Source organism: Canis aureus, chromosome X (genome assembly GCF_053574225.1).
Source record: "Canis aureus isolate CA01 chromosome X, VMU_Caureus_v.1.0, whole genome shotgun sequence".
Classification (NCBI taxonomy): Eukaryota; Metazoa; Chordata; class Mammalia; order Carnivora; family Canidae; genus Canis; species Canis aureus.
Genome location: NC_135649.1, coordinates 89,997,700 through 90,069,207, shown reverse-complemented (window position 1 = coordinate 90,069,207; position 71,508 = coordinate 89,997,700). Strand labels below are relative to the sequence as shown.

General features: G+C 51.0%; 1 long non-coding RNA gene across 1 annotated transcript; it reads right to left on the bottom strand.

Annotated features, from left to right (window-relative positions):
- Positions 1-23,726: 23,726 nt before the first annotated feature.
- On the bottom strand, positions 23,727-39,271 carry LOC144308307 (uncharacterized). The gene is made up of 2 exons (XR_013374811.1): positions 38,852-39,271; positions 23,727-24,092 (listed from the first exon to the last, which is right to left on the bottom strand). It is a non-coding gene; the product is annotated as an uncharacterized LOC144308307 (long non-coding RNA).
- Positions 39,272-71,508: the final 32,237 nt, after the last annotated feature.

Here is a 71,508-nt window from a genome sequence, read left to right as displayed (position 1 = left end):
TCCTTCTCACTATCATGGAAAAGAAATGAAATCAGTGCCTCTAAGAGAATTCGCTTTTCTAACAGGCTCCCAGGTGACACTGAGGCCATGGGGCTGGTGTCCACACTTGGAGAATCGCTGCCTAAAACTTGGCAGCATCATACCTCCTCTGCATCATACCTCCTCATTGTGTTAAAGAAGATGTGCTTCCAGCAGTTGCAGAGGGACAAGTTTGGGTGTCCCCCAAAGAATCCGTTCCTGGCAGCACATCTGAAACGTAAGGCAGGGGAGCAGACCTGCAGCTGTGGGGTGGTACCCCCCATCAGGGAAGGATCCCGGGTGGAAAGGCTGGGGTAGTCCGGGCGGGGGGCCTGAGCACAGGGGGTTAAATCTCAGTCCCTGCCTGGGAGTCCGAGTGAGTGGGAAGGAAGCAGGCGGAATGATTGCTTATATACAGAACCATCAAGGTCTTGGCTGTGTAAAACCCAATCATTACTTCCAGGTAGTAATGCGTTTTAGGCAATGTCTTCTGCTTATGCTCAGCAATGCATGAGTCTAAGAGCGGTGGCCAGAGAAATGGCGAGTTGTCGGATATTGAGCGGGTGATAATGGAATCCAGGAGGTGGAAATTACAAGTCGAAAAGTAAAATCGATGCCCTGCCTGTGAAATGACGGAATGCCTGGTGAGGAACCGTGTAGAGATGTCCCCCCCTTCCTGCCCCCTCGCTCGCCACCGACCTCTAAGATGCTTGCCGGTTCAGAAGTTCCTTGAGGGCAGGGACCACATTTTAATCATGGGTAATCATATCACGCCAGGGCAGAAACGGACCTCAGACGGCTTCCAGCCCTGAAACGGCACATTGGTTTCATTTTGGTGCCAAGACGGATCTTTTAGTGACAGCTGCCTGAGGTCTCTTGGCTCTGTGGGGAGCCATTCTTATCACGGGGCTCAGGGGTGGGGGGGTGACACTGCATGATACACGACAGCACTTTGCTCAGATTCGTCAATCCAATCTAGCCCTACCTGCCCTGCTGACAGGCGAGGAGAGAAGAACTGTCCCACCACCTGTCTGTGTCCCCAGCCATACCTTCAGTGCACCCCTGTCCCCTAGCAGCCACTGCCTACCAGGCCAATAGGTTTGTGCAGATGATTCGAGGATCCAGCAGCTGGGATAGGAGAAAAAAAAATGACATCTTCGTTTTTACTAAGCTCTAACTGAAATCGAGCATTTCCTTCCATCCTGAACGTAGGCAGCAAACCAGAGGAGCATCAGCAGCGTCTACAACTACCACTCGTAGAAACCACAGCTATCTCTACAGCACATCAGAGTCCCCACAGATATCTCTCCAGATCGCTTACGCGCCTCGCCAGGATGAAATGATAGCAGTTATTAGATCTGCCGCTAAACCTTGTTGTTGAATGCATCTATAAAGAAGCACATATATTACCGCATCACGAAGTTGTTTTCAAATATTTGAGTAACTGCATCTCCATAGGACTGGTTCCTCCGGAATCCTATCTGATACAGTTGAACTCATTATTCTGAGAAGGGGTCTGCGGGCTTCACCAGATGCCAAAGGTGGTGCATGGACAAAAAAAAAAAAAAAAAGCTTAAAAGCCCCTGCCAGCATTTGCTGACGGTAGGTCCTGTGCGCCGGGGCTCCTCCTGGCCTCAACATCAGCCGGAGGAGTGAATGTGGGCAACACGGACTGTCTTTGGTACCTTGTATTCTTCGCTGTGACTTGGCAGCAACTGGCAGCTGAGACAGTGTGAATTGGCTGCTCTCCACTCTGGGGAGACAGCTGACCTCGGGGGTTCACTGGGCCCAGATGCCCAGACGGTGACAGCTCTGGCCCCGTGCCAGGGCCTCCCCGGCTTGGCCTTCCACAGCGATGGTCAGTCTGGGTCACAGACGCGGCAGCTTGATGGTTGGCTCTGGCCTCCTTCTTTCTCCTGTGGCAACCCTTCCCTTCTGTGACGCTGTCCCCCAGGAGTTTGAAGGGCAGGCTTCGTGGATCGCTTACTGCTGGGTATAGATGCCTGTTTCTCAGCCTCGGTTGGGGTGCAGGGGAGACAACCTAGAGATTTTGATCAGGGATCACAGGCCCCATCACTATTTGCATTTCATCTTCAAAATATCCTCCTTCCTTCAGACATGCAGATGCTCAACTCTAGGCTATTAGCCCTGGAAGGGACCTCACAAAACTGTTCTTCACATCCTCCCTCCCTTCACTTTACAAACCAGGACACAGGCTAAGAAAGGCAGGGTGACCTGTCCGAGTGGCACAGTCCTGGAACCGCCAGGCCAGTCCTTTCTCCACCACTGCACAGCCTCGTAAATAATGTAAGAGTTTGGCACCATCACCATCTGTCTTAGGCCAGTGAAAAATAAAACTGCAAATCCACTTCTACTCAAAATCGCTGTTTGGTTAAGCCTGGGGTATGGGGGAAACCCGGGCCGCTGCCGCTGCCCACTTACAAGGGGGTCCGCGGTTTGCAGTGGCTTCTCTATAATTGGCACAGTTCGGGGCGGAGCGGTCTGTGCAGAATTCTTGTTTGTTTTTATCTTCAGAGACACTCCTAGGGAATTCTAGAAGTGTGAGGTGAAGAATAAAGGCCTCCCATTTTCCAGCAATAGCAGAGATAATGCCTCCAAGATGTTTCAGGTTTGGAGGCTGCTCCTTCATCCAAGGATACGGTCCTTCCATTAGTGAAGAACAGGTGAGCCGCTGTGAGGAATATCCCGCCAATCTCCGTGGCCTACCAAAATGTATAAAAGGCTTATTTCTTCCTCAGGTCACATTCCAATCAGGTGTTCCAAGGTCAGTGTCGTACATGGTGACTCAGGACTCCAGCTTCATCCACCTGGTGGAAAGCAGGGGAATCAACTTTGATATATGTGGCTTCCGAGGTCAAAGTCGGCTAGGATCCTGAATGGGAGATTTTTATGGCTTATGCCCATCACTTCTAGCCACCTTCCATAGGCTATGACTCAGTCCCATGGCCCCCACCTCACTTCCGGGAAAGCCAGGCCATGTAGTCCAGCTGTGGACTCAAGAAGATGAGCAAATGGATGTGGTGGAAACAGGGTCATTGCGAGGGTCATTAATGTCATGCTGCTATCTTAGTAAAAGTCCTTTTGGTTGCATGTGACAAATCAGCTTAATTGAAGTGGGAAAAATGTTGGATTAAAGTGATCAAAAGTGCTGGATACTTCAGAGACTCCAAGGGAACATTTGGATGGAACCAAAGAGATTTGGGGTGGAATGAGGCAGATGTGTCCCCACTCTCATGGAGCTGACATTGTGTTCAATTCTCTCTGCAAATATTTTCTCTCTTCTTCATGCCCGTGTTCCCAAGGACCACTGTGGTCCTTGCATGGGATGTAATGGTTCTGGCACTGCCAGCTCTCCTCTAGCAGGACTATGGAGGGGCCATGTTGGCTGATGACTCTCCCTCACTGCTCTTTCTGGCCCTGTCCCCAGCTAGTGTCCCCCACCTTCTCCCTACAAGATTTTTGGAACACTGGTTTGGGCAGTCACTTGTGAGAGAGGAACACTCTGATGGGGACTTCTGCTTATCATGCAGACCAGCTATCCTAATTCGGGTTTCCCTGAAAGGAAAGCCTAAGATAAGGATTTGAGTGGCAGTGGTTTATTTAGGAGGTGAGCCCAGGAAGCATCAGCAGGGACATGAGGAAATGGGATGGAGAGAGAAGGAAAGGTAATCAAAAGGGATTCATGAGTGATTTCCACCAGACACAACTGGGGCTCAGTCCTGGTGGTTACCTGGGACAGATCATGAGGAACACACCTCTGAATTGGCCCACAGGGGGCCAAGGGGCAGCTCAGTCTTCATCCATCAACTCTTTGATGGCCATTGGTTGGAGGGATTAACTTCTCCCACTTCAGGTGGCCAGTCAGAATGCCCTCAATCAGGAAGACCCAGGAAGCTATGGGCAGGACACTAGCTGCCTGGGTCCACCAGGAATCAGAGCTCAAAGCTATGCTTTTCAAAGTGGGGTCTGGGACCCTCCACTTTGGAATCATCCATATGGCTTGTTCTGCCTCCCCCACTCCCACGCTCCAGATCTTTGACTTCTGAGTAACAGGAAGGGCTGCAATGGGCACTTTCTACACACCCTCTAGGTAAGTAATGCCCAACAAAAATTGTGACCTACTACTCAAGAAAACCATTCAAACTCCTCACCATGGCCCATAAGACCCTCCCGGTCTGGCCCTGCCTCCCCTTCAGGCTCCACTTCTTCCTCCGTCCACACCCGGTGCTCTCTGTTTTAGCCATGCTGGCCCTTTTGCTGAACCTTCTAATCCTGCCACTGGGCTCTTGCACTTGCTTTTCCCACCACCTGACTGCTCTGCCCTGTCCCCATCTGCCTCACCTTGTCTGGGTCTCTACTCCAAAGCCCTTCCCCGGCTACTTTGTCTGAAATAGCCCCCCACACCCTCTCCTTACTTGACTTGACTCCTCTCCACATAAGCTATGTGAGACATTCATTTACTCGTTTGTTGCTTAGCTTCCCACTCAGATGGAAGCCTCCTGAGAACAGGGACCTTCACTGCTTTGTTTGTCTCTCAACCCCCATGCCCAGAACTGAGCCTGGAACATAATAGGTGCCAGGAAATACTGGTTAAGTGAATAGACCTGGGCACTTCCACCTGCCTCATGGTGGAATTTTAGGAGTAGTCTTCATTCAAAGCGGAGGAAATTGGAAGTGGGTCTGGTGGAGGTAGGGGGTGGTAGGTCTTCCAAGGCAAGAGGTTCAGACTCCAAAAAAGGAAAGCTTTTAAAACTGCTTCCTTCCCTCTCCCACATTCCCTGTCAACGCCCCCTCCCCCCCATGAGCCCCTCACCTATCCAGCCACTAACCTCTGGGACTCTCAGGCCAGGCCCCCTAAGAAAATCAGGAATTCAGAATAATGAGTTGGGGAAGAAAGAGATAATCTCTGTGCTCCCCAGTCCAAAGAACACACAATCAGAAATCCATAAATTAGAAGGAATTCACTCTAACCCCACCTGGGCCTCTGTTTCCTGCACTGTATAATGGGAATGCTTACCTGAAAGCATGCTTGTGAGCATTAAGGAAGCTAATCAAATTTACCTATAAACACTTAGCATGGTACACAGTGCCTGGTAGCGTCCAATAAATGCTAGCTTAGTATATTATTTTTCCATCTATCAGGAAGCATGTGGCACAATGCTTGGCACACAGGATGCCCTGGGGATGGATAGGTGGTCTTGACCTGGTCCCTGGGCCCTCCCAGATTTTGAAGAACCCAACAGGAATGAAGTAATTGCCACCCACAGCAATGGAACAGGGGATGCCCGGCCCCAGAACCCCAGAGAAAGAATCTGGAGAGATGATCAGGAGTCAGCTGAGCTGCTGCTCCGTCTTGTTCGTCTTGTTCGCTCTGCAGTTCCCAGCGGTGGGGCTTGGAGAGGCTCGATCACAATCACTGTCACCCAGCGGGGCTGCTCCTTCCATGTCCTTCACCGAGTCCCCCAGTGAGGAACCCAAAGAAAAGGAAAGAAAATTCTCACAACCTCCACCATTTCCATCTCCAGCCTCTCTATCTTGTCCTTAGTTATTTTTGTGAAAGGGTACTTTCTGACCCAGATGCCGTGACTGAAGATGTGGGGCCCAGAGGTGGGCCAACTTTACCGTGTTTCTATCTGCCCTCCTTCTGGAACCCGCCACCTCCATCGTAGCGGTCAAGCTAAGAGTGGGGTGTGGCAAGATCTCGCCGGCGGAAAGATGATGAGATTTCAGTTGCTTCTTGTGTTTCAAGCTCCTTTCTGATCTAGGAGGGGGAAAGGAGGCAGCCCACGTGGGCGACTCGGGAAGCGAGCCGAGATAAGAGCTTCTTGACAGGCCCGGCTAGCAGGGCCCTCATTCACACCGCTTCAAAGACAAACACTTTGCGTTTGTCGATTTGTTTTAGGCCTTGCCGAATCTGCAACTCTGTGGCCTTGACTCTAAAAATAAATCTCTTGCAATAATGACGGGGCTGTTGCAAGGAGGAAGGCGCGCGAAGGAGAGCCGGAGAGAGAGGCGAGCGAGCGAGCGAGAGCAGGAGGGAGAGAAACCGAATACCCAAACAGGAAGGAGGGATGTGGGGGAAATTGCCCTGGCTCCTTCCTCCCCACCGGGGAAGCGGGGGCTGGGCCGAGGCTCGTTAGAACCTGACCTTGGAAGGGGAAACCGGCCTACCTAGCCACCGTGACCCAGCTACCCGGTCCTCCTGCACCAACGGTGTCAGCATCACCTGCGCACCATTCAGATATGCAAACTCTCGGGCCCCAGCCCGACCCTGCTGAATCCGAATGTGAATCTGCATTTTAACCAGCTCCCAGTGTGATCCATGTGCACCATAGTGTGTAGTGTTGGGGTATCTGGCAGAGGCCCTGGTGTTTCATCGCATGTGACACAGGGGAGTCAGACCCTGGAGTCTTCTCCTTCCCAACAAACCAGAAGTGAGACCCTGGGGGGTTCCTCCGAGGGGCTTCCTCCGGGAACCTTCCCCTGGAGAAAGGAATCTAGGGGCATCCAACTAGGCTCCTCATTGACTAAGCTCATTTTAGTAGAATGTCACACTTCTTCACGAGTCCCCAAGATGATTAGGAATGTTGGTGACCCATCCTGTGATCATTCAGTGTTCCCTCGGATGTAGGACGCAGACTCGCGACAGGCTTAGTTACTCCCAGGGGTCTCTGTGGGATTTGTCATTTGAATCCCTTCCCTCCTAGGCTTTTGCTTTGTTTCTCCTTCCCCAGCTCCTGGCCTGAAATGTTTCCCTGTCTCCTCATCTTTATGAAACTCTATTTCATGGCCTCCGTGCAAGATTTTGATACACGCTGACACCCCGCCCCCCTTCATTCTTCCCTCCCTTTAGGGCTCACGGACATATTTCAACGCTCCTTACTGTTCTCATCAGTTCTCCAAAGAGACCGTCCTCTCCTCCTTTCTGCCTTGGCGGTCATAAACTCGGTTATTTAGTGTGGACTCTGGTTCCCCTTGCTCCTGTCCAGGCTGGGCAGGTGAGCAGCCAGGCCATTGTTTAGATGCTGAGCAGGTGACAAACAGTTATGGTTGCTCTTTGCTGGAATTCTAAATAGTGGCTGTCACTCTTCATTGACTATAAAATGTACAAATGTGAATGATAAGAAAGAACATAACTGTGCCCCATCTTATCAAATTTATTTTAGCTCTGCTTTAAAATCAATTTAATTTGTAAATTATTCATGGCATGTAGCAACTATTACAGACTTGCACTACCAAAACCTATGCTTTAAAGATTGTACTAACTTTTTCGAGACATTTTGTGGATGCTTTTTATCATTTTTTACTACAAAGGTAATGTGTATCTATTTTGCAAAATGTGGATACTACAGATAAGCCAAAATAATTATTTTATTATTATCACCGCTAATCCCATGACCAAGAAGTAATCACTGTTCACATTTCAGTATATATCCTTTCAGGTTTTTTTTATTCTACACACACACACACACACACACACACACACTATATGTGTAACTCTCTCTCTTTCTTTTTAGGGTTATTGTATATGTACTAGCTTTTCTCCAAAGATGGTCACCAACAACTCCTTCCCCTCTGTTCTGGAGCACCTGTTTTCTGGAGCCAGGTCATACCAATATTTCAGAGCCAGTCTTGCACACCTCTTTCCAACTCTACATTCAGTGACATCATGTTGATAGCTTGAAATCAGCCATGATGGTAAATGCTACCAGTCAGGGACTTTTTTAAAATTTTTTAGACATCCAACTGTTAAACATTTACCAGCATACCTCATGCATATATATGCCTGGGGCCAACATCATGGACATGCAATTTGAGCAGGTGTGCAGGGCCCTGTGATCAGAATGGCCCCGTGTTTGGCTTAAGGTTCTACTGTCACCACCTTGAAATTCTTAGTAATTTTATGTGTGAACTTGAACTTTGTTACTAAAGTCTGATGAGACAATGGAGCATGTGCATGAGTAGAAGAGATACATATAATATGTGTGTCCACCATTTCTTGTTGTCCCATTAGCATTGGTATTCATGATGCCCACAGAATTCTGGCCAGCCTGTGATGCATGGAACTCAGCAAGACCCAAAGCAGATACAGGGTAAGTGTGTGTTGTCTACAGTTGAGTAAGGGATCTGGGGCCCTAAGAGGCTTTCCTTTCCATTTGAAACAGTACTTGCTCCAGATGCAGGAAGAAAGCAATGATGTTGGAGGAAACACGGACAACCAAGGAACCTTATCATAGTCTTTCTTGCGTTATGTCCCCATACTAGCCAACGACTTGTACTGAAAGTAGGGACAGAGGAAAAATGGGAAAGGTAGGGCACTCGTAAATCCTTTTCTTCTTGGGTCTTTCTTACTCATCAGTAAACAGAAGGTTGACAGAATGTGCTCACATCAAGAAGTCAAATAAAACAGTGGAGTTAATTTTGTGCAGCATTTCTACTGTGCTGGTAAGAACAAAATATACACGTATGTGTGAGTGAGCTACAAAACATGACTTGTGTAAGTTTAGTGATTCTGCATAGGAATTAAGTGCCCCTGGGACACCTGGATGGCTCAGTCAGTTAAGCATCTGACTCTTGATTTTGGCTCAGGTTATGATCTCAGGGTCCTGGGATCAAGCCTAAAGTTGGGCTCTGTGCTCAGCAAGGAGTCTGCTTGTCCCTGTGTCCTTCCCCATGCTCATGCTCATGCTCTCCCCTTCCTCTCCCTCTCTCAAGTAAATAAAGAAAATAATTTTTAAAAGAGAGATAATTGACCCTATGTTTGCATTTAAAACTGACGTCGCACAATATATAGATGAATGGTAAATTCATGTTAGTAATTTAAAATTTTAATTTTCTTTACTTAGAACCACATTGAATAGCAAACCAGAAAACACTATGACAAGTCAAGAGACAGACCATGAAAGGAAGGGGAAAAGCTTTATGTTTCAGCAAACTTCAATGACAGTTTTTTCCTGGCTTTTTGAACAAGGGTTCCTGCATTTTCATTTTCTGCTGGATCCCACAAATTGTGAAGCCAGACCTGTGCATGCCACCTCCTTAATCTAGTCTGGCCTGTGGCTGCTTTGACTAGTACTACTCTGTAGAAGTGAGCTTTCTGGCTGCATGCTTCACCTGTAGGAGGACTGGAGGTTTCTGCCTCCTGCCTCTTGCAGCCCTGAGCTACAGTGAAAAAAAGTCCAGGATATCCTGTTGGAGGGACAGAGGCCATGTGCAGGAGCAAGGGCTGCCAGACACAGGAGTGAAGAAGCCACCTTGAAGGTCTGGCCCAGTCAAGCCTTCGGATGACTCCCAACACCAGTTGCCCTTCTAACTGCAATCACATGAGAGACCCCAGGCAAACCACCCAGTTGAGCTCTGTCAACCCACTGAACCATGAGTGATAGTAAGGATAGTAAGCTATTGTCTAATGCCACTAAGTTTTGGGATGGTTTGTTCAGTAGCAAGAAATAACTACAACAGTATCCTTCCCCTTTTATAACCCCTTTTATAGATTTTAAGAAGAAAATTCTAGATTTGTTTCTTCCAGGAATTGGAATGCCAAGTAGCAAATATTAAGGTGAGATCCAAGCTGCCATGAGGCACAAGAGTAGATTTCAAAGTGCCTGTGGTTCACTAGGTGGGGTGGGGGGTAGGGGTATATTGAGAACATATTTAAAATGCAGCTTTTCAGACCTCAGCCTCCCAGATTATAATTCAATAAATCTGGGGTGAGGCCAAGGCATCTATACATTTCCAAGCCCCACATGATTTAGAGCAGGCTTTAACCAGTGTAACCGAAGTATGCAGAACCCAATGTCATTGGAATATTACTCTGTAGTGGCAACAGGCTATTATTTTCAGAGTCAGAAGAGTCCCACAACCATCCCAGCCCTGGATTACAGAATTCAATGATGGCCCAGGAGGGTTAACTGGAATAAGGATAGCCTTGTCCATCACAGAACTTCCCTCATTATACATTTGAAAAACAACAGAACACATAAACTATTCTTCTTACATGTTAAGCAGAACTTTCAGGAAAGGCATCCAACCCTTATTGATTACTCATAGTAACCATGCATGAGAGTTGAGGGAGACCAAATGCCCATCTTTTGTCTGCCTGAGACTCTTCCCTTTGTCATCATTCCCAAAAGAGACATGGGTGCCCCAAAATGCCACTTGATTTTAGTTCTTCAGAGGGAATATTTTAGGTAGCCATACCAAAAGAACAATGATAATACTAAAATTCAAATTTCAGTCAGATTGTAACTTATGCATCTGTGTTCCCAGCTCCTAACATGGTGCCTGCCTCAAAGTGGGTTTTCATTTAAGTCCTCAACAAATTTGAAGCATCCAACAAAGCTACAAGCTTGATGTCATACAGACATCACTGGATGTGATTAGCCCTCCGTAGACCTGATCTGATCCTTGTAGGAAATGTCCTAAAATAGATGAGCATACCCTGGTGAAATAAATTCACTCAGAGGTTCCCAGAAATGTCCGAATCCCTGGGAAGCAGTTTCAATCTGGCAGCTTTCTGGGAGACTTTAATGGAGCCGGGTTTGGTGAGTATCCCCCAGCCACAGAGGGTGAGGGATGTAAGGTGCTCCCTGGTTCTTAGGGCATGGTCCCAGACAGTGAGCATGACCACAGACCTGGACCAAGGGACAAATGGGCATCTGACTGGCGAGCAGAGAGGAGAGTTTATGATCTTCGAGGTGATGAGTTTAATGCTGCTCAACCTCATCTTCATCACCTGTAAAAAATCAAAAACAGTATAGAGCTCACAAGGTTTTCATGACCATTCAGAAGGTAGAACACACACAAGGCCTCTTGCTCCGTGCCTGGCACATAATAGCTCCTCAAGAAAATGTCATCTCCTCTTTCTTTTCCTGAACTCTCACCACCCTGGATGATTCTCTCACGTTTCAGCTTTCCCGAGGATATACTACTGTTGGTTAGAAAGGAAGCTGGGAATGGATGGTGTATCCGTCAGCTTTTGCCATGTAACAAGCCACCTCAAACTTCGTAGCTTAAAACATTACTCATTTCAGTTGAGCTCCACCGGGCAGCACCACTTCTGGCTGCTATCTACTTGGCCATGGCTTCCTCACTGCAAATCGGGGTCAAGTCTGACTCTGGGTTCTATGTGGAGGGCCAAGCTACCAGAGGAACGTGCTTCTCCTGGCAACGATAGAGGTACAAAAGGGCAAGCCCAACCATGCAACCACATTCCCAGTTAGTAGAACAAAAGGAGAAGATGGTAGAAGCACAGCCCAGAAGCTAAGGCCATCTGGCAAAAGCCCCAAGCACAATCTGCCGGAGGTGACTGAAGCTGTGTAAGAGATCCAGCCACTGCAGAGATGCTGTTCAACACAGAGAATGGGGAAGAAATGTCCTGACTTCTTCCCTCATCCTGCCTTGGGACTTCCATCAGTTTGTCCCATTGGCCAAACCTACCAGGAAGCCAGAGCACAAGGGAGCAGGAAAGTGCAGTTCTCTGTGAGACAGAACCATGGAGAACAGGCAAGGATGGATCTGAGAGCAAACAGGTGAATGAGACAGCATTTACTTCACCAGATGTGTACACACACCCGGGCGACACACAGCCCAAGCACAGTAGCAGTCACCTCCAGTGCCCCACCCATACCCCTTGGCACTGACCAATCCCACACCACCAGTGGTTTTACTGGAGATGTCTCGAGTTCTGCCTGAGCAGAGCATGCTTGGGCTTCATGCTCTGCTGGATGAGCTTGAAGGGCTGCAGGGTTGGTGTTCCTGGGAGTGGCCCTCAACCAATGACAGGAGTTGGTGGCTAATATCCCAGCTTCTTCACCCCATAGGCATGCTCTACCTTGTTTCTTAGAGGTCCTGTGTGAGACTGAGCCCTGATGACACACAGTGCTAATCTGCCTGTTAGCCATTAGGTGTTGACTTCCTGTCCTTCCTTCTCATACCTCCTCCTGTCCCAAATCAACTCCCTCTGCCAGCCTAAGACAGACACCCCAACATAACTCACAGCCAGCATTTGTGCTTTCTCCCCACCATGCCTTAGTGGCAGAGCAAGAAGGAGCCCTGGAGCCAGGGGACAGGCCCAGGACTGGGCACTGCTGTATTCGTGCCTAAGACTTATAAACCACCACCACCACCACCACCACCACCACCACCACCACCACCCCAGAGCCATATTTGGCTCCTCACCCCCGCTGCAGGACAGCTTCCTTCCCATTCCTTTCATGGGAAGAAGAGCAGAAAAAGAGAAGCTCAGAGACCATCTCCAGGAAGTCAGGGGCAGACTGGGGTGTGGAACCTTCTCCCAGAATCTCTACCCTATTGCCACTCCCATGCTCCCTCATCTGCCCCCAGCACCCCCCGAAAAGGCCACCCCTCCTCAGAAGAAGCGAGTTAAGTGCTGCGTTACCAAGGAACTGCCACACTAGCCACCAAAGTGACTGCTCGTTATTTGAACACTTTCTTCTATTTGACTGAATACAGGAAAAATGTCACAAATAGAATATTCATCATCCCCCTCGTGCGCCTTTTCTTTCCTGCTTATCTCCCTGCTGTCATGTACGAATCCCGGCTTCAGGTTCATTTGGTATGTTGAGTGCGTGCCCGGGGAGAGGATGCCGCTGAAAGCCTTGCCCACACGCTCTGTGCCATGACAGCCCTCCCTCCCCACTGGTGACACCCCACCAGACAAACGCCACTCACACTGACCCCTCGAGGGTAGGACAACGTCTGCTTGAGCGGAGGGGCCTTCTGCTCCACGCAGAGGGAACATAAAGGACCCGAGGAGCCTTCACAGCCAGTTAGTGATTCTCGGCATGTCACTTTTACAGACACCTCAGCTTCCAGAGCTTTTATCCTCAGGTGCTTCTTAGAAGACGCAGGATGGCATCCCCACCCCACTTCAAACACCGTCTGTTTCGAGATTCTCAGAGGGGCTAACGCCGCCTGCCAATTTCTCAGCTACAGAGTCATCAGCGCGGAGCGTCTCTCTCTGCCTCTTTTCCATCAGTGCCAGAGACAGTTTCCCCAGCCTGGTCCTCCTCCAGCCAGGCCCCACCCTACAGATTGCCCTGTCAGGCTACAGGCAACACGTTTCTAGGACCGGAAAATCAAAGTACTTATTGCACTGACAATTAGATATTATGTTCAACTGGAGTAACACAAGCCGGAAAACTGGTGGCTTAAACAAAAGAAGGATTTCTCTTTCTCTCCTATAATATCAGTCCAGAGGCAAGACATCCAGGGCTGGTATGGCCAGTCCATGCGGACACCAAGGACCCAGCCCCTTTCTCCTTCTTCTTCTTCTTCTTCTTCTTCTTCTTCTTCTTCGGGGATTGACCATCACCCCATGCTCTTAAGACGGCCACTGGAACTCCAGCCATCACACTAGGATTCCAGGCAGGATAAAGAAGAAAGGCAGAGGGGGGGTTCCCAAGCTGATTCAGCCTCTCTTCTAAGGAACTTTCCAGCAATCCCAACCAAGAATTCCACCTTATATCTTGTTGGCCAGTAGCTGCAAGGGAGGCTGGGAAAGCCAAGTTTTTAGCTGGGTATATTTCCATTATGCATAAAATTGGAGTTCTGTTAGTGTCATGGGCTTCACTGTATCTCCCTATAATTCATATGTTGACATCCTACCACTAGTATCTTAGAATGGGACTGTATTTGGAGATGGGATCTTTAAAAAAGTAATTCAGTTAAAATAAGGTCATTAGAATGGGCCCTAATCCAGTATGACTGGTGTCCTTATAAGAAGAGGACATTAGGACACAGACATGCACAGAGGGAAGACCATGTAAGGACATAAGGAGAAGGCAGCCATCTACAAGCCGAGGAAAGAGGCCTCCAGAGAAACCAACCCTGCTTAGATGCCACCACCTTGATCGGACTTCCAGCCTCCAGAAGTGTGGGAAAACAAATTCCTGCTGTTCAAGCCCCCTGGCCTGTGCTACTTTGTTATGGCAGCCAGAGGAGACTACGAGGAGGGCTAGTAAGGAAGAAGAGAATAGCCATGGGTAGACAGTGAGCAACACCTGGTGCATTTGGAAAACCTTGTCTTTTTTTAAGATTTTATTTAGAGAGAGAGAGAGAGAGAGAGAGCAAGAGCAGAGAGAGGGGGGAGGGAGAGAGAGAGAATCCCAAGAAGACTCCATGCTGAGAGAGGAGCCTGACAGGGGCTAGTCTCATAACCCCAAGATCGCGACCTGAGTTGAAATCAAGAGTCGGACGTTCAACTGACTAAGCCACCCAGGCACCACTGGGAAAACCTTGTCTTTATTACCTGGGCCTTTTAAGATCTTTTTTTTTTTTTAAGTATCTTAACATACTTTTTAAGAGATCCTTTTTAAGATACTTTTCATCACGTGGTATCCATCAAGGGTGCTATCCTCAGCCTCCCCTGGCCAGCTCTTCTCCAACCTCCATTGCGCTATTGTCTTTGATTCTTCTCCCTGGAAATGCTTGTGTAAAAGCTGTAGCCTCTCTGTGATGATTTGAGAAGTCCGGAAAGGGGCCCCCCTCCCTTCCCCTGGCCATAAATAGCCTGACTGTCTAAAGTCGGTGTTTCGTCCCTCTGGTTAGTCCATTATATCCCAGGAAAGCACCAATTAAATGGTAAATGATCGCCATCCAGTCCACCCAGGTTGCCATGAGGGAGGGGCAGGGCCTGGGAGGATGGCCGGGAGGGCAGGACCAAAGAGTCAGGGACCAGAGCAAAGGCCTCCGGTGGGCTGCTACCAGCAGAGGGGTCCCTCAAAGACTGCTGGGCCCATGCATCTTTGCTAGCCGGAGATGTGGAAGGCCTCTGGGATTAGGATCCAAATTTGGGGGGCGTCTGGGTGGCTCAGTCGGTGAAGCTACTGCCTTCAGCACCGGTCATGATCCTGGGGTCCTGGGATCAAGCCCCCACATTGGGCTCCCTGCCCAGCAGGGACTCTGCTTCTCCCTCTCCCTCTGCCTGCTGCTCCCCCTGCTTGTGCTCTCTCTCTGCATTTATTCAAATGAATAAATAAAATCTTTTTAAAAGGATCCAAATTTGCCTCAGGGAATACCCTGTCTATCTGCCTCATCTCAATTTTGGATAAAACCACACTCAGATACCAGCTTCCCACACGTTCCCTCTCCCTTTCTCCCTCCCCTGCCCACTGCTCCACAGGAAGCAAACAGGCAGTTGAACTGGAATGTTCTGCTTCCCCCATGTGCCATGACACCAGTTCCCTTAAAGGGGACACCACACACATGGGGCATCTGTCTCTTGTCTTTGCTGAGTTTGAAGCTTCGCCACCTTCCTCTTTTGTCGATTAGTTCGCTTTCTGCTCTAAGGAAGAACACGTCGAATAATTCTTCCAGAAAGTGTGAAACTTCTCAAGTCCCTTTCATATCCAACACTATCTTTAATTTACCCTCACACTTGAGTATGAATTGGCCGGTGTGCAGCATTTATTCATTGTCTCAGCGCTATACCCATCCTTTTGAACTCAGCTCTATACCACTGGGGTGGAAGACTGCAAACGTTTCCCAGGTGCCTTTCTGGTAGGTTCTGCTGACAGGACGTACTGGTAGGAGGTCAAAGGCAGGAGAAAGGGAAAAACTTCCTCCTCCTGGCTCCCAGTGGATGTAGCTACTGGTTTCTCTTTTCCTGATTGAACCCTGACTGCTGCAGGTACAGAATTCAAATCTCAAAGTCATCTTCCCTCAGAATTTTGAAGGCACCACACCGTTGTTTCCTGGCTTTCCAGCTGACGTGTTTAACATCATATTTCCATTTTGTATCTTTCTCGAAGATTTGGACTTTTTTTAAAATTACCTTTGGAGTTCAAGATGGTGATGCCCTTAGAGATGAGTCTTTTATGATTTTTCCTCTTTGGTACTCGATCTGCTCTCTAAATCTGAAGATTGAAGTTTCCCTCCAGCTTGGGGAAACTGCTTATTCTGGTATTACTTTGATAATTTCCTCTCCTACGGGCTCTCTGTTCTTTGCTTCTGAAAACTCCTATTAGATCGATATTTCAATTTCAGTTCCTGATCCATGTCTCTTAATTTTGCTCTTGTGCTTTAAAAAAAAAAAATCTGGTCTCCTTGCACTTTTCGAATGCCTCCTTTGGCCCGTCACCAATGCGGTCTTCAGGCATGGTGGTCAACTACTCCATCCAAGGGTCTGATTACGTTAGCAATAGCACTTTTTTTCATTCCAAGAACTCTGACATATTCTTTTGACAGCAGTCAGCTCTTGATTTATGGATACCACTTCTACTTAATTTAAATATCTCTCTATACCCTGGGAGAATTCTGTGGGGATTAGTTCTCTTGTTTGTTTAGTTTGGGGCCTCTCCTTCACAATGTTGGTTTTCCTCGAATGTTTGATAATTCTTTACTCTCTGTTCCTTTTAGACATGAAGAAGGTCCAGGCTCGTCTACGGTGGGGGCTGGTGTGCATTTCTTCAACTCCAGTGAAAAATGTCTGGTCTCTTGACAGTGGAAGCCAGTTCTGTTTGCAGAAAGCTTTGGGTTACCTTTCTCTGTTGACGTTTGCTAGCTCGTTCTCCAAGCATGGGGACTCCCTTCCCTAATGACCACCACTATGGGGCCATGTACTTTTTTATTTCCCATATGAGAGTCTCTCACGTCGGAAAGTTGTTCTTGTGCCTGTAGCCTGGAGACAAGTATCAGGAGCCAGCCTCCCGAGAGCTGGGATCAGGGGCAGAGCCCGGAACTTAAAATCTCACCAACAGCCCTACATCCCATCCTCCCTCCTCCATCCCTCACTGCCTCTGGTCTTGGGACCCTTCCAGAGTTCTCCAGAAAACTCTCCTTTGAAAGAGAGAGCTCAGGGGCACCTGGGTGGCTCAGTCGGTTAAGCATACGCCTTCAGCTTGGGTAGTGAACTCAGGGTCTAGCCCCATGTGTCGTCCCCACTCAGCAGGGAGGTCCACTTCTTCCTCTCTCTCTGTCCCTCCCCCTGCTTGTGTTCTCTCATCCTCATTCTCTTCCTGTATGTTAAATAAATGAATAAAATCTTTAAAAAGAAAGGGAGAGAGAGAAAGAGAGCTCTTTTCCCTGTATAGAATTTGGGGATCTTCAGCACTGCTGTGAGGATCCTATCTCCCTTACTTTTTCCAAAAATTTCTGGACGACTGATGACAATTTTCCCAGCTTCCCAGCTAGGCTTTTGGTTTCACTTAACGTCTCAGTATGGAAAATTACATTTATATAAAAGTAGATAAAATGTTACAATGAACGTTATGCTGAATGAAACAATCCAGCCACAAAAAAGAAATACTGTATGATTCTACCAATGTGAGATATATAATCGACATCATAGAGACAGAAAGTAGAAAGGTGGTGGTTGTCAGAGGCTGGGGAGGGGAGGAACGAATGAAGAGCTGGTGTTTAATGGGTAGAGAGATGCAAGATGAAAAGTTTCAAATTTTGCAAGATGAAAAGAATTCCACAGATTGGTTATACAACATTGTGAATATACTTAACACTGCAGAGCTGCCCATTCAAAAATGGTTCAGCTGGTAAATTTCATGTTATGTGTATTTTACCACAATTAAAATTTTTCTATTATAATGAATCCCCCTGAACTCATCACCCCATTTTAGCAAGTAACAATGGATTGATCAGCACTCATGCTCACTCTCCACCACGCACCCCCATCAACACGTTTATTCTTTATTTTTCCCTTTCTATCACTTCAGTAGAGTCTGAAGAAGGACCACAAATGATAAATCAGCAACCTTGAAACACAAAGTCATTTCTTCATAAATGCTTGAGGAGATCACCGAAACTTGCTACTGGATACATGAGGGTTTGTTACCTTCTTTCTATGTTTGAATAATTCAGGAAAATTCCATAATTAAAAGTTAAAAAAATCAAAATTATAATGAGTCAAGACATCACCAAGGCTTTAGAAAGAAAGAAAGAAAGAAAGAAAGAAAGAAAGAAAGAAAGAAAGAAAAAGATCAATGCACTTGGGTGGCTCAGTCAGTTAAGCATCTGCCTTCAGCTCATGTCATGATCCCAGGGTCCTGAGATCAAGCCCTGAGTCTGACTCCCTGCTCAGAGGGAAGTCTGCTTTTCCCTCTCCCTCTGCCCCTCTCTGCCCTGTTTGTGCTCTCTTTCTCAAATAAATAAATAAAACCTTTTTTTTAAAAATCAGTGTTTGGAGAAGGGAGGCTACTGAATGAAATATTTTCTCTGAGCTGTTTCTACAGCTGCCTTCTAGCCAGGTGATTGTCAGACAGCAGAGCAGAGGGAACAGCACCTTCTACCTTCTGTTTGAGTCTTCGAGAATCATGATGTCGGCTGAGACAATTCAGAGAGGAGTGCCTTGGCCAGGGGGAGAGAGCCAACACAAAGATAAGGAGAGAGATCTGCACTCCAGCCTCCCATGGTGGTTAAGGGTCCAAGGCCACACTCTTTTGACAAAAAGCTTACCTGCAAGCAAAGCTTAGATCATTGAAAGTCCCTCTTTAGTAATCATTTTTGGGTGCTCGCTCCTATAATGTATTTATTCCAAGGCCTTTTTTAAAAAAAGATTTATTTATTTATTCATGAGAGACACACAGAGAGTGGCAGAGACATAGGCAGAGGGAAAAGCAGGCTCCTCGCAGGGAGCCCGATGCAGGACTCCATCCCAGATCCTGGGATCAGGCCCTGAGCCGAAGGTAGACGCTCAACCGCTGAGCCACCCAGGTGCCCTTGTTCCAAGGTCTTAATAGCGACCTTACAATTGGAAATTTAAACCTTGACTGGATATTTGTATTAAGGAATTCTTAAGTTTTATTATTGATTTTTAGGTATTTATCACCTACACTGTCAATCACCTAAAGACTACTGTGGTTACATCATCTTTTAGAGACACTGAAAAAATGTGTGAGATGCCATGGTGCTTGGGATTGGCTTCAGAACAACCAAAAAGGCTGGGCACTCCCCTGTATGTTAACTCAAAGATGCGTACTACCTCAAACTGGCACTCGCCAAAGACCAAATAAAAAGTGAATGGTTAAACTGTGCCACATCCATACAAGGGAATACCACTCACCAGTGAAAAGAAATGAACTACTGGTAGATGAATCTCACCAACATAATACTGAGCATCAGAAGCCAGACTCAAGGGGTGCCTGGGTAACTCAGTGGGTTGAACATCCAAATCTTGATCTCAGTTCAGGTCTTGATCTCAGGGTTGTGGGTTCAAGCCCTGCATTGGGCTCCATGAAGCCTACTGAAAAATAAGTAAGTAAGTAAGTAAGTAAGTAAGTAAGTAAATAAGTAAATAAATAAATAAATAAATAAATAAATAAATAAGTTTTTTTAATAAAAATAAAAAATCAGAAGCCAGACTCAAGAGTCCATACTGTCCAACTCCATTTACATAAAGGTTGAAACCAGGCAAAACTCATCTGTGACATTAAAAGTCAGGAGAGTGGTCTTTCTGGAGGGAAGAAGAAGGAACAGAGGGAGGTTTGCAGGGGAGGAAAGCTGCTGGCCATATTCAGTTTCTTGGTTTTTGTGCTGGCTATACAGGTATGTCCAATGTATGAAAATGTATTCAGAGTTTACTTCTGATATGCATGCTTTTATGTATATATATTATACTTGGACTAAAAAATTAAAAATCATAGTCACACAAGAAATACATACAGATAGGGCAAGATTGGCCATGAGTTGATGGTTATTGGGGCTGGGTGAGGGGTACATAGGGGCTCATCATTACTGTTTAATCTAGTCCCAGGTATATTCAAAACTTTCCATAATAAAATAATCCTTTGAAGTGACGTTATTTTTTTTAAATACATATTTTCACCTATGGGGGTGGGAGAGGGTTGTGATTATTGTTTTTAGTTGGATGATAAGAAAAAATACATCCCAATTCAATGCCCTGTACTTCTTTCTGCTCCAGTAAGGGTAGATTTCCTAGTCATGCCAGCTTCCCTACTTAAAGACCTCAATCCTTCTCTCACCACCACCCCCCTCAGTTGCCCTCTGCATCCCCATGAAATGAGCCTATATATTCAGGGACAGTTGTTTTCACAAGAAGAAAGCTGTCCAGAGCTTCCATTAGCCACTATGCATTTTTATTGACTTATATCTGCCTTGTTCCAAAGATGTATTTAAGGTTTGCAAAGATGCATATGATAGAGCAGCATAAAATACATTACAAGTAAATAAGAACAAATGAAATAAAGGGAAAGCAAGTACAGGAAAGCAAGAGAGAGCCAAGAGTGAAATGACCACACAAAATACCCGCCATGAAACCCACTCCACCTGCTGGAAATGCAGCACAGGTTTGAGGCTGAGTTCCCCAGCCACCCCCATGAAAAAGGAAGCCAGATCACACTGGGATTTACAGGCCTGATGATAGTAAAACAAAGCCAACAGTCTGGAGAAGCACAACTATTCCTAACATACAGATCAAGAAGGCAGGTTTTTACCATGGGTTATCATATGATCAATATCCTCACCTTACACATGACCACAGAAGATGACTTTCTTAGTCACACGCACACTACGATAAGGCAATGAAGTGAATAATGCACACCCCTACACAACCATAGGGACTTTCTCATAACTCCCTTTGAAATAGACTTGATGAAGAACCTCTAGATGCCTTTCAAGCAAGTTTATTCTGTTGCCACCAAAAAAGGCCTTGACCCTTGGGTGACTCTCAGCAGGACAAACTTCGGAGTATCCCAGGAAAGATCCGGACCCGAGAGCCATACCCCAGGATTCCAAGGGACCCGGATTCCTTGGCACTGGAGGGCAAAGGTGTGTGCATTTTTCCAAGGAATGGGTCTGTAGCTTTCATTAGATTCTCAAAGGTGTCAATGAATCCAAAGAAAGTGAAGAACATGCAACTGGAAGATAGGAGGTAGCACAGGCTGGTCCACAACCACTGCTTCTCTCAGGCTCCTGGCACGGAGCTTCTTGGGTTGCCAGTGAGGGTTGGAAATACAGGTTTCCCACTGAATGGAATTGGGGGGCGAGCCTGGCATCCTCCCGGGAAACTGAGCTGATCAGAACCAGGTCCAAGAGCTAGAGGCCACCCCTACCCCTGGCAGAGACTCCCTGGGGGATCCCAGAGAGGCAGGGCAACTTCGAGATGAGGGAGTGATTCACATGCCACGCTGGTTCCGGGCCATCAAGCAGGGTTGCAATCATCTCTACCAGGAGAATTTTTTCTAATTTAAGACAATTATAAACTAAACACCTACCTAAATCTTTTTTTTTTTAAGTCATTAATCTTTGATCATATGGCTTCCTAATGAATCCTCCAAGTTCAACTGGTGCCAAATGTGCTCCAAGGTGACCCAGGTGATTAGCGCCCGAGGTTATAAGCCAAGCACCAGGTACAAGCTGGGGAATCCCTACCACAAATAGTGACTTTGGACCCGGGACAATTAAACTAGAGTTCTTTCTGCCAATAATTAGATGGAAGTTGTTTATGAAAACCAGTGCTGGAAGTCATTACTGATAATAAGAATAGCTAACTAAACATTTATTAAATTCCAAGCACTGTCTTTTCTCATGTGATCCCCGCAGTGGCACTCTGCTTGGGGGGCTGGCTTGTCATTCTCATTTACAGATGGTCAATCCCAGTTTTAAAGGGGTTGAGTAATCGGCACAAAGTCAAACCGTAAGCCAAGATTCGTCTGACTTATCTACCTTGGCCTTCAACCACTACGCTGCCACATTGGTCAAGATGAAACAGCTTACCCACAGGGGTATGGAATGGTTAAAAAGTTGAGTTCCAAAGGGTGAGATGGGCAAGGGGGAGGCGGGTAGGAAATGTACTGCCTAGACCTCTGAAAACTCAGAATTGGGAAGGGATGTGTACAATTGGCTCTCGCAAGTTGGCTCAAACCAATCCAGCCCACCTCCGCTAACAAATCTTATCCAATGTATGGCAGGGAAAGTAGGGAGACAGCATGGAGGTGAGGGAAGGATTCGAGGTGCCAGTTTGCTCTAATAAAAGCAGACTCCCTATTCTGATCCAACATTAGCCTGTTAATTGGCTTCCTTCCTACTTCACCCACAGGCTCTGCTGGCTTCTTTCTCAATGAAAAGAATCTGATCCGTGTGGACTGTAGCTCTGAATGAAGGAAGGAACACAGCCAGTGAAATTAGAGCTTCCCCACAGAAGGGAGACCATCTCCAAGGCTGTGCCTCTGTGGCCCTGGCAGATTAGGTTCCATCATTCACCATTTTGATCTCGAACATTCACAAGATGGCAACATGGCAGAAATGGAGGACTCCAGGTGACAAAGCCAATAAGGAGGAGGCCATTTGCTGACCAGTTCAAAGAATCTTGACCAGAAGGGACAATCTTCTGGGTCTTTTTTTGTGTGTGTGTGTGAATGGGGAGCTTTTATTTTATATTTAGTTGGAGAAAAGTCCTCAAGCCCAACCACTGTGAATTACTGAACCAAAAAAAGACAATTTTCAAAAAGAACCGCCCTTCAAGAAGGAGCATGAAAGGCACTGGGAGGGGCATCTGGCAGGCTTAGTCAGTGGAGCCTGTGACTCTTGATCTCAGGGCTGTGAGTTCGAGCCCCACATTGGATGTCGAGATCACTTTAAAAAGAAAAGAAAGGCACTGGGAAAAAGAGAAAAAAACTGACAATAAAAAATAGATCTTAATTTAAATCAGACCCTCGAATATAAAGAAAGGAGGAGGATTTATTTATATTTTATTGAGGTATAGTTGACACCCAGTGTTATGTTAATTTTAGGCTCTGGGCAGACTTATTTTTTAACTGGAAACACAAACCCTTTGTGGTTGGAAACACGAGTTCACAGGAGAGTGGACTGGACCTCTCTGGAGCTTCCCAGAGTGGCAGAGGAAAGGCGGCAGTTTTTTCTCTCTCTCTCTTTTTTTCTAATTGGCTTAAGCCAACGGCGGTGTGGGAACCCAAATGGGGGGGGTGCCATATATAAAAAGTTACAGGACAGTTCATCTACCTCAAGTGTCTTACAGCGCACACCTCTTGAATTTTAACGACCAGAGTTACGACTGGGCAATTAACCTCACGTGCAGTAGCCCTCCACCCAAGACAGCTTACAGACAAAAGGCAGAGATGGCTAGCCTCTCTGCTGTCAACAGTCAGGCCCCCACCCTCCTCCTTGTCCTCCTCCTCCTCCTCCTCAGCAGAAGTAAATGCCTTTTTTTTTTTCACACCAGGATCTCCAAAAAAAAAAAAAAAAAAAAGGAAGCACGCAGGCACAGGGAATCACTGTATAACCTCTTGCTTAAAAAAAAAAAAAAAAGGCAAAGCATCCTGTTTCATTCAAAGATACTGCCATTTTAAATGTTTAAAGGACAAGTGGTAAAAATCCCTTTAAAAATCCCAAAGGCCCAAAGCAGGTCTTAAGCTGTTTTAAGAGCGTTGGCTACTTCAAGACAATAATCAGCTACTCGATGCAAAAATCACTTTTCTCTCCAAGCTGGCACAACAGTGAGGAGTGTGTCACTGAGGGAAGTTAAGAGCATAGTTCCTAAGGAAATCCTTCTGCTGTCTGGACAGCGGCTTTCATGGGGGGTGAGCTTGCAACGTTTTGGAGAAGGGTAGCATTTTGCCAATGGTCCCTTACCCTACCCTCCCCCCACCCCTTCTGACCAAAGGAGAAAAAAGGGAGTGGAGACTGCAGCAAGCAGAGTGCAGCTGTTGCCCTTTAAAACAAGGGTGACAAGGGTATGAGATGGTCTCATTTTATTTAATTTTTTAAAGATTGTATTTATTTATTTATTTGAGAGAGCACATGAGCCCAGGGGGGAAGGGCAGAGGGAGGGGAGAAGCAGACTCCCCACTGAGCAGGGAGCCCGATGCCAATGATGCAGATGATGTCGATGATGCCGATGATGATGATGATGATGATGATGCTGGGCTTGATCCCAGGGCCCCAGGATCATAACCTGAGCGGAAGGCAGACACTTCACTGACTGAGCCACCCAGGCAGCCTCAAGATGGCCTCATTTTAAATATAGTGGCTCCTGTTGCCCAGGCTGTAGTGAAAGCAGTTGCAGAGACAGAAGGGACAGGACCATGTGTGATTCCAGTGCCCTAGAGGGAAAAAAAAAGATTTATTAAGTTAGGTAGTGACCCCAACCCCCTCAAGTCATGTTCCACAAGCTCTGAGTCCTTTTGCAAGGCCTTGCTTGATGCTGTCCCTCTCGGGGATGCACTACCAGAGACTGCTAGGTGGGGGTTACTTAAATCATTTATGTGATTGTTTTAATGAAAAGTTCACTGTCTATAGGAAAATCAATAGTGGCTACATCGTGTCCTCTTCTTGTCTAGGCGGGAGTTGCATCTGTGCTCTTGGACCCCTTGTCGCCCATGATGGGTGTCCAGCTGGCGGGGTTGGCACTCTTGTTGGAGGACAGACCTAAGGAAGAATAGGCAACCCCTTGAGGAGCAAGGCTTGCATTGCAAAATTCAACCTGTCGAACATTGGTCATATCACCACACAGAACAGGCTCCGAGGACATGCGGCCAGTGTGGTCACTTGGGGCCCCAGGCTCAGAAGGTTCTGGTGTTCAGGCTATCATGCTCTTGGCAGCCATCTTAAAAGTCCCAATAACTCTGTCTTTAGATTCGAGTTGTGTTAAGTGAAGTCTAACAGAACCAGAGCATGAGTTGAGGGCTTGGAGCCTCAGCTCACACACAGTCCGACCTCGTGCCCACCACCAGGCCACTGCTACTTGACACCCTCTGTGGGAGGGTCAGGGTGAGATGGGCGTTCCCAGGCTGAGAGCAACACAGGACATCCCGCAGGCCAACTAGGCCAGGGCAAGCCCTTCACCCACCGTCACCCAGGTGCCTAGTGTATCCTGGCAGGAAGGTGGAAATCCCTTTAGTATTCCCGTGGGAAGGGGACACTGGCTTCCCTTGCCTGCAACAAGGTCCCAGCACCTAGGTCTGGCTGGGAACCTGGCAGCTGGTATCCCTAGAGTGCAGAATCCTGAAGTGGGCCCCCTAGGCATTTCTGAGGGTCTACCCACACCCCAGGAGCATCCCTGTACCCAAGGCAACAGGATATTGAGTAGCAAACAACATGACTGCAGAAGAAAGAGGAAAGTTTTATATTTTAGGACCGTTTTTTACAAAAAAAAAAAAAAAAAAAAGGATTTTATTTTTAAGTAATCTCTATACCCAACATGGGGCTCGAACTCACAACCCCAAGATCAAGAGTCCTGTGCTCTTCCAACTGAACCAGCCAGGCGCCCCAATATTTTAGTACCTTTTTAATGAGACTTTTTTCTTGCTTTTTGAACAAAAAGTTCTGAGTTTTCATTTTGCCCTGCATCCCCCAAATTCTGTAGCTAGCCCCGTCACCATGTTTTACCCATAGTTTGACCCTGAGGGGTAATAAAGATTCTAGATTGCACCACCACCGACACCCCCCACCGTGACTTCTATCATTTGCATTGGGCCCTCTGGCCTGGGCAAGTGAGTCTTGCTCAACCAGAGCCCTGACCTTCCTTCCCCATCCAGAGCCAGGGCTGGGTGCCCCAAGCAGGGTACCTGCCCAACAGTAAGCTGCTAACAATCAACAAAGGTTCTCTGGGCCTGATAGCCTCGATCTGTATGAAGCATTTGCCCATTTCTGTGGTGTAAACGCTCTGACCATACATGATTTCAAGCCGCCAATGTGACTTCACTGAAGGCAAAACCCAAAGTAGATTCACACAATCTGCTCTATGTGCAGGTAGGAGCTGGCCCCAGCCCAAACACAGCAGAATCTTCAAGGCATTAAGCCAGGGCCCCAGGAAGCAGAGGGAGATAATAGAACAAAAGAACTTTCTCCTAGATGCAAGGTTTTCCATGTTGGCGGCAGGTTGGAATCACCCGGGGAAGCTTAAAAATGCATAAACCCAGACTACATCCCAGACCAATTACATCAGCATCCCTAGAGGTAGACCAGAAAGCATATTCTTAAATCTCCAGGTGATTCCAGCATGCAGCTAAGGTTATAAACCGGGTGGACCAGTGGTTCTCAAACCTCAGGGGTCAGCACAATCTCCCAGAAGGTTTGTTTAAAACAGGCATTCCGGGGACCCATCCCAGGAGCTTCTGACTCTGAGGTCTGGGGCAGGGCCCAGGAATTGGCATTTCTAACAGGTTCCCTGCTGCTGGTCCAGGAACCACACTTTGAGATCCACAGTGTTAGAAAAAAACCTGCCTGACATGAACCACCTGGGGTTCACCATGATTAGGAGGGTGCTCGGTGCAAAGCTGTGACTTAATTGGAGGCCCCAGAGATGGGGTTTACAGAAAATCTCCCTCCCGTGAAGAAGCTATTTTGTTAAGACCGAGAGACAGGAGCCTGGTAGTAAAAGGCGACTGAGCTGTGACATGCCACCTGCTTAATTAAAAATGCATAAGAGGAGACGGAGGCCAGGTTGATCAGCCCTAGGTGGTCACTTGAGGGATTTGCTGGCCAGCAGGGTTGCCTGAGGAGGGAGCAGAGAGCAGGAGCCTCTCTCTCCTCTGGAGACTGGAGACAGCAGGTCACTTGGGCTCAATCTAATCTACCCCAAGAGCACATCAGCAGCCCACCCCTGGCTTCTGAACTCCCTTGGTAAGTTCTTTCCTGTGTTTATCTATCTTCTGATTCCCCCTCATCCACTTCTGTACCGCAACCCCTTCCTCAGACTAAACTAGGGAGCCACGCTTGGCAAACACACCCTGGTTGTCAATAACAGTAATGTCAACCCTTTTAAAAACTTTGGTACTGCAAAAAAAAACTTTTTTAAATAAATAAAACTTTAGTACTGAAATTCTTGCTGCCTTGTGTCTGGAAAACTGTTGGGTGGGAAGACAAGTGTGGGGAAACCTCTGTTCACAGGGCAGCTGTCCCACCTACTACACTACCTAAGCCCAATTCTTATAGAATACATCTCTCAGAAAGTAAATTGGAGCTAAAAGTAAGCACACGCAAATATTCCGAGCCAGGAATTCCACTCCTAGAAATACCCAGGAGAAATGAGTTCGTATGCCCACACAAAGACACACATACGAACATTTGTGGCAACTTTATTCAAAAGAGCCCCAAACTGGAAACAACCTAAATTGCTATCCACAGGAGAATGGATAAGTAAGTTGTGGTGTATTTTCACAATGGAATCCTACCTAGCAGTGGGAAAAAATAGAGCTACCGATCCATGCCACAACACAGACAGACCTCACAGACGTTCAGAAGGCAAAAAGCCAGGCGTGGAAGAGTACCTCCGTTCTGGTTCAATGCACGTAAAGTTTCAGAACAGGTAAAACTCATCGATGGTGATAGAACTCAGGATAGAAGTTAAAGATGTAGGGCAGTGTTGACTGAGAATGGGCAAACAGGAACCTTCCGAAATGCTGGGAATGTTTTATATCTTGATCTGGGTGATGATTACACCTATCTATGCATATGTAAAAAATATATTGAGTTGCACACTTAAGGTTAGCGTGCTTTGTGATATAGAGGTTAAGCTTTGAGTTTATACACACACACACACACACACACACACACATACATATATATATTAGGCCTTTTAGCCTCAGGCAATAATTTCTGATACCTGGGAACTGAGGTTTGGGAAAAAAAAATGACAAATAAGCAAAAGTTTTTTTTTTTTGAATCTTCTTCTCAAATTGGCCAAGATAAAGAAATGGTTCTGGCCAACCCAAGACCCTGAGGGCACACTGAGATCTGACCACTACCACTAGCACGCATCAAATGCAGACCCTGGGCCAAGACACAGCCAACATCATACAAGTGTTCTCACCTCAGAACAGCCCTAAAACGTGGGGACAATTATTATCCCTGTTTCATGGACAAAGAAACTGAAAATCAGAGAACTTAAGTAACAACTGAGAAGGGACCCTAGCCCTGCTGTCAGCAAGGCCAAGCACTGACCCTCCCATCAAACTGAGTCCACAGCAGGAGATGTCTTGTGTGTCTCATGGAGAGCAGTCCCTAAGACGGGCTCCTAATCTTTTTGGTGCCATGGACGCCTTTGGCATCCATAGGCTGATGAAGCCTATGGACCCGTTCTCAGAATAACGCTTTAAATGCATATAATGAGGGGTACTTGGGTGGCTCAGTTGGTTAAACGATCAGGTCACATTCTCAGGGTTGTGAGATTGAGCCCTGCGTCAGGCTCCATGCTGAGTGTGGAGCCTGCTTAAGATTATCTCTCTCCCTCTCCCTCTGCCCCTCCCTGCTTATAAATAAATAAATAAATAAATAAATAAATAAATAAATAAATAAATAAATAAAGCATATAATGAAATACCACAGAATTGCAAAGCAAACCAATTATATTGAAATAAACATCAAAATGTTTGGCGACGTAGTCATATGGGTGCTCATTTAATGCATTCAATAACAAGGTAAGCTCACTGCAATTATTTCAAACTAATGATGACTGTAAATGATATTGGGAACTATCTGCAATCATTGCAATGTGACATGAAGATCTCGGTGATTTCTGTTGGCGACAAAGTTACGGCCATTGCCAGTATCCCTGTGGTTTCTTGCTCACATCCATTAAAGGAAATAATAGTTAGAAGTTACTGGAAAGAAAGAAGCCATTTTTTTCCCCATCCAAGTTCACGGACTCCCTGGCGTCTATCAGTTTAATAATCCTGCCTTCCAGGAAGAAGCCAGAGGTCCCAACAGGAGAGGGGGCAGCTGTATCAGGACCTCACCAGGTGGCCTTCCAGAGCTCACCCCCCCCTCCCCGGCCCTGGTGCACTCGTCTGTAGAAGAAAGGAGGTCATTCCTAGGTACCCTTCACAGTCTCTGGCTGCATGTTGGCCCCCAGAAGTTCTATGACCGCCTCCTGGGCTGTCTTCAACCAAGCAACTCCTGTTTCATGCAGGCCTACCCTGTACTAGGAGCCTGGAAACACCTGAGGAGCCCCTGTGCTTCCCAAATGCAACTGGGCCCCTCCCTTCCCAAACCTGGAGGGCCAGCGACAGGTCTCAAATGCATGACTTCCTTCCTGACCGGCTCCCCTTCAGAGAACTCTTATTGCTGCCTGCCTGGCATTCAAATGATCTACAGGCAGCTCTGTCCTCCTCCAGCCCAGCCGACCTGGGAAGACCAGGAATGTCTTCCTCCCCTCTCACCCTCTCAACCCCTTTCATTCCAAAGCAGGGCGGGGCGGGGGCGGGGGGGGGGGGGGGGCTTGCTGTCGGAAAGTCTTTGTTGCGTTGAGCCGAGTCTATAAGTCTATAACCCGGGTTCCAGTCCAGGCAGCAGGCAGTAAATACCAGGGAAGATAAATAACAATGCAAGGTCAGATCAGGCGCAGGAAAGAGTGATTAATTACCAAACACCCACTTTCAAAACCAAGATGCTGCGTGTGCATGGGTGAGAAAGAGAGAGACAGAGTCAGAGAGACAGAGAGACAGAGACAGCAACAGAGAAACCACAAGCAGATGAGCAAGTGCTCAGTGAGATCGGACCCCGAGTCCAGAGGCTTTTTGCAAATGAAAGAGCTGGAGGTTGAGTCTGGAAAGCTGGCAAGATGTGAACAGGCCAAGGGGAGGGAGTCCAATGCAAAGGTCAGTAGGTCAAGTTCCAAGGACACATGTGTCCAACTCTTCCACCGGTTCCACTGCCAGCCTCAGATGAGCCTCAGATGCGCTTGCACAGCAGGATCACCTGGGGGCTTTTTTAAAGGCAGCTGCCTGGGTCCCTTCCTCAGAGACTAGGAGTTAATTTGAGTGAGGTGAGGCCCAGGCAGGGGCATTTCTTTTTTTAAGGCTCCCCCATGACTGGAGAGCAGGGCCAGGTCTGTGGACCAGGCTGGCAGTGAGGCAACTTTCCTCCTCCACCCACTTCTGAGGCAAGAAGGCTCTCTGAAAGAAGAAACTTGCAGGGCAGCGGGGAGGGCTCTGGGAGATGGGAAGCACGTTCTAGGAACTCCCTGAGGTCTCACCGCCCATCCTGCTTTCACTAGTATTGGCCAGGGTTAGACACCTGCTGCTGTGTCTTTTTCCCTTTCACTCAATGAAAGCCCGGCAGAACCACCTGTGAGGGCCAGAGCACCTAGCCTAGGGCCTGCGGTGGATATAAAAGGGTCCACTTACTTCTAGCCTTACCTGCCAGGGTGCAGAAGCAAAATCGCCTCAGCAGCAATAGCAAAATGCTGTTGTCATCACCGCCCCCCCAACCCCCCCGCAGCTGGGTGCTAGCCAAAGTTCCCCCGGTTATTTCCTGAAACCCCGAGAAGGCCTCTGCTCTGCTCTGCTCTGCTCTGCTCTGCTCTGCTCTGCTCAGGGGCCCTCCAGCCCTGGCGGGGAGGGAGGTGGCCTTCCTGACACCACTGTTCACAGGACTTCCTGGGCAGCCAGGGCAAGACAGGGCTTTGGGCAGAGGCAGAACAGGCGCAGGAGGGGACGGGGTCAGGGACCAGGGCGTAGGGAGAGAACCCTTCTTCTTCCCCCCTCCTCTCTCACCCTGCTTTATTACCCAGGCCTGAGCCCCGCATTTGCCCCCAGTCCCACACATCCATGTATCCGACAAACACGGGCAGCCCACCATGTGCCAGGCACTGAACTAGAAGCTAAAAATACCATGAGAAACAACACAGATATTTTTTTAAATCTCTGCCCTCGCAGAGGCTGTCATTCTATCTAGTAAGAAAGGCCAGAAATAAGATAACCAAGTCAACTATATGGTGGGTCCCAGGGTAGCAGTGCCATGGGGTACAAGAAACAGGGAGGGAGGAATAGGGTCTGCATGGGGCCTTTGTGGAGAGGAAACTCTCACTCTGAAGCTGACGTCTGCATAAAGACCTGAAGGGAGGGAGAGGTCAGCTTGTATTAACTGGGGTGGGGAGAGCATTCCGGGCAGAGGGGAAAGGAAGTGCAAGGGCCCTGAGGCCAGAGCAGACCTGGCTGGGCCTACCGCTCTGGGATGTGTGGTGGGAGCAGAGGAATCAAAGAAGAGTGAGAGGAGGGGGGTCAAGCAGGTTGACACCACTAAGGGACAATAGAGTTGCCATTAGTGTTGCTTTCACTCTGAGTGAGCTGGGAAACTTTGGACAGCTTTGAGCAGCAGAGTGATGTGACCTGACAGGGGCATGCTGGCTTTGTCACTGAAACTTGACTGCAGGGGGCAGGGGTGACACAGCAAGGAGTCACAGCAGAGAATCAGGGCGGGGCCCAGCCTGTTGGCAGCCACCCATGAAAACAGTCTGGGGGTGTTTTGACGGGAAGGCCAAAAAGGTTTACTAAGCAAGCAGACGCGGAGCAGGAAAAGAAAGAGGAGACAGGGGACTCCCAGGGTTTGGGAGGAAGGGGTAGCTGCTTACTGAGATGACAGGTGGGGGGATGAGAAGAGGAGGCACTGGTGAGCGGGGCATATCAGGCGACATTTGAGGAGCCTTTCTGATACCTTGCTGGTGATGCCAAGTAAGTTGAGCCAGGCAGTTGACTGGGCTTCCACACCCTGTTTCTGAGCATCAGACCCTAAAAGTCTCCCCTCATCCTGGGTCGGGGCAGAGGCAGCCCACAGCCCTCCATCACCCCTCCAGAGCTTCTGGAAAAACAAAGCCCCCGGGGCCCCTCAGCTCCCAGAAATGCCAGAGACCTTGCCACCTCAGGTCAGCCAACCCAGGGAAAGTCCACTCAGAGTGAAACCACTTCAAATAGAGATGAACGTTCCGGAGTAAATAGTGAGAAAAAAATTTTTGAACTGGCACTTGATCTCGAAAATGACCCTCGAATCATAAAAGTAAGTTGTTTTATCTGGAACAACACGGAGCTTCCAAACGCAACTGTGCACCAATTCTCAGCAGCAACAAAGTGCTAACAAGTTTGGTTGGAAGTTCAAAGCTTCCCCCTCCCCCCGCCCCTCCCCCCCACCAAAACCGTCTAGAGGCCCAACGGCCTCCTATTCACCCTTGACTTCCACACACCATCTTCAAGAGGGTCATTTTAGCAAAAAGATTCAAGGCCTTCATCAGTTATCCCAAGGGTCCCTCCTGACTCTTTGTTCTTCAAAGGGCCCTGTTTTAGAAACTCCCATCATGCCTCCTGCTCAGGGGCCGCCTCTCAGGCAGGAGACCGCGGCTAACTCGGCCAGGCCCTCGTCAGTTCCGCAGACGTGAGGAAATCCGGCAGCTCCCAGCTTCACTCTGCAGTTGCCCTGCCCTGTGCCCGTCTTGAGGTCCGGAGGCAGGGAGGCCGCGCAGCTCGTCAGCCAACGAGCCATGTCCGGGTAGGGACAAACTTCATGTGGTCAGTTCATCCCTGAATATTTCTCCAACGTGACAACTTCTGCTTTTCTACACAACCACAGAGCTGCAGCCACCCAGGCAGCAAACTTTTGGAGCATGAAGAGCCCTCCTCGTATGTGGCCAAGGGCATTCTAGAATACCTGAATCTGTCCCACCACCACCAGCCCACCCCACCCCAGCCCCGCCGCCGGCCGCTCTGCTAGGGCCGCTGTCATCGAAGATGCCAGAAAGTTCCCCCATCCTGCAGTTCTGCAACCCCGGAGTCTTTCTAAATGGAGGGCTTGCATTTTCTCCTTTGTTTGGCTGCGTTTTTTCTTCACGGGCCCAGCTCCAGAGGCAGGGTATTACCCCCGCAGAGCTCTGCCCCCACAAAGCTACATTTATGTAATCATTCCAAAACTCACAACCCCTGAAAACTTTGAGGAATGTTATTAGGCCCTGTAGGCCAGAGGGGCCGTTTCCAGGGTAACAGCAGCTCCACACTAAGGAAGCAAGGCTTTTCCTGTCCTGCAGGCCTCTCGGAGTCCAGGCCGCTGCAGGGAAACACATGCCCGGAGCCTGAGGGACACCCCGGGGCCCTTATCCGAGGGGCCTAGCGCCCACGACAAGGACACACCGCCCGCCTCAGATAGCCCATCCTGTGGTCTGGTAATAAACCCCCCGCCCCCCCGTATTCATCCGTCCCCACGTCCCAGTTTGTGGTCTGGAAAAACCGGCGTAAATGTGAGACAGCCTCCCGCACAGAGTTGGTTTTGCCACGGTGTAGCTTGAGGCCAGCCTAGCTTCTGTTGGGAGCAAGGTGGACGTGAAAACCCCATCTCTACGGGAAAGAATGCCCCTTCCAGCTGCTCGGGGCAACTCCAGGCCCAGAGAGTTTGACTGTGCCCCTTTGACCTTGGCCTAAAGATAAAACGCCAAGGTCCTTGGCACCTGAACAAGATCCATGTCCTCCATCTCATAGGGAGGGTTGGAAATGAGGAGGGTGGCCCTTGGGGGAGCAGTGTGGAATCACTGTCCATGTGAGGCCTTCTCCCCTGTTTGTTGGCTTCCTATGTTGCCTGATAGGCCCAGCTCTGGCAGGACTGCCAAAGGGGAGCTGCGTTCAGCCGGGTAAGAGACACCCCAGCACCCCACCCCCACCAGAGGATTCACGGCATCTCTCTCAAGTCCAAGAAATGGGCTGCAGAGCTGATGCAGCCAAGGCCGGTCATGGCCGCTGGGTCACTCAACCCCTTCCTCCTTCCCTTTCTCTGTGCACCCCACGCCCCATGGCCCCGGCAACAACAAGCTTGGCCTTGGCCTTGAGTTTACTTACAAGTTTCTTACACAGGAAAATTCTGAGCTCTGGCTGGAAAAACAGATGTTTCTGCCAATGACACTGAACTTCCCCTGACTCACGTGGGGTCAGACCTTCTGAAAACTCCCGGACGGAGAAGGGATGAAGAACTCAGGGAGCCCTTGGGATCTGTGGGCCTTTCCCTTGAGAATGAGAGAGCTCAAAGGAGAGAGAAAATTAACACATGGGACAAAGTAAGGGGCAAGGGCAAAGCTGAGTGGCACTATTAAAATTCAATAGCAATCCACAGAAGGAAGCTTTCAGGGTAGGCCAACTTGAAGCTCGGGGGACAGTTAGAGGGAATCTTGGCTAAAGTAGAAGATTTCCACAGAAGGAGACGATGGCCAGGTTAGGGGGGTGGGAGCGGGCAGCAGAGTCAAAGCCCAGAGGCGGGAATGCCCCGGTCTGTGCAGGCAGAGAGAAAAATCCATAGAAAAATGAGGTCTGTTTACTTCATTTAGAGGACTTTCTAATACAGATGGTTACCTACTATGGGATACTACTGTGGGCCAGGCACCATGTTGGGATCTGCAGGGGGTCTAAGGCTGGTTCAGCAGGACCAGGATAGACCAAACCAGGACAAAGGACCAGAACAAACAAAGCAGCATTGTCCTGTAAGGTGGGCTTCCCCCAGAAGCTGTCGCTGGGACAAGGATGTAAGTGTAGGTGGTTTATCTGGGAGGGGGCAGGGAAGGGAAGGCAGCCACTAAGCAGCTGACCGCTGTGGGCTAATGAGACTCAGTCCAGCTGGGGAACTTCTGAGAGCCTGCACAGAACAATAATTCCAGAATGTTCTACCATAGGGTGAGGGAGCCAGGGTGTTCATCCACCAGCTTCCAGCAGTCATCAGTTGAGGGCTGCTCCCAGGGAGAATTAGTCCCCTGGCACTTCTAGCCTGTTGGGTGGCCAGAGACAGCCCCCGGGCATGGGGACGCAGGTGTTGGCAGCTGCATGCACAGAAACAAGGAATACAAGGGGGTGTGGGTGAGGCATTAGTAGCATCTGCTGCCCATGTGGTTGAAGGGGACGGGGAGGAGAGGACGTGGACTTGTGGCCTTAGTAAAGACACCAGGACTGAGATGGCCACCCAAAAGAAGCCTTGAAAGATCCTCGGTGCCGAGCAAGGGGGGGTGGGGAAGTGGTGCATTATCTCCTGTAGAAGCAACATGAACAAAGGCAATGAAACAAGGGACATGTCTAAGGGCGACCTAAAGGTGCAGCTTAGCCGAGAAGATCAGAAGGGGCCCCGGGTCACCTCACAGAGGATGCAAGCCCTCGATGCCAGGCCACAGCTTCCTTCCTCATCTCCTGAGCCATGGGCAGCCACTGAAGGCGTTTGAGCAAGGGTGGCGTGGAGTGGTGGTTGAGGGACATAAAACCTGCCAAATAGCAAGGGCAAAACTCAGAGTTGGGGAGACTAGGTAAAAAGTCCCCATGCGAACCCTTTATTGGCCTTGGCGGTGATCACATGGCCAGGGAGGGAGATGAAGGGGGCTCCCCGGGGCTCAGGTCCCCAGAGCAAGGCCTTGTAAAGAACCACATGGGAGTTGCTAACAGGGGCACCCAGCCCCTCGGCTGCCAGTCCTGATCGTTCCTTCCGGCAGAGACGTAGGCCCGCTCATTTCTCTCCTATTTTCTTTCTTCCAAAAAAAACGCTTTTGGCCTCTGCTTTCCGAAAGCTTTGCTCAGTGAGTTTAAACAGCATCTCACAGCATGGCCAAGCAATAACAAATGGCGCCTGGTGGCTCGCCTGCTGGTGGCTTAAAAAACAATTGATGACTTTTAATCAGCTGAATGAGCATGGGACAAATGACAGCATGGCCTGAATGGGGCCCAGACGTCATCGGCTGACATCAGTGGGGAGGAAGGAGGTGCCCTTCTGGCGAGCCTAGGGACAAACAGAAGCAGTCCCTGGGCCGCTCAGGGCTCCAGGAGGCAGCCCAGCCCACACCCCAAAGCTGCAGTCTTCTTCCACATCTCTTGGGGAGACCAGGAGAACCAGCTGCAGGAGCAGCCAGGGGAAGCTTCCAGAAATTACAGCTGCCCCTGGTCACCTGGCCAAGTCAATTTTGCTCCACACCTCAGCTGTCCCCTCTGGCAAATGGGGGCAATGAAGACAAGCTCGCTTCCTCGGTTAGGTTGCCGCACGCGTGGGATAACTTTAGGAGAGGCTGAATCGCTCAAGAACTCGAGCGAAGGGTCCCTTTGTCTATGTATCCTGCCCCCAGCACGACCACCACCACTGCCGGCCCCCTGCCCTCTGCCACACACACACCAAATGGATACTCGTCAAGCATTTCTGATGGAGAAGCGCACATTAGAGCCAATGAAGCAAAAATGGCTTGAAAATGAAGCCATCTACCCAGTGCTTCCTATGGGGCCGGGCCCTGTGCTAAGCGTCTATGTGCATTACCTCAAGAGCCCCATCTTACAGACTCCACGGGGTTAAGGACTGACTCTGCCCTTAGTTCTGCTACCACAACAGTGTGAGGGATCTGATCCCATGCCTACCTGGTGGCACAGCTCTGCTTTTCCTCACTTGTCCAGCTCAAACTGGGCACAGCAGCAACGTCAAGAAGTTAGGAGGCTGGGAGGGGGACATGTGGCCCAGTGCAGGAACCTATAAATTCTATTAAAGAAGTGCCAAAAGTCTGGGGCATCTGGGTGGCTCAGACTGTTAAGTGTCTGCCTTTGGCTCAGGTCACGGTCTCAGGGTCCGGGAATAGAGCCCCGCATTGGGCTTCCCGCTGAGTGGGAACCCTGCTTCTCCCTCTCCCTCTGCCCCTCCCCCCTGCTCGGGCTCTCTCTTTCTCTCGCTCTCGCTCTGCTCTCTCTCAAAAAAATAAATAAAATCTTAAAAAGAGAGAGAGAGAGAGAGAGAGAGCCAGAAGTCTGACCAGGCAGAGCTAAAAGTACCACTCCTAGGCCATGCCTCGGTCAGAACCACAGCAACATGAGACCTTTACGCCCTGAATCCTCGCTGATCATCACAAATGATGGACCAAGAATCTGCTTTCCAGGATTCTTCTTTGGCTTCAGACTATCTGGACTGCAGACTTTCCCAATACCTTCGGTGTCCACTGGGCCCCTTCTCAGTTTTCCTTACACTGGATGTAGCCACCTTCTCTCTCCTCTGAACTTCCTGGTAGGAAGTGGCCCCTCTCTGCTCCCAGCCTATCACTGGGTCCATATCACAGACCTGGTTCCCAGGCACAGGAGGAAATGCAGACTCTTCAGCGTCCCCGCAGGTAACACCTGCCTGCCTGCCCATCCCCCATGTGATCAGCTCCCTGATTCTCTCCCTGACAAGGACCGCCCCTCCCTCCCTCCCTGGCGTCTGTTGGGTTGCCTGGGACATGGGCCCCGAGATAGAGACCAGTGTACAGCAGCTTGACTGGAGGGAACAGCTCCTGCGAGGAGGTGAGGGCAGCAGGACGGAGCAGAGAAGTTGAACTACCATGCAGCTGCAACAGAAGCTCAACCAACTCCATGGAAAGTTCTGGAGCTAGGATGGCCTTTCAAAGATGTCCCAGATTGAGGCAAGAGGGTAAACCCTTGCATCTGCCCCCCAACAGACCAGCCATTGAATACAAGTTGGCCCCCAGGGAGGGGGGTGTTACCCTGAGTAAGGCAGCTCAGCACCCATGAGCTAAGGGCAACCCTTGAGTGGGCAGCCATCCCCCGCTCCTAAAGGGGGGGATCTGGGTGGCACACTACAGCACCCACTACCCCCTCCAACAAAACTCCTGCTCACGCTTCAATTGGCAGCCCCAGCCTGATCCATCCTTGCCAGACTCCTAACCACTACCAGAGCACCTGGGACTCCCACTCTTCAGTACTAATGGCTCTGCTTCAGAAATGTCAGATAACACCTAATCCTCCATCTCCAGACGGTGCGAAGCAGGGATCACCTCTACCCCCTGAGTCCAGAGCACTGTTCCTGGCACACAGAAGTCCCTCCCTAAGTGCTGAGTAGATGGATGTTGCACGAGAGGTGCCGGCAGGCCCATGGGAATGTTCCAGCTTCCACGATTTCCACTCTGTCAGTGCCTCAAAGTGTCTACGTGGCTTATGCCGATGACAGGCAGGCACAGAGAAAGCTTGCTTCTACAGCCAACCTGGCAACCTCTCTTGGGCCCAGGCCAAGAAAGTCCTGTCCTTGTTCCCTTCCCTGTCCAGTGTTCCGCTGCAAGTCCAGTTCCTAGCTAAGAGGGCCAAGTGCATTTAGAGACCTCCGTGCCAGGGAAAGCCCAACGCCACTGCCAACAGCGCTATGTCGCCGTTCTTCTGAAGGAAATTACTATTGATCCCACAGCTCTCCTCCCCATGCTGTTTGCCGGGGACAGCCAAGGATTCCCGTGCCAGCTGGGCTCCCACACGGCTCGACTGTTCCTGCACCAGATGGCCAGACCAACACCCTCTGGCTGCCGCACGCCCCCGGGAGACTAGGCTCTGACGTCTATCCGCCTGGCTTTTTATGCGCGGAGGACAGCGGGGTCAGAGATTACAGGGCCAACCACATTACAATAAAAATCTCTGCGCAACGAAAAGATTTCCAAATCCCAGTCGTTATCAACGTAACCAACGAGGCAGGAACGCTTCTTCTGTAGCCTTGGCTTTCACTGCTCATCCAACAGATAGCGGCTGCACGCCTGCGCGGCCAGGGGGATACAGTGGCAAAACGAGACAGTCCCTACCCTCAGGGAAGTTCTAGTCTAGTGGGGTGTGGGTAGGGCCACTGAGTCATCGGTTGTTGAAGCGCAGGACAGTTTGGACAACGCAAAGGGATGCGATTGCGAGCTAAACCAGGGCAATGGGCATACACCAGGACTTGTCCCGGGCAAACGGGGACACTTGGTCATCCGAGATACAGATACAACACGACCAAAATGGGGGAGTTCCCATAATGGGGGGTGAGGCAGTGTTAGGTCGTGCCACAAGGTGGCGCAATTGAAATACTCGTAACCTTTCTTTGTTTTTGTTTTCTATCTTGATGAAAACTAATTTTTCTTTCCGTTGCCACAGAGCAAATAGAACCCTTCCATGGCGCGCTGGAGCCAGATAGAGCTGGTTTTGTGAGAGCCCGTCACTAAGCGTTCACTGAGTTTAGCCAGCCAATTGTTAAAGACACCCATTAATACAAATTAAATTAAAATAATGTCAACTTCATTTAAATTTAAATAATTAAAAACATAAAATTGAATCAACCACATTAAAAACAAAGGTAATAAATACTCAAAACTCACGCTTTCCTAATGACTTCGCTACAGTTCACGATTGCCTCCGTTTCTGAGGTTACTGTCGTATCCGCGTGGGAGAAATGCTATTTAATTGTGTGCTACTGCACACCTCTTCCCAGCTCCACGGTCGGAGCCGTTGCATGAGACTGGCCTTGGTGAGTATTTACATCATGGAAATCAGCAGATGCTACAAATCAGGGCTTTGGGGAAGGGGGGGGCGGTTGGGACAGCCAGTTGCTAAGCATTTACCAGCACACTGCTGAAACCGGCACTTCAGCTTCATAATTTATGTGGCCAATTTTCATGTACTTTGGGCAGTTCTATCGCATTCCCCCAAATTACAATGTCCTCCCACCTCAAAAAAACAAACAAAGTTGGGGAAAGGAGGGGGTCCTGTTCCTCCCAAGAGCTCATCTGGACTCTTGGGAAGGGGGAGCCCCGTAAAGATCATCCAGTTCAGTGCTAAATGCAAGGGCAGTGGGGGGCGGGGTCCACAGTCAGGCTCTGGGTTGCTGTGGAAAGCTAACCCCCACGTAATCGGCACCTAACATTTGCATGTTCGAGCTGACCCGGCGGGGAACTCAAGATGTCTTGCCTGTGATTGGTGAGATGACTTGGGGACTGCCCAGGGCACCACCACTCCTGCGGTCTGTGTGAGTCAGAGCCTCAGCAGGAACGGATGGCACGCTCAACAAGAGGGTTAATTGGAAAGAGTTTAGCAAAGGGACTATTTACAGAGGTGTGGGCAGACTGCAGAAACCACAAGGGATCGGGAAGTGCCCTAGGACGAGCGACAGTGGCAAGCTGCTCCCAGGCCCTGGGTTGAAGGAGCAAGAGTGGGGGGGCTCTTAGCAGAACAGATGAGCACACGCTGCCCCCACCAAACTGCAGCCCAGCCGGGCGGTGGGGGGGGGGGGTAAATTCCCCCAGTTCTTGACTCCCCCTGCCAGCCAGATTGCCGGTTGCCACATCTCATTGCCCAGACCCAAGCGGAAGCCAGTAGCCAAGGCCACCTGAGTGATCGAGTCCCCGAGTCCCCGAGGGCCAGCCTCCTGGGATCCACAAGAAGCAGATCTGGGGGAGGAGGGCAAACAGATCTGCCCACCACATACGGTACTGTCCTCCCCAGTCTGCAGGTCCCAAAAGCACATGCCAAGGACTCTCACCTGCGTGAGGCCTGGCCCAGCAGAAGAAACTGCAGGCTGGCTGTGGGCCTGGAGGCAGACAGGCCGTGGCCTGGCAGAGCCATACCAAAGAGCCAGAGAGGAGCCATCCAAAACCATCCTGCTGACCCACGCTTCACATATAGGGGTGTCTTAACTACACAGATGCCCATAAGTAAGCCTCTGCACAGGTGTAGATCTTACCTTCGTGCTGATAAAGCTTATGGGCCAAGACCCTTCACTGGCGCAGACCTTTTCCAAGGCCCTGTTAGGGTCCTGGCAGTTATAATTTGGATCTCTGGACTGATTTTCTTAAAAGAAGCCCCCAAAACTCATACATACATTTTGGGCCCCCCCAAAACTGGGATCTGACCCTGCCAGTGTGACAAGAAAGGGACTGGGCTGGTTACTCCGGTTTCTCTGGCCCTGGGTAAACCCACTCACAGTGGCCAGGCAGGCAGAAGTCAAGGCCGCAGGATGAGGACTCTACTGCCTCCCCATCTTGTGGAGAAAGAGGGGTCTCTGGGCTGCAGGACCAAGGAGAGAAAGCCGCCCCCCACCTTCCACCCCCCCCCCCACCCGCAGCTTCTCTCAGAGAAGCATTTCCCTAAACCCCCTCCACCCAGTTCTGGAAAAGGGTTAACAGACATGGGGGTAGGCAGAGGCCCTTTGTGGCCAAACACTCTGGAAAAGATTGGCACCCTCTCATGCACCCAAGATTCACAACGTACATTAGCATCACGAAGGCTCCAGAGAAAGAAAACATTTGGCTATGTTTACTCTGGGGTTGCCCAAACTTCCTGGAGCTTCAGCGGAAAGCGAAAGGATGGGTAGAAGTGAGATAAGAGCGTTCCAGGCTGAGGGCATGGTCCCAAGTCAAGGCCCAGACTAGGCTGGAGAACCTCAGGGGAGCGGCTGTGGTGGCAGAGTGGGGGGTAGGTGGGAGAGACTGCTCAAGCAGGCCTCTGATCCTCAGGGAACCCCAAAGATGCACTTGGAGTTAGCTCGCCCAATCCAAGATAGCTCTCCCAGTGCCCCACAGGCTTGGCTCACTAGCCCCTTGCAATGTCCCATCCGTAACCAGTGTCTGGGGCAGGCATGGAGGTAGAGCTCGGAATGAGCACATTGTCATGGAGCCTCTGCTCCAGAGAGCCTGGCTCTCCTCCCCGCAGAACTGGGGAGAACCACAGTGCCCAGGGGCCCCCTGGCAGCAGACAGCCCTGCTGGCCACTCAGAGGGGGTGTGCACTTCACACTGGCTTCCCAGGAACCCAGGGGGTTTGGAGATACTCCTTACCCCCTTCTGATCAAAGGCACTGTCCCCATGGGGCTGCAGCCTGGTGCCACCAAATGAAATTGGCTCCAGAAAAAAAAAAGAGCCTATAGGGGTGGCACTGGCTGTTTCTGAGGCTCTACAGCCCGGGCCCCTGAGAGCCACTCAGTCCTGTGAGCCCTCAGAGCCACCAAAGATGGAAGAAGTGACAGTTCACAGATTTAGCCTCTCTACAAAGGTCATGGAATGAACAGAAGTGGTGTTGGAACAGCCAGCAGGACATCGGACCTTTGAGCCGCATCCCTCCCTGCCACTCCCCTCCTAGTTGAGAACCTGTCCTTTCTCCCCAGCAAATAGTATCTGAGGATCACATCTCCCAGGCCAGCCTCAAATTACCACCCTCCTTATGTCAAATATGACACATTCTCCAAGCTAATGACCTCTGCCCCCTCCTTAATAAAACAACCCTCCACTTACCTTGAGCAGGCAAAGACTCTAGGAAAAAAAAAAAAAAGACTCTAGGAAAAAAAAAAAAAAACCTTTTGTTTTCCAATGAATTGCTCTTTCTCCTTGATTCCCCTCCTTTCCCTATGATTCCTGTCTGTGTCTCCTCTAGCAGAGCAGGGCTTCCCCAGCCCCACCCCACCCCACCCCCGGGCTCACTTTGGCCTCGGGGAGAAGCCAGTCTGGGGGATATCAATGTACAGATTGGCAGGGTTGGCATTGGGCTTTCAGACTCATGCTCAGAGTGCCCATTCAGAAAGAGTTCTGGGTCAGAGTATGGGTCTGGCCTTGGGAATGACTTTCCAAGAGCAGCCGAGCAAACTGGTGGGTAGAGCCAGCCTTTTTGGCAGCAGGGGCCCCCGGCAGAGATGGGCCCGACTATACCCAGGAGCAAATGGGACAATAAATAAAAGTCACAAGCAGCGAGTCAGCCAGAGTGTGGCAGCTGGCCACCTAGCCCTAGAGGGGCACAGGAGAGCATCTGGCGCCTATGGAGCAAAAGGGTGGCCAAAAGCTCCCAGCTTCACCCTCAACTGTACATGGTCCTATGCGCACGCCCACACACACACACACACACACACAGGTCCTACCTAAAATGATGGAGAGCCTGAGAATCTGAGTATTGGTCCCTGTGGCAGTTTGGACCCTCCTGGTAGCAGACACCAATATGGAATTAGAAGTTCAAGAGATTTGGGGTGGGGGAGGGAGATGCCTGTGAAGGACAAGGGGGGAGGGGCAGGAGTAGGAGGGGAGAGCCTTCAGACCCTGATGCAAAGACTGCCCATCAGGTAAGTCCTGCGCCAGGCAGAGTGGCCCGGCGCTGCCCCTCCCACCATCATCGTGCTCAGTCATTGGGTGGGAACAGTCTGGGCAACGTGTGGCCTCAGCAGGAACGCTACAGTGGATCCCAAAGGGAAGATGCAGCAGCTGGGGGCTGTCAGCTAACAGCCACTCCTTCCAAAACATTTTCACTGAAGGGAAGCCTGGGTGGTGCCCTCCCATGGCTGCCACCATCTTTTTGTGCCAAGGCAAAAGAAGGTGTCAGGGAGGGCCGTTGGCTCTAACCCCGGTCTCATGACTCCAGATAAACTTTCCTCCCTGCTAGTTTCTTAGTATGTGGATGAAGAGAATTACCCATCACCTCACCCATCCCAATCTCTATGAGGATGCTAAACATCTTGGACTCCGGTGTTCTTAATCTTTGAGCTCCTTGAAGACAGATACAGGATCAGAAAGGATCCAAAGGATCTGGGGACTGAGAGGCCTCCACCCCTAGAGATGAATTCCTACATTCAAGTAGGAAATGGTCCACTGCCCTCTTGCATTTGCAAGTACAGAAGGGAGGTGGGGCTGGCCCAAGACCATTCAGATGCTGGGTCATTGATCTGATTATTCCACAAAAGTGTACGGAGCACCTGCTCTGTGCAGATGACGACTATACTACATGCCCATCGAAGGCGGTGTCTCCTGAGGACAAGAGGGGCTTAAGCAGAAAGACCCTGCTTCCCACTCTCCCCATCGAGCTGCTCCCCCACCCCTCTGCAGGCTTCCTGTTTTCAAAGGAGACAGGCAACATTGCAGATCAGTCCCACTTGGTTCTAAGGTAGAGAGATGAGGGGGTTCAGAAGTCCCCTAAAAATGGAGAGTCTAATCGCAATGCCCCCCACACTTCCCCCACACTACCAATTCACAAATATACGTGAGCACGCACACACACGCAGACACACAGAGCCATCTCTTGCATCATTAATAATTTACCTTTGTAGAACCCTGTACAGTTTACAAATATTAAAGCATTATCTCATTGTTTTAATCACAACAACCGCTTTGGGGTGGCCTCATTCCTCCGGATCATGAGGTCAGGCTCACACAGAAGACCTGAGCAGGGTCACATGGCTGGCCAAGGGTTCTTAACCTTTGCCGGCTAGCTCAGACTACCCTGAAGAACCCTCCCCTCAGGAAAAAAGAAAAAAATGCATACCTTCTCAAAAATTTGCCCACAGTTTCAGGGCGTTGCATTTCCCTCTTCCAAGTACTTACAGGGCTGCCTGGTGGTTCACCCTCCTCCTTTTCCCCCTTCAGCGGTGGGAGGCCAGTCTCAAGCTTTGGCCCTGGTGGGAATGAGGTAGCTAGACCCGGGATGTCCTTGACTGAAGTCAAGAAAAGCATCTGTGACACCACAGCAGGATTAAGAAATCTCCCCGGGCCAGGACAGGCACGGAAGGGTTAAGGGGGTGTAGGGTTTTGTTTTTCACCTCTGAGGACTCTGTTATGGGTCATTAAGAACACACAAGGCCGAGGGGGCATTCCATTCGCTAGGCCTGCTCCACCAAGCTGCGCTGCTTGCTGCTCGGCTTCCCCAGCAGATAAGTCCTGTGCAGGAGGACAATCCAGCCTCCCGGAGAGGCAGATGGGAAATCGCCCCAGATAAGGGCTGTTGCTCGCAGTGCGGGAGCCACGCGAGGCCTTTCTGCTGCAGGAATGGCACAACCGAGAGGCTGCATTTCTTGTCAGCTAGAGAGGGGGGAGCCTTTCCGAGGAGTCCCCTGCACACTGCTGTTCTAGGCTGCTCCGGGGAGATCGTCCCCGGGGTGCGGCACGGTGCCAGGTGCCAGGCAAAAGCGGGGCGCGCCGTTGGGGGGTGGGGGTGGGCTCCAGCGAGGCCCAGGCCACCCCCGACCACCCCCTGCCGGGCCCAGGCACAGCTTCCCACCCGCCGCACACCGGGGCCTTCCTGCACCCCCCCTCCTCCCCACCCACCACCCAGGTGGTACCTGTGCCCCGCGCAGGTGAGGAGAAAGGCCTTTGGAAAACACCATTACTGATAAGTAACAGCCCCTTTCAGGTTTAATGACACGTTGCATCCATCCTAAAGCTCTAAAAAAAAAAAGAAAGAAAGAAAGAAAGAAAGAAAGAAAGAAAGAAAGAAAGAAAGAAAAGAAAAGAAAAAGAAAGAAAGGAAGGGAAAAAAGCCCTCTCGAGGGACGGCGCCTCGCGCCTGTAAATAGGAACGACAGGCCGGGGCGCGCGCGGGGGAGGGCGCACGGCGGGGCGCGGGTGTGTAAATTAACTGGGGGCAGCAGAGTAGAGACATTACACACGGTATTTATTATGCGCGCGGACCTCGGAGGGGCTCCCCAGCTCCCGGACGTGGCCAATCTCGTCCCGAGCGCCGCAGGCCGCGCCGCGGAGCGGGCCGGGGGCGGCGGGGGGGTGCGGGGGCGGGGGGCGGCTCTCCGTCCGGCGCCCCGGAGCCCCCACGCGGGGCGGCCCCCTCCCCGCGGCCGGCGGTGGGGGCGCGGGCGGGCGGGCGGGCGGCGGGGAGACGTGGCCCCGGGCGCCGCGCGGGCGAGGGGCCGGGCGGGGAGGGCGGCGGGGCGGGAACGGGCGGCGCGCCCGGCCCCTTAGCATTCCGCCGGCGCGCCCGCCATCGCCGCGTGCGCCCCCGCGCCCCGCTGTAATTACCCCGATTACCAAATGAATCTCGCGCTTTTGTGCTCGCCGGGCGGTGGGTGCGGGGAGGCAGTTCTAATAGTTGTCATTAGGGCCGGGGGAGGCGGGGCGCCGGGGGCTGGGGGTGGGGAGCGCGGGAGTGGGGGAGGCCCGCCGTTCCCTCGCTCGCTCGCTCGCAGGCGGTCCCGGGCGGCGCGCAGGCCGCTGCCGGCTGCTGAGTAATGATTTTTTTTCTAATTGGAGGCGAACAGCGGCCCTAATGGATGGAGCCGCTCTCGGCGCGCTCGCTGCGCCCGCCCCTCAATCAATACTGCTCGCTACGACCGCCGGGCGAGCTCCCCCGCCCTTTGTGGTCAGAGACGCGGCAGGGGCCCCCAGATCTCCACCACCGCCCCCCGCACCGCGCCCCCCACCGCGCCCCCCACGCCGCCTCGGCCCCGCCCCTCTGTCCCCACACCACGCCCAGGCGCCGGGCCGGAGGCTATTCCGCCCGGGGCAGGTTGCGAGGGAGGCGCGGGGGGGCAGGGGGGAGGACGGCCCCAGGACTGTCCCCTCGCCCTCCCTCCGCGACCAGGCTCCAGCCGAGCGCCCCAGGCCGGGAGCAGAACCGGGCGGGGGCGGCCGCCTCCGAGGCTTTGCACCGGCTGGTCAGGGAAGGGCTCGCTGAGTCCAATGAACCCCCCCACGTTCTTTCCTCCCTGGGCCCCCACCAGCCCCAACCCGCTCCTCCTCGGCCCCTTCCTCTATCTGTTGGAATAGATCCACGGTGCATTGACACACACCCCGGGGTACCTCTCTCCGAGAGCTCCCCCCCCCCCCCCACGGGGCCTGTTGAGCTTGGAAACTGCACAGGAAGAAGAGTCCTTGGGGATAAGGGATCAAAACCGTGTCCCCTGTTTTGCTGGCCCGGTTCCTGCAAGGATACAAACTAGCTGGTCACCTCGGGCAAAGACTCGGCACCTGAGGGCCCGTACACCTTGCGGACGTTTTTCAGGCCCCATAAGCTGGGCGCCTGGGATACAGCATTCAAAGGAGTGACCAGGGATCCCTGGGTGGCTCAGCGGTTTGGTGCCTGCCTTTGGCCCAAGGCGTGATCCTGGAGTCCCAGGATCGATTCCCACATCAGGCTCCCTGCATGGAGCCTGCTTCTCCCTCTGCCTGTGTCTCTGCCTCTCTGTGTGTCTCTCATGAATGAATAAATAAAATCTTTAAAAAAAAAAAAGGAGTGACCAGACTTTCCCAGTCCTCTCTGCAGCTTGCAGATCCTCCCGCCTCCACCCTGGCCAGAAAATCCGAAAAGCTGGTCTTCTGGAAAGCCCAAACCGCTGCACCTTCCACCCTCCTCCATTCTGAGCACTTTCTGTTGCCCATGGTCATTCATGCATAGCATTTAACCCTGCCTGACAAAATAAACACCTGTTTGTTCACTGCCAGTCTTGCCCCCACCAGGTAATCTCCATAAGAACTGGCATTTTTGTGCTTGTGTATCCTCAGTACCTAAACAGTACCTAAAACAGAGCTTGGAACACAGTAAGTGATCAATAAATATTATTTGTGTGAATGAATTGAAGGAATTTGAACTTGGCCTGGCTTCTTCATCTCCTCTCCTGGGAACAGAGAAGACCTTGGCTTCTCACTCCTTGAGCTCTGTAGCCCACTGTATTTTCCAGAAATGGCCACAGCAATATGTCTGCTCCCACACTGCTCTGGTCTTCCAGAACCTTGCCACTAGCCCCCTTCGGTAGATGGAGTCTGTTCCTCCTTCACTTGAAGCTGACCCAGCCTTTGCGACTTCCTCCATGAACAGTACGGGGCCCAAGTGACGCTGCTTACTTCCTCATCTAGATCATCAGAGGTGATAACGGCATCCATGTGACTCTTTCTCTCAGTCACGCTTAGAACCCAGCCACCATGTTATAAGGAAGCCCAGGTCACATGAAGACGCCAAGGTAGGTGTTCAGCCAACAGCCCCAGTTAATGTCCTGGCGAACAGCCAGCACCAGCCACCAGACAGGCGAACGTGGAAGGCTTCAAATGATTCCATCCCCCTGCCTTTGAGCCACCCTAGTCAATGCCAAGTGGCATCACTGCAAGCTGCCCAGCTGACGCTGAGTGGAGTAGACAAACTGTCCCTGCCAAGCACTGCCCAAGTAGCGATTCATGAGCAAAGTAAATGTTGGTGTGGTAAGTCACTGCACTGTGTGAGTTTGCTGCCCAGCTGTAGATCCTGTAGATAGATAGCTGTATCTCCCACTCCAGTGACTTCTCTTGGCCCCCCAACTTCCTGGGCACACCATGGGTCTCCTTGTCACCAGATACAGAGCCACCCCTCTCTTGAGGCCCTCAGCTCTGGGCTCCATCCATTCAGCCAGCCACTTTTTTGAGGGTCTTCAGTCCCCCTATCCCATTGCCATGGCTGCCTCTATAAACGTCAGTCCACTAGGAATCCAAGCTGGCCCTTCTCTGGGCCTGCTCCTGAGAGGCCCGGCTCAGCAGAAAGAAATCACTCTGCCTTCCTGACTGGCACCACCTCCACCATACCTGCTAATCATGTTACATCTTCCCAGTCGGCTGTCCCCCAGCCTACACTACCCCCTACAGCAACACCCAACATTTTCCACTCGGCATGGACTTCAGCCCCACACCTACCTCTCCCCTCCTCCTTCAGAGACCATGGGAGTCACAGACTAGAACCCCCACCCTGGCATCTTGCCACCACATACCTGTCCACACCACCCTGTCCACCTGCCCTTGGGCTCAAATGGAAGAGTATCTCTTTGCTCATCTCACAGACAGTCCCACTCTTGAACTCTGGGTCCCTGATACTCAAGCTCTAGGGCATGCTGTGCAATCGATCTCTTTGGGATGATGGAGCTGTTCTATATCTGTGCTTTCCTAGCCACTAGCCACATGTGGCTACTGAGCACTTAAAATGGGGCTAATATGGCCAAAGAACTGACTTACTTTATTTTATGGTTTTATCTTATTTTATTTTAATTAACTGAAAGAGTTGAACGTGGGTAGTGGCTTCTGTATTATACAGTGAAACTCTGGAGATTTGTCCCTTCCTCCCCCACAGCCCCAGCCTCACCCTGCCCATCAGCAATTAATATGTCCTTCATCAGCAAAGTTCATGATGGATTTGTCTCTGTAGCAACTTCTCCCACTCACGTGTCAGCCCAGGACCCTCCAGTCCCCACATCCGCCCCCTCCTGGAGCCCCCAGGTCTACTCATGCTCCTGACTCCCTCCCTCTCAACTCCTCCCCCATCTAGTGAGCCCTGCTCCTCCAAGAAGCCTCAAATGAAAAGTCACTTCTTCCAGGAAGCCTTACTTGATACTCCCATCCCCAGAGAGTGGGTGTCCCTGCTGCATCCAGTTCCCTGGGACCACGCATATCCCCATTTATCACAATTGCCTGTGTAACTGTCAGGATTCCCTGCAGACTGGTTGCCCCACAAGGGTAGAAGCCAAGCCCCCTCACTCACCATCACACCCCTGCACCTGTACCAGGCACATAATGAGTGCTCAGGAAATATTTGTTTTTTTTTAATTTTATTTATTTATTTATTCATGAGAGAGAGAGAGAGAAGTAGGTTCCATGCAGGGAGCCCAACATGGGACTCGATCCCGGGTCTCCAGGATCCCGCCCTGGGCCGAAGGCGGCGCCAAACCGCTGAGCCACCGGGGCTGCCCCTCAGGAAATATTTGTTGGGTGAATGCCTTGGGAAGAGGGAGACCAGAAATCACAACCTGGGAGTGGAGGGAGACAATAGCTCCACAAGCAAGTGACAGCTGCTTCAGTGGAGGACCCAGTGGATGGGTAGGAGACCTGGGGAAGTAGTGGGGGATTGGGTGGAGCTGGAGGTTCTCAAAGGCTTCCCAAGAAGGTGACACCTCCCGCGGAATTGAAAGGACAGAAAGTATTTACCAAGTGGGCAGGGCAGGAAATTATTCCAGGGAGAGGAATGTTGTGAGCAGATACACAGACATAAAATGGCAAGGAACAGAGAGAAAGCGAGTGTTGGCATGAGGGGTGAGAGAAGGGAGGTTCTGGTTTGATGCCCCTGTCTGCCACAGCCTTGCTTCCTGTCCCGGCCGCTGATCCAAGAGGCCCAAAGAAAAAGTTTTTCTCTGGCTTTCAAGGTGATCCATGCCCTGGGCTCAAGAGCCTTGAAAGCTGGTGTTTGTAGCCAGGGGGTCAAAATACCGGAGAAAGGCTTAGGTAAACAGCCAGGGCAGGCTGCGTCTGGAGAAGAGCCCACCCAAGGCCTGCTGGAGCCTGCACCTGGCCCTGCCCATGTTCACAATGGAGGTGTCCTTGAGGACAGGGTGCGGTGGTTGGTCGTGCCCGCCTTGGGGGTCCAACCCGAGGTGTGCTGCTGAACTTTTAATAGCCGACTCTGGAGGGGTGGAGTCTGGATTTCTAGCATTTGCCAATTTCCATAGAATAGATCCATCCTCCTACCATCGACTTGTTCCTGAAAGCAAAGGTGGAAAGAGATGCACACAAAGCTGCCTTGGCCCAGGAGCCAGAGCCGGCTCCAACACAGCAGTGGATCTAGCCCATTGACTGAATGAGCAACAGCTCCCCGTGTTTATGGCCGGAGACTCCTAAGTACAGGGGCCAGGCTGGGGAGCTGAGCAATCAACGGAAAGGGGCGGGGTAGGAGTCTCCACCATGGAGTAGGGGGAGGTTGGGGGAGCCCATTAGCTAGGCTGAGGTCCTAGGAAAAGAAGTGGCCCCAGATGCCAGATCCCAGCCAAGGGGCATTGCTGGATGGTCTGGTCCAACATTTGTTCATGCCTTTGATCTCTCTCTCTTTCAGGTGACTCCCTAGAACTCAGGCCTTACGCAAGCCGGACACTTGCTACATTTCTAATTGAGAAGCATGTGTGAGTGCTGATCTGGACCTTTCTCCCGCACGTGTCCAGGGAGAGCAGCTGTAGTAGGCTCACCACAGGCTTGGCTGCCCTGGGCAGTGCGGGGAGCCGCAGGGTCAGCCTGGTGTGAGAGAATCACTCACAGAAGACAAGACTCCGAGGGCATCAGACCAGAGGCTCCTGAACCAAAAGTGGCTAGAAGGCTCCTCTTCTACAGAGGGACCCCTTGGAGCGGGCCTGCGGCCCTGGAAACTGAAGGCCATCCACATCCCACCCTCGTCTGAGGGTACCCTCTGACCACCCTCCCCCACTCCCATCCCCACCCCTGCCCCCACAGATCTGAGATCCTTTTTATTTTCTTCCTTTTTACAGAAAGGGGAAGGCAAGTCCTGCTCAAACCTGCTATTCTCCCGGAATTGGTGAGAAGGAGCCTGGATGACACGGCACACGCAGCGGAGGACAGGCCAGTCCCCAAAGCCCCGTATGGTCCCTCTGATAACCACCCGGTGGCTGTTCTTCATGCCGACGGCTCATTAGGGTTCCTGGGGCCAGGCCAAGAAATTGCCAAGGACAAGACAGGCAGCCTCCGCCTGCAAACTCTGCGGAGCCCACTCCCCTCTGAGGCCCTTCCTTCAGTGTGAGCGAGGGGGTGAGTTCCGCTGAGCTAGAACCGCGCCTGACAAGTGACACTTTGACGAGAGACGCATTGACGAGTCCCTGGGGAAGCTGTGGAGTCTGGTTCCTGCAGACAGTGTCTCCCCTGAGGCAGTCTCTGTGCTTGAGTGCTGAGTGTGTGTGTGTGTGCGTGCGTGCGCGCGTGTGTACACATCCTGCTTCTCGGAGGAAGATTTGCGGAGCTCCACACGCAAGCCTGACAGGGGCCCCCCTGAATATTCGTGGGATCCGCGGGTGCTGCGAACAGATGGGGAAGACCGGCCACTGGCGTTGGAGTTGAGGAGATCCCTCCTGGGGTTGCCCCCTCCTCACCCTCTTGCTCTAAGCTGGTCCCCTCCGGAGCTACAGATCCCACCTGCGTATGGCAAGGGAAGGAAGATCCAGCCTCCGGGCAGGTAGAGAAACAGAGGAAACACGGTCCCTCTCTTTAGAGAGCTTGAAATCTAGATGCCATAGAAGATGGTAGGGGTCATGTGTTCCAAAGAAGCATGGTCACCTGAAAAGCTTTCTGAAAGAGGTGGCTTGTGAACTTGGAAAGTGCATAGGCCGCCAGAAACCCAGAGGTGGAGCAGGAAGGAGAGCCAGTTCTGTGTCCCAGCAGGGGCCTGGAGTCCCTTCTAGGGGGAGCCAATGCAGAGAATGTGGAGAAAAGCAAAGGATCAAAGAAGCCCCAGGGGGGGACAGTGTGCCAGCCATCTGGTCCCCCTCCCCCGAGTCCCCTTCCAGATACTGACAAGCAGCCTCAGCATTTCCATGGTGTCTCACAGGGAGTGCGCCAAAGTCACACGCGGTCCCCTTATCAGATGGCTCCGTGTCTCCAAGTGCCCAGCTATACTGAGCCAAAAGATGTGGCTCCCTCTCTATTCTCCCTGGGGTCCGGTGAAGGCACGGGCTCCTCTTCCATGGATAGCCTTTCAAATATTTGAAACGGCCGGGTTTTGGTTATGGGCCACTGCCTAAAAAGCACCCCCAAACTCTGTGGCTTAAAACAACAATTGACGTTTTTCTCGAGACCACTGGGCCAGCTTGGCTCAGCGGGTGGTTCTTCTGGAGCACGTGGCAGCAGCTGGAGCCACTCCTACAACCGCACTCGGCTGGGAGTCTGGCTGGGCCGGGGACACCCCAGATGGCCTCATTCACATCTTTGACAGTTGGTGCTAGCTGTTGGCGGAGGTGCCTCTGTTCTCCTGCACTGGGCCCCTCGCCAGCAGGATAGCTCAGAATTAGCTGGCGTTGTGTTCGAGGGAGCCGAAGCAGACGCTGCCAGACCTCTTAAGGCCCCGGCTCAGAAGCCACGTGGCAACACTTCTCCTGCATTCTTTTTTTTTTTTTTTTAAAGATTGTATTTATTTATTCATGAGAGACACAGAGAGAAGCAGAGACATAGGCAGAGGGAGAAGCAGGTTCCATGCAGGGAGCCCGATGCAGGACTTGATCCCGGGACTCTGGCATCACGCCCTGAGCTGAAGGCAGATGCTCAACTACTGAGCCACCCAGCTGCCCCTCTCCTGCATTCTTGTTGGCCCAAGCAAGTCACAAGGCCAGATTCAAGGGGAAGGGAAGTAGAGTCACTCTTTCTTCTTTTTGACTAGAGGAGCATCCTGCACACACAGAGGGATGGGAGGAATGGCCAATTTTGTAGACAGGCTGCCAGAAACTGCCCCCACCAGAAACAACAGAAGGCACCGAGGTACAACTCCTTCAGCATACATAGCCCACATGCTTCCAGAAGCTCTTGACAGGCCCAAAGTTCTTTCTTCAAAGCTGTCCCTCCCTCTCTGAACCCACTCTCGGCTGGGCACATCCCTTCTAGGCCTGCCCATGGACCTCCTTCAGTGGGGGAGGCAGGCGCCATCTGAGCAGCATGGAATATTGATGGCTTTCAGAGGAGATGGAGGAGAAGATGGGCTGAGAGCAGAGCAGGCTCTAACCTCTAAGGCAGCCGCCAGATTAACCAGGGCCAGAGGATGGGGGAGGGAGAGGGACCTCCTAACTGAGAATATTTAGGGCTCCCCTCATCCGAAAGGCCCTTAGGAAAGAAAGCTTCCTGGCTGGTAAGGGCTCCGGAAAACCTGTCACACAGCAGAACAAAGCGTTCTTTAAAAACCCTTTCCATGTCCCAGCTGGTCCCTTGGAGCAAACACTGCTGGTTAGGAAATTCGTAGTGCTTAGTTGGCAATTAATCACTTAAAGGGCTGTGACGTCCTGCATATTGTCCCGGGTTGTTATTTAACTCTGCCAGGCGCTGGGTGGAGCCTCCAAGACAGACTGCAGACTGGCCCAGAACACCTTCTTCCTTTTTTTTCCTATCACAACTATACTTTCAGACCAAGGTAAAAATGGTATAATCACATTCAAGGAGCCCCTGACAAAGATGTTCACTGCAGTATTATTTATATTAACAGAAACATGAGAAGAGCATCAGTGTCCAGCCACAAGAAAGTAGCTAAATATAAATAAACTATGACAAATTCAAATCATGACAAATTTGAATCATGACGAACTCCACGGGGTGCCAATGCTGAAGCCACTCAAAACGATGCCATATATGAGTTTTTCATGATAGAGGAAAATGCTCATAATAAAACACGAGACGAGAAAGCACACAGCCTACCAAAATTTTAAAGGGTTGGATCTAATTGCAATACATGGAAATCTGCCAGTAAGAGCTAGCATTTATTAAGCACCTACTGTATGCCAGCACTTAGGGGAGTCACTTCATTCCATCCTGGTAACATCCCTATAAGGTAAGTACTATTCATATTCCTATTTCATTTTTTTTCAAGATTGTGTTTTTAGGTAATCTCCATCCCCCACTTGGGGCTAGAGCTCACCACCCCAAGATCAGGAGCCGCACACTCTACCCACTGAGCCAACCAGGCGCTCCTCATATCCTCATTTTAAAGATGATAGGGGCGCCCGAGTGGCTCAGTCGGTGGAGTGTCCAACTCTTGATTTCGACTCAGGTCCTGATCTCAGGGTCATGAGATCAAGCCCCACCTCGGGCTCCACGCACAGTGAGGAGTCAGCTTGAGATTCTCTCTCTCCCTCTCCCTTTGTCCCTCCCCTTCCTGACTGGGGCACTCTCTTTCTCTCTTTCAAATAAATAAATAAAATCTTAAAAAAAAAATGAGAAAGCTATGGCACAGAGAAGTTAAATGACATATCTAAAATGCTCATATTAAAGGGCATGGATTTGAACCCAGAGAGCAAGATTCCCCTCCAACTCTCTTAACCACTACACTGCGTACACACTTGTAACAGGCTGGAAGGAGATGTGTTAAAATGTTAACAGCGCTAATGTCTAGCTAGGGAATTACAGGTAGTTTTTACGGTCTTTGTTACACTTTTCTGTATGTTCTAAATTTTCCACAATAGGGCATGATTTACTTTGATCACTGGGAAGAAATAATAATTATTTTAAAATAAGAATAAAAACAAATGGGATCCCTCGCCAGCCAAACTCTACCCACAGGACTGAAAGCTTGCAGCCTTTCTTTGATGTTCAGACCGGCCGCCCTGGCTCCCGCTGGTTCCCCGTCTTGGCTCTTCTCCTTGGGAAGCAGAGGCATAAGGCCCCCACTCTGTTCTTGGCAGCTCTTCCCCAGCATTTGACCGGACTCCTCAGGTCCTAAATGAGTGCAGAGAGGCAGCTGCTTCCCCCACGCAGTGTGCACCCCTATCCTCCTTCCACCCCACCCTCACCCATGCAGCCCCCTGGTTTCACGGCCTGGCATCTGGCGGACACGTGTGTCTTATCCCCACTCCTCCCGGTGTGGACCGCGCCTTGCACACATCCTGCCATCACCCATGGCAGCGGACTTCTGAAAACACATCCATCCACTGGCTGCCCAACACAGGGAAGCCCAGAAACACTTGGGCAGTGCAGACAGCTCGGGAGGTGACAGCGGGAGGGAGCATCCTGCCAGACCCGCACATCCCATGGGGAGCGGAGGGGCGGAAATCCAGAAAAAAAAGCTGTACCTCTCAGAGGGGACACACAGCATGGGGCAGCATTGAGGCTGTGGGGTTGGGGGGCGGGGAGGAGCAAGAATGAGCGCCTGCGACTCTGTTCCTGAGATAGAACCTGGAGGTGGGGTCTCGCCATTACTCACAGCCAGGAGGTCATCTTCAGATTCATTGACATTCAGCCCAAGCCCCAGTGGGATTCGCTTTGTCCCTGTGAATGTCAGCCTGTATTTATCAGTCAGTCAACAAATATTTATTGAGTCCAAGGCAGCAAGTTACAAGATACTTGGGTTCGTGGGGGGTGGGGAGGTACAGCGGGCCCCTCATCCGGCCCACTCACTCCCCCCCACACGTGCACATGCACACACATTTTGTCACTGCTGACATAGGGACTTAGGAGATTGGTTTTGGTAGGTTTCATATGGTTTGAACGGATGGTCTATGGGCTGCTGGATAGAGCAATAGCTGGATTGCTATTGCTATCCAGTTCTTCTCCCCTCTCCACATTAGAATGATCCCACCCGCACCCGTGGACATGGGATTTTGCAGTTTCTCTCACTAGAAGTGGATGGAGTATATTTCCTCACCCCCTTGACTTTGGCATGAGCGATGAGATGTGGGTAGGCATGATACAAGCAGAGGCTTGCATTGTGCTTGCAAAGAGGGGCTAGCCTCCTGGTGCTTCTGCCAACATCTCAGAACAGAGCCCAGGTACCAGGAGGGCCCAAGGAACCAACCCAGACCGCCCTCCGCCTCCCGCCTTGGATCTAGCACTGCCACGGCTAAGACACCAGGCTATGCATGTGAAAACTCACTGTCTCACGAAGTCTCACGAAGGGCGTTTTTTACAGACAAGGTAGCTAGGGCATGGTGAAGTCACCTAACCAAGGTCACACAGCTAGGGAGTACCAAGTGAGGATTTGAACTCAGCAGTCCAGCTCCAGAACCTTCCACGTGAGTCACTGTGGTGAAACATTCCTCTCACTCACTCCTGACTCCCTAGGAACTCCATCAGCCAGTAGATTCTGAGTTCCTGGATCAAGTCCAGGCCAAAAGGAACATTCCTCACCTGTGGTGACCTGGTAGCTGTGTTTCATCTCAGCCTCTGCCTGAAGAAGACTCTGGAACATTCCTGCCCACTACCACCACCACCACCACCACCACACTCATGTGCTTCTCAGGCCTGGGACACCTGATCTTCAGACCTGGGCCACCAACACCGGCCTGTGGCGCTAAACGTGCCTCTGGCCCCAGGACACCCCAGGAGGTGCTGGGTGGGGATTGGCCTCCTGATGAGCCCTACCTTCTCCCATACTGGGCAAGGAATACAATGCCCACTTTCTTCAACCTCCCACCAGGGCCACAGGGTTCCTCCGTTACAGCCACCAGGGGCAGGCCCTGGACATTTATCTCCAAACCCCCAGGCCTATCACAGGAATAAGGCTGTCAGAGTAAGACTGCCACAGCCTGAGAAGTGCCAGCACAGTGTCTTGGATTTATACCAGGAGAGGTCCCTCTCCATCCTATAGCCCTCGAAATGTCCCTATGGTTTTCTGACACGCCTGTGGGCATGCAGCTAATATAGACAGAGATGTCATCTTCATTTTGATCTCCAGGTCTTGAAAGGAAGTTGGGGAGGGGTGGGGTGGAAGTGCTATCCATCACTATTAGAAACGGAGATTTATTTTAGCCTAACACTAATGCATACCTAGTTCAGAAAATGGCTATAGTCATTCACTCTTCTTGACTCCCTTCAAGTTCATGGGGAGCAAATCTCCATGAGTTAGCAGAGGATTTGGCTCTGAGCGACAAAGATCAAAAATAAGAATGCCTCAGGGGCCTCTGGGTGGCTCAGTGGTTGAGCACCTGCCTTTGGCTCAGGTTGTGATCCCGAGGTCCTGGGATCAAGTCCCGCATTGAGCTCCCTGCAGGGAGTCTGCTTCTCCCTCTGCCTATGTCTCTGCCTCTCTCTGTGTGTCTCTCATAAATAAATAAATAAAATCTTAAAAAAAAAATAAGAATGACTCAAATGAGTCCAAAGTGTATTTCTCCTCAAATTCCAAAGTGTATTTCTCCTCAAATTCCCTGAGCTCCCAGGGACTGTGGCAGGCCCTATTTTCCAGAACTGGCCACAGTGGTATCTCTCATCCCTCGTGTTCTTATGCAATGTGACCTTGACATTCCTCCCCTGAAAGGGGTGGAGTCTAATTCCCCCCCCCCCAATAGGAGAGCTGTTTTGGCCAAGGGAGTTGGCAAAAGTGGTGCTAAGAGACTTTTAAGAGTGGATCATTAAAGGTCGTGCAGTTTCCTCCTTGTTCCCTGGAACATTCCTGCTTGGGGTGCATGGAAAAGATCCAACTACCCCGAGGCCACCATGCTGTGAGGACACCAAGCACATGGAAAGGCCATGCCAGGCCCTCTGGTTGGCAGTCCTAATCTTTAGTTGTCCCCCAGTCCCCAGCCATGCAAGCAAAGCTGTCTTGGGTCTTCCACATCAGCCCTTCAGCCAGCTGAGCACCACTGAGTGACCTCAATCACCACCACCCAGAGCGAAAGAATTGCCCAGTCAAGCCCTGCCTGAATTCCTGACCCACATAATCTACAAACACAATAAAATGGCTATTTTAAGCCACAAAATCCGGGGTGGTTTGTGACACACCAAAAGTACTGGAACAGGGATCGGGGTTCCATCCAGCTAAGAGCTCTGCCATCCTTCGGAGGTGGGGGTGAGGGGGCCCTTGTCCTCGTTGTTCAAAATGTCTAGAGCTCCAGCCATCACATCTGCATTCCAGACAGTATAACGTTGGGAGTGACGAAGAAGGGCAAAAGACACGACCCAGCCGTCTGTTAAGGAAGCTCCTGGAAGATGGCTCAGGACATGACATCATCCCAGCTAGAATTTGGTCATGTGGCCATAGCTCACAGTAAGAGAGGGTCGGACACACTATCTTTATTCCAGACGACCCTGTGCCTAACTAAAGACCAGGCGTCCTATTATCTAAGAAGATGACAAAAATTAATATCGTAGCAGTCTGACACAGCATCCAGAAGTTCCTTCGGCCCTTCCTTCTACCCTCCCCTCTCCTCCCTGCCACTATTTATTCCCACACTTTCAGCCCACCGCAGGGTCCTAACCTGAACATCAAGGCTGAAGAAAACCATAGATCTTCACAGCGAACATGCAAAACACAAAGGAGTGTTTCCCTGGCTAGTACTGAAGGCGTCTCTCAAGGCATAATTTTTGATACTAACAGAGTCCCTGGGCTCTTTTCTTTCTAAAGACCCCTTCCCACAAAGGGTGACGGAAGACGCAGATGGGGACGGGGCAGAGCATCTGGCCTGCCCCGTATGTTAATTAACATCTGTAAGGATGTCCAGCAACCAGCTCATCTAATCCTTGCCCTAAGACAGGGCACTACTCTTATCTTCATTTAACAGATGAGAGGAATCCAAAGCCCAGAAAGCTGAAGTGACTCATTCAAAGTCACACAACTAAGGAAGTGGCAAGGACAGAAGGGCTGCCCGCAGCTGCTGTCACAGCTCATCTCCAAGCACGAGGTCAGGTGCCAGGCCCTGGGCCATGGCTCTGTAAACACCACATTCAGGCGTGTCCCTCCTCTGAGCTCGGCAGAGGTTCCGCATGTCCTACCGTGGATCACTAATGAGTGTGCCCGAGAGCAGGAGGCCAGGGCTCTGTGGCCACCTGTGCCAAAAGCAGCTGCCTTGACTCCTATGAAACAGGAGGGTTCCTCAGTGGGACCAAGAGCTGGGGGGTCGGGGAGAGGGGTTGTGGTAGGCAGTGGCCACAGCTGACGCACTCGGAGGAGCTCTTCTTACAGCTCAGGCTGGGTGGCACTCTGGAGCTCCACACCCCAGCCTGAGCCACCCACCTGGCCCCCCTCAGAGGCAGGCTCCTCATGGTGAGTCAGGCAGGTGGGGGCAAGCCCCACAGGTTGTAAATCAGTGAGCCCTGCTATGTAAAGAACCATTGCAAATGATGAAAAAGTTCCAGAGACAGTCGGTGGTGCTGGTTGCCCAATGATGCGAACAAACTTAATGCCTGCCACTCAACTGTACACTTAAAAACAGCAAGTTTTATCTAGTATATATTTTACCACAATAAGAAAATACCCCAAAATTCAGTGGCTTAAAACAGCAGCCATTTATAGGCTCACGAGCCTAGAGGTTGGGCTGCTGGACTCGCCTGGGCTCATTCACGTAGCTGTGGTCAGCTGGCAGGTCACCTGGCACTGATTGGACTACGAAGGCCTTATTCATGTCTTGTGGTCAGGGCTGGCCATCAGCTGGCTGTCAGCTGTGTGTGCCACATACCTCCACCTGCCTCATCCAGGCACATGTTGTTGTAACCCAGGTGTATTCACGTGCTGACAGGTGCAAGGGTCTCCAGAACACCAAGAAAGGACAAGTCCCCGGTGCACAAGTGCTTGTCAAACCTGTGCTCATCATAGCCCTTAGTGTCCTGTGGCCAAAGCAAGTCACACCACCAAGCCCAGAGTCAGCATGGGAGGGGACTCTATCCAGCACAGGGAGACAAGGAGGTGGGAGAAATACAAGGACCGCTCCCGCCATGCAGCTTATCCATGTACAACGTATGTGTGTGATTGCATCGACGCACGCTTTTTCAAAACAGAAGAGAAAGCTGGTTGACCATGGGACGACTGGGTGGCTCAGCGGTTGAGATCTGTGTTTGGCTCAGGTTGTGATCCCAGGGTCCTGGGATCGAGTCCCACAACGGGCCCCCCACAGGGAGCCTGCTTCTCTCTCTATGTCTCTGCCTCTCTCTGTGTGTCTCTCATGAATAAATAAACAAAATCTTAGGAAGAAAGAAAGCTGGTTGTCCAAACTAGCAGCTACTTTAGCCGTTGAAGACATGAGATGCTCCCAGGCAGAAGTACCGTTTCCAAAACGGAAGACCAGAGTGAACGTTCTAGCATGAGGTCTTCCCACAGAGAGCTAGAATGGAGCCCACATTGTCAGCATGGGGATCTCCACAAAGTCTGACACGATGTAGGGGGCAGGCAGAGTGTCCCCAGCTCTTTCCCAGCCTAGATGGGGAAGTGCCAGCCTCTCCCAGCCCATTCACCCCTGATGGGGCAATTGGGATTCCTGGATCCTGCTCCCCATTGGCACTGCTAAGAAAAGCAGGGCTTGAAGGGGGGATGGGTGGTGAGAAGCAGGCAGGAAATGACTCTCTCCACAGTTTTCCTTGCTGCCCTGTCCCTGGAAAGAGTGGCCTGAGCAGAATCGCTGACTGTGCTTCCCTTTTACTGGTGAACCAGCGGTCTTCTGGGAGGAAGCCAAGGGAGTCATCCTGTCCCGGGTTACCTGGGGAGGCCTGGCCACCAAAGCTACCTGGGTGACAGGAAAGCGGCCCCACGCAAGCAAACGTCTGCACAGGGGGGGTGGAGAGCCGGAGTCAGCCCGCCAACCACCGCTGAGGGACCCAGGTACTTAGCCTGGTGAGGTCCTGTGGTCAGTTTCTCTGTATAAGTAAAATGACTAGATGAAGCCCTTTGCAGGGCCGGTCCTGGGGATCCTAAGCCCCCACAGAGAAGATGCTTAACAACCATGGCTGCCCTTGCAAAGTGGCTCCCTCCCAAGCCCCAGGACAAGCTAGCTTCTGTGACCTGGGCTTGCTGTTCTTCGGAGGACTTTTCTGGCAGCGGCGCTCCCAAGCCCCTGATTCCAGAGATCCTCCTTCCTCTCCTCTGCCCAGGGGCCACCCCAAAGTCTCCACTGAACATTGTTGTCCCAACTGTCCCTTGGAACCCTACTTCCCATTTGCTGGGGCAGGGTAGGGGAAGTAGCCCTGACCTGAAGGAGGTATGGCCTCCGGGGGTCAGGGGAAGGGGTTGCAAGTCATGGTTGCTGGCAGGTTCAAGGAAGCAGGCCCAATGGGGGCCCCCCAACCCCGCAAGCACTGCCTCTCCAGAGTGGGGAAACCACACTGTGGAAAAATTTTGATTTTTGTCTTCTCTGGACCTCCCTGCCACCCAAAATGCCAGCCAGGAGGAAACAGAGACAAGAGAGCATTTTTAATGACTTCATGTAGCAGCAGTCCTGCAGGACAGAGCATCCTTTGGGGGGAAAAAACAGAATTAGGATTCTCATAGACTGGAGAAAGAATGTGAGGCCAGGAGATGATGTTCTCTTGTCTCTATGTCTCTATTCCATGAGGCAGACCACCCCCAAACCACCACACACACATCTCATTCCACATCCCCTTGGTTTCACTGGATTTCGGCACTCCACCTGTTCAGTCGTTCTGGGCTGACCCACCTTGCACCTCAGATCACCAGGGTGCTCGAACCTGGGCTTGTTTGGCATGTTGACTTGGCAAACACTGCCCCCACCTGGTTCGGTTGGTTTATTGCAAGTTCATTGATCCCCACCCCCACCCCCACCCCCACCCCTACCCCCACCCCCAGGCTGGATTCTTTCCTTCTATATGTCACTTACATGATGTGATGTCTTTTAGGAGGTAACGAAAATGTTCTCTGCCTCCCAATTTTTACTTAGGGCTGAAGGAAGGGAGACAAGCCATGGGCAGGAGTCTGCATGTCACCCTAGCGCTGGGGGACACTGGGAGGCTCCCACACTTGGGCTCTTCCCCAGAGGCTGGAAAGGATGAACTGCCACGTTTTCCTTATGGGTGGGGCTGGGAAAGCTGTAGGCCTCCTGCTGTCCCCCCTCCGCAGGCGGACTCCCCGACTCCTCTGGGCTAGGGGGGACACGGCCACCTTTACACTGGGGAAGGGGCACCTAGGCCTGGGGAGGAGAGGCAGGAGAAGACCCGATAGACCTGTCCTGGCTCTGGAGCTCTAGAGAGGAGCCATCCTGGCGGCCTCCTTTCTCCAGGTTCAGAAACCTGGTCAAATGCCCCCCCCCCCCGGGGTGGGGGGTGGATGCCCAGATCCGGAGGGAGGGGGAGGAGAGAGCAGGCTGCGGGCGGGGGAGATGGGGGTGGCAGTGCCGCCGCCGCCGCCCCCTGTGTATAAAACTCCCTTTGTACGCAGGTCGCCGGCTGCTCGCCATGCCAGGTGCAGCTGCCAGGATTCTCGATGCGGTTTGAACACAATTTGCCAGTGTTGGTTCAGCTCCGCTGGCTTCCAGTTGGGGGGCCATATGCTGCCTTTAATCTGCCCGTGCGATTCTCACCGATGTCAATAGGCGCGGGCGGGTGGGTGGCTGAAATGGCCCGAAAGCCCGGCCGGGGCGGCGCTCCCACTGCCGCCGGGCGGCCCCCGCCCCGCACCCCACCGGGGACCACCAGCGGGTCCTCGCGGGAGGCCGCGGCCGGGGCTGGCGGGGGCCGGCGGGGGCCGGCGGGCCGGCCGCTGGCAGCTGCCGCCGCGTTTGGCTGTGGCGCGTGGGAGCCGCTCCGGTCGGCCGTCCCCATCGCCGGCATTGGGCCTTCCCCTCCGCCGAGATGCCTGCCAAGGAAGCCGGCCGGGGAGGTGCCAGCGCTCGGCCCAGACTTCGCATTTCCCTCATTCTTTCTTTAATTGGATTTTTGGTCCTGCTGGGCAAAATAAGCTTTCCACTGGCAAAGCGCTCCTGCCTCTTCTGAACGCACGATGGTGCCTGGCGGCTCTGGGCTGCTCTAGGCAGAACGTCCCCTTCCTCCCCCGCCAAAACATCCATTCCTTCTCTCCAGGGACACAAGAGCATGGTGTGCGTGCGTGCGCGCACACACACACATCACACACCCACCAGCACCATATGCACACACGCACACACACCCACTACCGCCGTCTGCACACACACACACCACGTAGCACATGCACACATGTACACACCACCACCAGATGGGCACACACATACCGCACACGGCATACACACACACCACACATAGGCTGTGCCAGGTGAACGTGGCCTCCCTCTGAGAACTTGACTTTGAGGCTTTCCCTGCACTAAGCAGGTGAAGATCCTGGCTGGGAATGGCAGAGCATCTGGCACCACTGCCCGAGCTGGGGCCCGGGGTCTGGCTGTGCCCTCAGCAGCTGGGCTGCCCCCGCCCCGGTACTCAGAGGCTTCCTCCCTGAAGCCCAGCAAGTCCTGGTTTTGTGACCCAGCCACAGATGAAAGTGCCAAGAAGTCATCTCCCCTTCTTCCTTGCCGGGCAGGCAAGCCAGCTTCGCTTACTGTGTGTCCAGGGGGCAGGAGAAGCGGGCGGGCAAGCTGCAGTCTAAAAAGGGGCATCTTGCTAGCAACACACAGAGGACATTCAGGTGCTCTGAAACCTTGGACTGAGCATTAGGAAAGAAAGGGAGAGGAGGAGGAGAAAGGAAGGGGAGGAAGGAGGGAGGAAGAGGAGGAGAAAGGGAGAAAGGAGAGGAGAGAATGAGAGGGAAGGAGAGAGAAAGGCACAAGGGGAAAGGATGGAGGAAGAAGAGTGGAAAGGAAGGGAGGGGAGGAGAGAGGCAAGGAAAGGAGGGAGGGACTGGGAAGGGAAGGGGAGGGAAAGGTTGGGGAAAAGGGGGGAGGGGAAGGGGAGAAGGGGAGAAGGGGTGGGGAAGGGGAGGGAGAGAAAGGGGGAAGGAGGGGAGAGAAGAGGGAGGGAGGAGGGAAAGGAGGGATGGAGTAGGGGAAGAGGAGCGTTAGAGAAAGAAAAGAGGGGAAGGGGAGAGAGGAGGGGAAAGGGGTGGAGGAAGAAAAGAGGTTGGGGAGGAAAAGAAAAATGAGCTAAGGAAGGACAGAAAGGAAAAAGAGGGAAGGGACAGAGAGGAGAGCCACTTCCCACCCCCACCCCCACTGTCTTTAAACGAACTAGGGGTGTTGGAAGGGGAGGAGGGCGGGGGGTGGGAGTGAATGGGTGACGGGCACTGGGGGTTATTCTGTATGTTAGTAAATTGAACACCAATAAAAAAATAAAAAATAAAAAAAAATAAAGGAGATGAGTTTCCCCGGCATCAGCTCGGAGGAGTGGCAGAGCTGAACCCTAAGCTCTCCGGGGTTTAGCCTATGGGACCCTCATTGGCAGCATCCCCCCAAGCTGGGAGCTATCACTGGCAGTCCCCAGTGTCTGCTCCGAGGGCCCGGGCCCTTATCTCCCGGCAGCTGGGGCGTGGGTTAGAGCCCTCCCAGGAAGTCCTCAGCCCCAACAGCAGGCAGAAAGCTGCTGATGGTCAAATACATCACAATATTTCAGAGTCCCTGTTAACAAGCACCCATTAAAATTTGACAACCAGGTAGTGGCGCAGAAAGCACTCGTTTTGAAAAAAACTTGCGCGTTCTGCTGGTTCAGCAAGACAAAGCCAGTTTACCTGTCCCTTGCATTTTAAGCCCAGAGCTCGAGGCCTTAGCTCCTGGGTGCTGCCTGGTTAATGGAACACGAGGTGTTTATTTGCCAGGCCACATCTGAACCTGGCTTGTTAATGAGCCTGCCGTTGTAAGCTCCCTGCCAGTCAGCCTGCCTTTTTTTAATCAAAAGATAAAACAGTCGGTTATCAAGGATTAATGACTCTTACAGCATCCATATGAGGCTCGTATTTATCTTTTAAAAGAAAACGGAAGGAAGAAAAATGACCAGATTTTGTTTCAGTAAGCAGTTTAAAGCTGCTCTGGTAAGTTGAATTCATTCATTCATTCATTCGGTCACGTGTGTGGGAGAAGCCAGCAGGAGCCCCTTCCATCATAAGAACCTCTGACTGTGAGATAAACCCCCGAGTAACCAGATTAACTATGAAGTATGTCTCCGTCAGGTTTTAGGCATTAGTTCAAGTGTACTTTCTGGGCGTTCCAGCTTATTGTAGCGAGTTGTCGATTCCGGTGTTCCAGGCAGCACTTCGTTTTGGGGGAAGGGGGGAGAGGAAGAGTTTCTGTTTCCCCTCTCCGGCTTCAAAATAGAGCTCCTGTGCCGTGTTGACTTAACTGAGAATATCAATATTTTAAATAGGTTCCCATATGATTCATATACTTGCGCATAGCACCGAGTGTATAAATATCTCTCCGTGTCTGAACACACAGAGGCATACGTGCACGGTCACGCGCGTGCGCACACACACACAGACACATACAAGCACCTGTATCACACATACATGTATGGGACCATGTCTACCAGAATACTCAATTGAAATTGTTTGGAGGCTTGCAACAGATAGTATGATACTGGGATCTTTTGTTTAGCCACCCAAAGTACAGTCTGGCAAAAAAATAAAAATAAAAAACCCAAACTCTTGGCCTGCTCTCATCCAAAGTGGGTCCTACTGTTTCCTACTTGGCTGTCTTCATGCTGGCCTCTTTCTTTATATTCCCTACCCTCTTTCTGAGTGTCTGTGTGCTCCAGGGGATGAAAGCTCTAACTATTGCATGAGTATACTTGAAATCACAGCCAGAAATGTCAAGGTGCTCCTTCCCACACCATCAGCAGTGAGACACACTCAGGTTACGGCACCGTCCATTTTGGAAATAAAATGTAGCACATCACTGTGTGGCTTCAAAGAAAGGCAAATACTGGTTCTGAAGTGGGCTGGGGAGTACAGACAAAGAACCCCAGTGTTATCGCTCAACCTCTCCAGGTCTCAGACTGCTTGGTACCCTGGTGATGTTCACAATACCTGATCCACCAGTCAGTGGGGGAGCCAGAATTAGGCAAGAGAATAGAATTTAAAGGAAATGTGCCTACAGGGGATTATTTCCAGTCAGGGTAACCAACAGCTCAGTTCTGGTGGGAAGGGGGTCACCTGGAAGACCAAGAACCCCTGCTGCTTTGCAGCTCACTGTTCCCACCTCTGGGTTGGGAAGAGAAGCTGTTGGGGTGGGAGTGTGGAGAAGGAGTCCTGGTGGAAGTTTCCAAAAGCCCTGTCGTTACTAATAAAACCACAAAGTCTTGAAAAAGCTTCCGGTCAAGCTCTTCTAGAAAGAATTGGAAATGCAGGCAAGGGGTCATTTTGCCTGCACTGTGCCAGCCATTCCTCCTGGTGACCCAAACCCTCAAAATAGTAAAGGGCTTTGCCATAGATACCTATTAATTACAAAGTGAAGAGTCATCACTTTACATTGGAGAAACCCAGCAGACAGTCCAAATGATGAACTGCCATCACGTGCCTCTTGATACAAAGCACTGAGAAGGACATAGCATCACTTCTGTGTATTGTTGCCAAACATGCAGAACCTGAATCAAATTTTGAAAAAACATCCAACAAACCCAAGTTGAAGGATTATTTTGCAAAACAACTAACCTATGATGCTTTAAAAATGTCAATGTCAAGGTCACAGGCACTGGGGTGGCTCAGTCCATTAAGCATCTGACTTGGGCTCACTCAGGTCATGATCTCAGGGTCCCAGGATGGAGACCCGAGTTGGGCTCTGCGACTCAGCGGGGAGTCTGCTTGTCTCCCTCTCCCTCTGCTCCTCCATGTCTCATGCTTTCTCTGCCTGTCTGTCTCTCTGTCTCTCTCTCTCAAATAAATAGTCTTAAAAAAATTATCAAGGTCAGGAAACTCAACTAAAGACTGAGGGACTGTCCCAGATTAAAGGAAACTAGGAACCCATGGCAATGGAATGCAACCTATGACTCTGGATTGGCTCTTGGAACAGAAAAAAAAATTTTTTTTCTTTTGCTATGAAGGGCAGTAGCGGGACAATTGAAGAAACGTGAATGTAGATCAGATAATTGTATTCTAGCAATGTTAATTTTCTGATTTTGATAATTGCATTGTGGTTATATAAGAGAATATCCTTGTTTCTTAAGAAATCTATACCAAAATGTCAGAGGTGAAGGGTCATCATGTCTGCATCTTATTCTCAAATAGCCCAGAAATATCTATATCTATAGCTAGCTGGCCAGCTAGCTATGTACTGTGTATCTGTCGACAGAGAGAGAATAAAGGAAATTAGTAAAATGCCAACCTTTGGAGAATCTGGGTGAAGGGTATATCAGCATTCTTTGTACTATTTCTGAAACTTTTCTGTGAGTCTGAAATTTATTTTAAGCTTAAGATGAATACATACATAAAGGACTTCGGGTTTCTCTTTGGAGCAGCAAGGAACAAGGGAGATGGGGAATGGGCTGTAGCCAAACCTGGTGAACATGAGGATCCCCCAAGGGTCGGTGGACAGGGTGGCCATGACCCAATAGAGAGAAAATGGGACAGAGCCCAGCACTAGTGCTGACCTCAGCAGAAAGTGGCTTCTAGAACTTTCCACAATATGTATATACGCTGAGGCAGACTGGGAAAGTGTTCTTTATGGCCCAGTGCCCAGGATGGGGCTCAGCATTGAGTAGGTGGTCGGTTGGTATGGTTTCCAGTGAATGAATGAGTGAATGAATGAATGCATGAATGAATGAATATGCTCCTCCTTCCACATCACACACTACAGGGCAGCAGGCTCTACAGGTCTGACCAGGGTGGGGCACCTGTTTACAAGGCCCAGTTGGGTGAGAAAGCTTGAGCGACAGTGGGAGTCAGAGCTCCCTGTATTCATCCTAAAGCTTCTGTGAGATTCATTATTTAAGCGACTGCACATCCCCCAAATAAACACGCGCGTCTTCGCAGCCTGCAGCCCGGGAGCACTATTAAACCCACAGCGGCAAAAGGCTCAGGCCTTCGCTGCTGCGTGCAATTTCCAGCCGGCTCGCTATTCTTTTGTCACCGCCTTTTTATTGGTTTTCTCAAAGTGGTTACAATGCTGTTATTGTAAAACCCTCACACCAGAAGAGTGAGAGAGGCAGCGGTGCCCGAGAATAGAGCAATTTCTGCCGGGAGAGCCTGCACACCTGGTGGGGGAGGCTACGTAGCAAAAGTGGTGGTGATAGGGGGGGAAACAGAACCCTTCATTTGCTCAGGTCCACCTGACCCACTTGTAAATCCACTGAGGGCCAGGGCAGCCCTTGAATTCCCTGGAAGGTAAATGGCCTTGGTGCTTTCTGCCACGGGGTGGGGGTGGGGGGCCCACCTGGAGACTCTCAGCAGCCCCTCCCCTTCACAGGCCCGCCCAGTTTCTGGATGCATGGGCAGGCCTGGCCCCACGTGGGGGGCAGCCTGGAGGGCGGCAGGGGTTCTGTGGCTTCACCAGCATCTCCACTCCTCACCTGCAGCAAAGACTTTCCTCACCCCACTGGGTTCTGTGTTTTGAGGCCTAACTTGCCTGCCAGAACCCGTGCACATTTTAAGCGTCCATATACCTTTTGCACCGCCCAGCTCAAGAAATAGAGCATCGCTGTCCGGTACAGCTTCCTGCAAAGTTGAAAATGTTCTATGTGCATCACACGCAGCTACCGAGGCTCTCGGGATGTGGCTAGTGGCTACTATATTAGACAGCACAGAGAGAGAACATTTCCAGCAAGTTCCCTGGTGCTCCTTCCAATCAGCACTTCCCAAGACGTGATAGCTTTGCTGACTTGAACCACGGCCGATTGGGGTTTCTCCACCTCGGCCTGATTAACATTTGGAGCCAGATCATTATGAGCACGGAGCGGTGCACCAGAAGATATTTAGCAGATCCCCAGGCCTCCACCTCCTAGAAGCCATAGCACCCACCCCCGATTGTGACAACCAAAAATGTCTATAGACGTAGCCAAATGTCCCCGGCTGGTAGGGTGGAGATGCACCGCTGGTTGAAAACCACTGCCCTAGATTTGGTTCTGCCTCTTTTTAAACTTCGAATACACAAAATCATACTGTGGTGTACATCGTATGCAGATAGATAGATAGATAGATAGATAGATAGATAGATAGATAGATAGATCAACACACAGTAGGAATGTATTGCTCACACTTCCGAAGGCTGAAAGTCTGGATCAGGGTGCCAGTGTGGGAGGGTGAGGGTTCTCTTCCAGGGGGCAGACTAATCTCGTTGTAGCCTCCCTTGGACTTGGTGGAAGGCTGTGTGCAGCTTCTTTTGTTCAACACAGTGTCTGTGAGATCCAGCTAGACCGCCGCGAACACGGGTGCCTCGTTCCTTTGTACTGCGGGGTTGTATTCCACTGCCTGGACGTAGCAGTTTGTGTTTCCCCTTGTCTGTTGATAAACTTCTGGGTTGTTCCTGCTTTGGGGCTAGTGTGTGCTAAGTGGCTGTGGACATTCATGAACAGAGCTCTGGGTGGACAGAGGTTGCCATTTCTCTTGGCGGAATGCCCCGGAGTGAAAGTGCAGAATCACAGTGGGGTATGTGTTTAGCATCATCAGGAACTCTTCCATTCTACACCATGCTGTTCTGCACACCCACCAGCAACGGATGAGACTTCCAGTTTCTCCATACCCGCACCCACCAAGTGACATCATCTGTCTTTGTCATTTTAGCCGTTCCAGGGGGTGACAGGGTGGCTGGGTGGCCTCCCACCCAACGGAGCCAGATTCAACGGGCAGCTACTAACAAAAGCATGAGCATTGAGAGGGGTCTTGGAGCCCTCCTCCCTCAGCCTTGGTGAGCTCCGAGTCCAGGAGCTGGGTGGGCCTGTGGAGCCTCCACAGTGGGGATGTGGCAGGTTTCTCCCTCCCCTCCCCTCCATTTCTCTTTCCACTCCTTGGCTGGTAGGAGGGGAGATGTGCCATGGGGAGAGAAATCCCAGACAAGAAGGCAATTCCTGGAGAACAGAGTTTGCATCACAAATGAGAATAGCAGGTAAAATGTGTTCTATGGGAAACCCTCAAGCCCTGCCCCACCCCACTTCCAACACACCCGTGCACACACAGCCCTCCACGAGAAACGTGAAAGCAACCTGTTCTTTATGAGCGGAGCAGTGATGTCAATGAGGAGAGAGAAGAAGACAAGAGGAGCTGCTGGGCTGCCACCTGGGGAGTTCGAAACAGGTTGACCAAGCGCTTGCCAACTTCTGGAAGCCACGGCCTGTAAAGATTCTAAATTAGACACTGGAGGATGGGACACACACCAAAGTCAGCTCCAACCCCCACCTCAGTGCAGCTGCTGGTCAAATTTTCCACAGAAAATAAACAGTGCAGCTCAGAAGTTGGAGATGATATAATGCCACCAGGACCTGGACACAAAGAGCTGCCTGTGTTGGGACTGACAAGGTGTGACAGGTGAATCCAGAGGAGCTTAGCAGAGAAGTCCAAAATCTGCAGGAAAGGAGAGCCTGGGATTAACCGCAAGACAGAAGAAGCACTGCACCATCTGAATAACAGTATGTGTCTTTTTTTAAAAAGATCTTATTTATTCACTTATTTGAGAGAGAGAGCACAAACAAGGGGTAGAGGGAGAGGCAGAGGGAGAAGCAGACTCCCCACTGAGCAGAGACTCCCCTCAATGCAAAGCTCAATCCCAGGACGCCGAGATCACCACCCGAGCTGAAGGCAGACGCCTGACTGAACCACCCAGCACCCCAAGAATATGTGTGTTAACATGCTCTTTTGTTTGGTGTTGTTTCTAAAGGCCTCTTTAACTGCAATACTCCTCTAGAACTTTACTTTGGGGAAATGTTTCTCCTCCCCACCCCCCACAAAAAAAAACTATTATTTTGAGATTCATAAGGAAACTCCTGGGAATGAAGCATGCTATGTCTGCTGCTGTAGTGTGTGGTCTCTGGTGGGCCACGCAGGTCTCTGACAACATTATCCTGTAGTCAGGTCAAGGGCACAGGGGGTTGTGGGACAGGGGTAGGGGATCAGGGATCCCCTGGAGATAGCATCACGTGTTCTGTCAGTGGCTCAGGAAAGAAATGGCTAGAACTGGGAAGTGGCTTTTCTGATATTCAGAATGTGGACCTTAGTTGACCCAGACAGGGACATTAGATCTAGCTCTATCGCTCCTAGATATCTTAGGGCTGAAACATTCTTACCCCAGCAGCGGCAAGACTTGAAGTTGGCATCTGCTTAGGGAGAAGAGATGCTAGCCAGCCAGGAAATCACTGTCGGATGGACTTCAAGCTGAAGATTGTACACCAAATACTCCAGGTTCAGGTTTTTCTTGATACTTTCTCTTCACCCGCCTTTACAATATCTACTAAAATGCAAGCTCTGAGAGGGCAGGGGATCATCTGCTTTGCTCAGAGCTGCATGAGTGACTACAGATGTACCTGGCACAGAGCTCACTAGATCTTCACTGAACAGCTGAATAGAGAAGCCCTGACAGGCCTTGAGTTAGCTGAGCTACTCAGCCATTGGGAAGGCAAGGTATTTGCGATCTACGAAGGCCAACTCAGGATGCAGCAGAGAATCACGAAGCTATGAGCCTGGCACGAGAGTTTCAGGGGTGAGCGACGCAAAAAGCCCAAGGGGAAGGCGACTTCTCTGAGGGTTCCAGGTCCAGCCACCTTCTCAGCCCCTTGGTGCTGATTTGACCTCCATTACCAGTTTCTGGGGGGTGCTGGGCCTTATGCTCAATGGGGCCCTTAGGACCCCAAACTTCGAGGCGTGATCACAAGCAAGCTTCCAGGAAGGACAAGCTCTAGGCAGACCAGGGGAGGCCAGACCCCCAAACTTCCCTCCCAGAACATCCCACCTCCTGCAGTTTGCATCTTGAAGCTATGGGCCACCCCCAGGAAAAACATTCTTTATGACCGGTCCCACGAAGGACAGAGTCCTTTCTTTTGTTTTCATTTCAGCAGAGTCAAGACAGGTAGACATTTCAAAATTTTTGAAAGAGGAACAGAAACATTTGCAGCATAAAATCACACTCATTTCCCAAGTCCAGACTCGCAGAGGTAAGTATGCCTGGACACACAGGAGCACCACTGGGTCCCAAGCTACGCCCTGGAGTCAGACGAGGGAGCTGGAGTGCCAGCCAGTGGCGCCAGCTTGGCCAAGATCTCCTTACTCCC